This window comes from Pelophylax lessonae, assembly GCF_965119305.1.
Source record: "Pelophylax lessonae genome assembly, chromosome: 6".
Lineage (NCBI taxonomy): Eukaryota > Metazoa > Chordata > Amphibia > Anura > Ranidae > Pelophylax > Pelophylax lessonae.
The window spans coordinates 26590134-26662222 of NC_138773.1; the positions used below are offsets into that span (position 1 = coordinate 26590134).

Below are 72089 nucleotides of genomic sequence, written 5' to 3' on the forward strand. Positions count from 1 at the left end.
GCCGTGCCGGCGGTCATCCATTGGCTGGCAATCACTGATCAGCTTCTGCTGTGTCTAATCTCAGCACAGCCGTGCCGGCGGTCATCCATTGGCCGGCAACCATTTATTGGCTTCTGCTGTGTCAAATCTCAGCACAGCCGTGCCGGCTGTCATCCATTGGCTGGCAATCACTGATCGGCTTCTGCTGTGTCTAATCTCAGCACAGCCGTGCCGGCGGTCATCCATTGGCTGGCAATCATTGATCGGCTTCTGCTGTGTCTAATCTCAGCACAGCCGTGCCGGCGGTCATCCATTGGCTGGCAATCATTGATCGGCTTCTGCTGTGTCTAATCTCAGCACAGCCGTGCCGGCGGTCATCCATTGGCTGGCAATCACTGATCGGCTTCTGCTGTGTCTAATCTCAGCACAGCCGTGCCGGCGGTCATCCATTGGCTGGCAATCACTGATCGGCTTCTGCTGTGTCTAATCTCAGCACAGCCGTGCCGGCAGTCATCCATTGGCCGGCAACCATTTATTGGCTTCTGCTGTGTCAAATCTCAGCACAGCCGTGCCGGCTGTCATCCATTGGCTGGCAATCACTGATCGGCTTCTGCTGTGTCTAATCTCAGCACAGCCGTGTCGGCTGTCATCCATTGGCTGGCAATCACTGATCGGCTTCTGCTGTGTCTAATCTCAGCACAGCCGTGTCGGCTGTCATCCATTGGCTGGCAATCACTGATCGGCTTCTGCTGTGTCTAATCTCAGCACAGCCGTGCCGGCGGTCATCCATTGGCCGGAAACCACTGATTGGCTTCTGCTGTGTCTAATCTAAGCACAGCCGTGCCGGCGGCACGCATCCCCAACCGGAAGTGTCGGATCATTTACTGTACAAGGTGGTGATCCAGGACAGGAGAGCCGCTCTCCATATGGTTGGCAAGTGAATATTATGAAATACTCACTAAACAGTTACATAAAATGTCAGTGAAGGATAAGCTGGCGCAGAGTGGTGGAAAGAAACCCACCAATCAGAATTGAATAAATGGAGAATTATTGGTCTTCCATATCCTGTGCATGATGAACGAAGAAAACAAAGGATGGCTGCACCTCCCATACGATGCGATTAGAATTTATTGAGGAGATATAAAAGCAAGCACAGATGATACAAACGACGCGTTTCAAGCGACTCGCGTGCTTCGTCAAAACCAACGTGCATGAAGACGCGGTCCCCACTATTCCAGCAGAGTAACCTATAGCCAAACTATATCTCCAGCAGTTAGAGTGGAATTTCACTCTCCCCATTCACATCAGTTATTTTTAATCCTCATACTGCTAGATACATAGATAGGAAATTATATCATATTTAACCACTTGCCGGCCGCCCGCCGTATATATATTGCGGCAGGCTGGCTCGGCTGCGTGAATCGCCATATAGGTACATCGGGCGCGCGCACGCCCTCATTAGACAACGAGGATGCCAATCCACAGGGCCAACGGCCGCGATTGCCGCCGGGCACCCACGATCGCGCCCCGGGGAGAGAGAACGATCAGGGCTGTCTTTAACACAGGGCAAAAGGGGCAGCTGCCCTGGGTCCAGTCATTGTTGTGGGGCCCAAAGCAGCTGCCACTTGAGCCCGCACTGCCTGCAAATAGTTAATAAGTGGTTTTCAGAGGGCCCAAGAAAATATTTGCCCAGGGTCCAATCAATATTTGCCGATGGTCTGCTGTTGTAAACACAGCTGACTGTTCGCTCTGGAATGAACACAGAGTGCCTGTGATCCTTCTATTTAGTAACACAGGTCTCTGTGTTAAATTCCACAAGCCCCTCCCCCATACAGATAGAAATCACCCCCTAGGCTCACACTTAACCCTTTGATCACCCCGGTGGTAACCCCTCCCCTGCCAGTGTCATTATTACAGTAAGAGTGCATATTTTTAGCACCGATCACTGTATTGGTGTCACTGGTCCCCCCAAAAGTGTCAGTTAGGGGTTTATTTACTAAAGCTAGAGAGGGCAAAATTGGTCACAATTCTGCAGAGAAACCAATCAGCTTCCAGGTTTTATTGCTAAAGCTTAATTAAACAAGCCGAGATCAGAAGCTGATTGGTTTCTCTGCAGAATTGTGACCAATTTTTCCCTCTCTAGCTTTAGTAAATCAACTCCTTAGTGTCAGATTTGTCCACCGCAATATCGCAGTCCCGCTAAAAATCGCTGATCGCCGCCATTACTAATAAAAACCATAAATATAATAAAAAAAGTCCATTAATCTATCCCATAGTTTGTAGACGCGATAACTTTTGCGCAACCAACCAAAAACCAAAAACATGTAGCAGAATACATATTAGCCTAAATTAACCACTTACTACCCGCCCACCGTCATATGACGGCGCACCGGAACAGTCTCTCGGAGCGGCGATCATGACCGTGCCGTGTTGCTAGGACACGGCGTGACCCTGATCTCGGTAAAGAGTCAATGACATGGCTCTTTATCCATGTGATAGGCTGTGTCCAACCACAGCCGGTCACATGTAAATGAGGAGGTGCCGTTATTCGGCTCTCCTCGTCTCACACTGTCAGAGTGGGAGGCGAGGAGAGCCGATCAGCGGCTCCTCCTCATAGGGGAGACAAAAACATGTAATCAGGGCACCGATTACACAAAATGTAAGTAAAGTGCCAGATACTGCCCAGCATCAATGCCCGCCATCAGTGCCCACAATCAGTGCCCATAGTGCTGCCAGTCAGTGCCTGCTCATCTAGGCACTGATGGGCACTGACTGGCAGCACCATGGGAACTGATTGTGGGCACTGATGGTGCTGCCCATCAGTGTCCATCAGTGCTGCCCATCAGTGCTCATCAGTGCCATCCATCAGCGCCCATCAGTGCCACCCGTCAGTGTACATCAGTGCCACCTGTCAGTGTCTATCAGTGCCGCCCATCAGTGCCACCTCTCAGTGCCACCTATCAGTGCTCATCAGTGCCGCCTATCGGTGCCCATCAGTGCGGCATAATTGTACCTCCTCATCAGTGCCACCTAATCAGTACCCATAAATGCCACCTCATCAGTGCCCATAAGTGCCACCTCATCAGTGCCCATCAGTGCCACCTCATCAGCGCACATCAGTGAAGGAGAAAAATTATTTATTTTCAAAATTTACTCACAGAAAATAAGAAAAACTTTTTTTTTTCAAAATTTTCTGTCTTTTTCTTTTTTTTGTAAGAAATAAAAAACCCAGAGGTGATTAAATACCACCAAAAGAAAGCTCTATTTGTGTGAAAAAAATGATAAAAATTTCATATGAGTACAATGTAGCATGACCGCGCAATTGTCATTCAAAGTGTGAGAGCGCTGAAAGCTGAAAATTGGCCTGGGCAGGAAGGGGGTGAAAGTGCTCTGTAGGCAAGTGGTTAATAAAGAAATTAGATTTTTTACATTTTTTTATTGGATATGTTTTATAGCAGAAAATAAAAAAATATATATTTTTTTTCAAAATTGTTGTTCTTTTTTTGTTTATAGCGCAAAAAATTGTCAAATAAAGTAAGGCATTGCTGGCCTGGTCAGGAAGGGGGGGGGGGAACCTTCTGGGGCTGAAGTGGTTAAGGATCACCAGCAAACCAGGGGTTACGCCTGCATGTACATGTCTCCTTCAGCCATAAAAAATAGAGGGAGCGCCACATAGTATAAATCCTTGGCCCCTTTCACATATACGGTCCGTTCAGTTCATCAGTTCAGTCAGGTCAAAATGTATCCGTTTTTTCATCCATTTTTTATCCATTTTTTCATCCATTTTTCATCCATTTTTTCGTCCACTTTTTCATCCATTTTTTCATCCATTTTTCATCCATTTTTTCATCCATTTTTTCATCCATTTTTCATCCACTTATTTCATCCGTTTTTTCATACATTTTTTTCATTCATTTTTCATCCATTTTCTAGTCCGTTTTTTCATCCATTTTTCATCTATTTTTTCGTCCGTTTTTTTCATCCATTTTTCATCCATTTTTCATCCATTTTTCATCCGTTTTTTCATCCATTTTTCATCCATTTTTCATCCATTTTTTCATCCATTTTTTCATCCATTTTTCATCCATTTATTTCATCCGTTTTTTCATACATTTTTTTCATTCATTTTTCATCCATTTTCTAGTCCGTTTTTTCATCCATTTTTCATACATTTTTTCGTCTGTTTTTTCATCCATTTTTCATCTATTTTTTCGTCCGTTTTTTTCATCCATTTTTCATCCATTTTTCATCCATTTTTTCATCCATTTTTCATCCGTTTTTTCATCCATTTTTCATCCATTTTTCATCCATTTTTTCATCCATTTTTCATCCATTTTTCATCCGTTTTTTCATCCATTTTCATCCATTTTTCATCCATTTTTTCATCAATTTTTTATCAATTTTTTCATCCATTTTTCATCCATTTTTTCGTCCGTTTTTTCATCCATTCTTCATCCATTTTTTAGTCCATTTTTTCATCCATTTCTTATCCATTTTTCGTCCGTTTTTCATCCACAACCCCCCCCCCCTCCCGCCGCCTTCCGTGGCTCGCCTGGGTCTCCCATCCCACCGGGAGACCTGGGCAACCAGCCTGCAAGGCTGCCAAAGAGAAGACCGAATCAAAGCCGCACTTGGCTCTGATTGGGTCTGCATGTTAAACCCGGAAGTTTTGTCATGACATCACTTCCGGGTACTGTCTGGCGCAAGATTCAAAAAAATGCGAGCATTCAAAACAGCCAAACTTGGTGTTTTGAATGCTTTTAAGTGCAGAGGAGGGGTTTGGGGTCTTTTAGACCCCAGATCCCTCCACAAGAGGGGTCTACCTGTCTTTAAAAAAATATATATATATATTTTTTTAAATGTACAAAAATATCGGCCAATATTGGCCGATACCGATATGCATTGGCCAAAATATCGGTATCAGTATCGGCAACGAAAAACCTGTATCGGTCGATCACTAGGTCTAACCCTTCCCGGCTCTAGTTTTGCGTGGATTTATCTGTCAAACCACATTGTTTGTCCCAGCGCACGAGGAAGTGATTCAGTATCCCAAAGCCGGATTTCTTGGCCATCTTTTAGCACCTCCAGTGACACGGCATTCAGTCCCTCCAGGGACACGGCATTCAGTTCCTCCACTAGGTACAATTTATATTAGAATAAACAATTAGTGGCATTCTCAGCCGATTAAACAGCAATCACAATGTAAAACATTAGATCAACAAATAAAAGACGACGGAACTCATTAAATACCAATTATGAGCGTGCGGGAAGATGGAGGAAATCGTTATCCGGTGACACATGGCATTGCATTGTTCACGTGTGGATGGAGCTTCTCATGGGTGCCAGCGCTGGGGATTCAGGGACAGTCACCAGTGCAGGAGCCACATGTCAGGGCAGAGAGAGATGTGTCAGCTGGAGAGGAGGGTGTGACTCCATAGGTGTGTACTCACTGCTATAAATATACATTGCTGGATGTATGAACAGGTACACAATCCCACAACACACAGAGATGGATACAGGACTCCGGCTGATGAGCCATTCCACCATGATCCTGCTGATGGTCACCCTCTGCGCTGCAGGTAAGAGGCATCCCCCTATCAGGCTATAGGAATAGAGAGCCTTGAAAAAGTATTCATGCCCCTTGAAATTTTCCACATTTTGTCAAGTTACAATCAAAAACGTAAATGTTTTTTATTGGGATTTTATGTGATAGACCGACACAAAGTGGCACATACAGTATCTCACAAAAGTGAGTACACCCCTCACATTTTTGTAAATATTTTATTCTATCTTTTCATGTGACAACACTGAAGAAATGACACTTTGCTACAATGTAAAGTAGTGAGTGTACAGCTTGTATAACAGTGTACATTTGCTGTCCCCTCAAAATAACTCAACACACAGCTATTAATGTCTAAACCCGCTGGCAACAAAAATGAGTACACCCCAAAGTGACAATGTCCAAATTGGTCCCAAAGTGTCAATATTTTGCGTGGCCGCCATTATTTTCCAGCATTGCCTTAACCGTCTTGGGTATGGAGTTCACCAGAGCTTCACAGATTGCCACTGGAGTCCTCTTCCACTCCTCCATGATGACATCACGGAGCTGGTGGATGTTAGAGACCTTGCGCTCCTCCACCTTCCGTTTGATGATGCCCCACAGATGCTCAATAGGGTTTAGGTCTGGAGACATGCTTGGTCAGTCCATCACCTTTACCCTCAGCTTCTTTAGCAAGGCAGTGGTCATCTTGGAGGTGTATTTGGGGTCGTTCTGTTGGAATACTGCCCTGCAGCCCAGTCTGTAGGGAGGGGACCATGCTCTGCTTCAGTATGTCACAGTACATGTTGGCATTCATGGTTCCCTCAATGAACTGCAGCTCTCCAGTGATGGCAGCACTCATGCAGCCCCAGACCATGACACTCCCACCACCATGCTTGACTGTAGGCAAGACACACTTGTCTTTGTACTCCTCACCTGGTTGCCGCCACACACGCTTGACACCATCTGAACCAAATAAATTTATCTTGGTCTCATCAGACCACAGGACATGGTTCCAGTAATCCATGTCCTTAGTCTGCTTGTCTTCAGCAAACTGTTTGCAGGCTTTCTTGGGCATCATCTTTAGAAGAGGCTTCCTTCTGGGATGCTGGCAGCACTCATACCTCTATTACCTAAAGCAGTGTTTCTCAACTCCGGTCCTCAGGGCACACTAACAGGCCAGGTTTGCAAGAAAACTGAAATACATACCAGGTGATATAATTTGCTGCTCAGTGATTGCAGTATTCTAGTCTGCATCTCCCCAAGGTAATACTTAAAATCTGGCCTGTTAGTGTGCCCCGAGGACCGAAGTTGAGAAACACTGTCCCAAAGACAACCTTTGGATATGACGCTGAGCACGTGCACTCAACTTCTTTGCTCGACCATGGCGAGGACTGTTCTTAATGGAACTTGTCCTGTTAAACCGCTGTACGGTCTTGGCCACCATGCTGCAGCTCAGTTTCAGGGTCTTGGCAATCTTCTTATAGCCTAAGCCACTTAGGGGTGTACTCACTTTTGTTGCCAGCGGTTTAGACATTAATGGCTGTGTATAAAATAACCCATGAAGGGCACCTCATCCTTATATAGTAAATTCCCTTAACTGCTGCCCATTTAAGTGTAAAAACACATCAAATAAGAAAACATGTAAAGCAGGTGATTAAGTGATAAGGGGCCCAAACATTTCTGAGGGCTGCCTTGTCTAGGAGCAGAGATCCCCTCACTTTGTAGAGATTTGCTCTCGCTTCTTGTTGTGTCTTCAGACAGGACCCCCCCCCCCCCCCCCTAGTGGGATATAGAGACCCCTTCTTCAGGTGTAGCTTCAACACAACGCAAAGTAAAGCACGGTATATGTGGGTTGCCATTAATTTTGAATGCACGTATACAGTAATCAGAAAACACACCTACTGTATGTCATAGTGCCCACAGAGATGAATGCTCTGTGTGTTGTGGTGCAATTGATACCCATTAAATGCCCATTTAAAGCGAACATGATACCTTAGGCCGGTTTCACTCAGCTGCGCCTGCAGTTTTTGTGCGGTTACCCGCTGTTCCCCATAGACTTCCAATCAGGCTGCTCGTTTCTGGCGCATTTTCTAAAAGCTCACCAAAGACTCATCATGCAGGACTTTTGCTGGCTTTGGGAAAATACACCAAAAACCGCCAGACTCAATAGAAAGTCTATGGGAAACCGCGAGTTAACAGTACGGTACACTCGCACTTTTCTTCTTTTTTTTTTTTTGAGCTTGACTTCCTGTTGGTGGGGGTGGGGTGGCTATGTTCGCTCTCTATGGTCCCACTGCAGGCCCAGACTGAACAAAGGGCATTTGCCCGGTGGGCCGGGGCTGCATTTCCTGACAGGGTCTGTGGTGACCCGACCGCATGGTGGGAGCTGTGCAGTGGTCGCGGTCGCTGCTCACCTCCCACTGTGCGCCCATGCCAGTGTCTCCTCTCCCGGGTCTCCCACCCTGCTGATGGTGTCATCCCATTGGCAGGGGGGGTCAGAAGGAGCAGGAGATCTGCAAGGAGAGCGAGATACGCAGGCTCCTTGACTTTGCCTCTGCCCTGCCGGAGGTAAAACTGTGCAGGGGAGGCGGAGAGTGGGGGGGCACTGTGATTGGAGAGAGGGGGGGCATGGCTGCGGGGGGGCACTGTGGTGGAGGCAGGGTCAGGACAAGGGGTGAGCAGGAGGAGTGGCTGCCCTGGGCACTGTGGTATCATGTGAGGTGGGGTGGCGCCACAAGGAGATTGAGGGGGGGGGATTTATGTTGGCAGGGGGAATGTGGTGGGCAGCAGGTGGTAAGTATTGTTCTTGGAGGGGAATTTTTGGAGGGGAGCGCTAAAAGAGGAGGGGGGGTGGGAATTGTTCTGGGGGGGGGGGGGGATTAAAAGTGGGGGGAGAATATGTAAATCAGGAATGGAAATTTTAGGGGTAGAGTATTTGTGCTTTAAGGATTTAATTTAATTTTTTTTATTTTTTTTGGGGGGGGGGGTAATTTGGGGGATGGGGGACAAAGATTTGTGCTGAGAGGGGGGATTTCAGCAGGGGGGCAGATTTTTACTGGGGGATGGGGAATTTTTGCTTAGGGGGTAAGCATGCAAATTAGTGCTATGGTTTTTTTTTTTTAGCGGGGGGGGGGATTTTTACTGACACACAATGCTCATACATCTTGAGGAGGGGGGGGGTACAGTTTGGCACGTTCGTCCTGGGCTCTAGATGAACTTGTCCTGGGTGAGGACTGTGATTACTGGTAGAAGACCTTGTCCTGGATGAGGACTGTGATTACTGGGGGCGCTACTGTGTGGGGCACTGTGGTGTAGGAGGGCAACACTGTAGTGTAGGAGGGCAGCACTGTGGTGTAGGAGGGCAGCACTGTAGTGTAGGAGGGCAGAACCGTGGTGTAGGAGGGCAGCACTGTGGTGTAGGAGGGCAGCACTGTAGTGTAGGAGGGCAGCACCATGGTGTAGAAGGGCAGCACTGTGGTGTAGCAGGGCAGCACTGTGGTGTAGGAGGGCAGCACTGTGGTGTAGCAGGGCAGCACTGTGGTGTAGCAGGGCAGCACTGTGGTCAAGGAGGGGGCTGTAATCTTTGGGATGCCCCTTTGCAGTGTGGTACCCTCTGTGTCGCAGTGCCCCTTTGAGTTTCAGTGCGGGAGATTAGCTCCATGGGTATGTCTTCAACGGCGCCGGCCTGCTCTCCCCCCATCCCCCCCCGCCCCCGCAGTCCCTGAAGGATTTGGCAGCTCGGTCTGGAAGACCTGGACCAGTTTATTTGTCTGGGACTGTCCCACTGTATGTAGGAATCTCTTGCTCACTCCTGAGATGGACTATGGGATGTGTAGTGTGCAGACAGCGGGGTGCTCTTTCCAAGCAAATGGAGGGGGGGGGGGTTCAGGAGCTCATGGGGGGGGGGTACAAGGAGGCAGAATAACAGTAGAAAAATGCTTTTGATAGAGATAATTAACAGGGCCATCAAGTGTCACCATTGATGTCACCTTATATTTGGGTAGATTGTAATGAGATCTGCTCCAGCTTCGCTTCATCCATGGATTCCATTTAATCCCTTTAATTCCTCTTAGTGTACATTGTGTCTTACACACATTACAGTATATCAGTCACAGTGTTATTATTGCCGGGTGATGACAGTGCGGTATACACTCACCCCTCGTACTGTACACATTGTAATGTGACAAAGCAGAGAGATCCGCACTCACTTACGTCACAATTCTTCTCCTTACATCATTCTCTGCAGTTTGTCATCACCTTCTAATTGTTTGTTTATATTTATATTCCTAAATATTTGTATGGTACTTTGTATATGTACAGTATGTATTTCCAAACAAGCATTTGCTGCACACTTCTATACTGTATCAGTGTGTAGAAGATACAAAGATACAAAGTTGCATGCCATGGTTCACCGGGAGCTTGGCAGGGACTATGGCATGCCCAGAACTGTTACATTGTTATCTTCAGCACACTGAATATAGAATGTATAGTAGTGATCGACCAATATCGTTTTTTTTATTGCCGATACCGATATTTTGTTCATCAGATATCGGTATCGGCCACATTTTTTTTTCACAGGTACTCCATGTGGAGGGATCTGGGGGTCTAAAAGACCCCAAGCCCCTCCTCTGCACTCAAAAGCATTCAAAACGCCAAGTTTGGCTGTTTTGAATGCTCACATTTTTTTTAATTTGGCGCCAGTACCTGGAAGTGATGTCATGACATCACTTCCGGGTTTTTTTACTTGGAGACCCGATCAGAGCCCAATGCGGCTTTGATCGGGTCCTCCGCGGCCGTGCAGGTAGGATGCCCGGGTCTCCCGGTGGGACGGGAGACCCGGGCGAGCCGCGGAAGGTGGCGTGAGGGGGGGGGGGGAACGTCCCCTCCTGCTCCTTGTAATGACAGCCGAGCGGCTTCTCAGCCGCATCGGTTTTCATTACAAGACAGCCGACCGTCGGCTATGGACGCCGGTACCGGGGTGATGCCTCTAGCTGCAGGGATCACTCCGGTACAAGCACTTTCCCGAAATATCGGCAATATCGGTAACCTCAGGAGCCGATTCCGATATATCAGGGAAAGTGCATATCGGCCCCGATATATCGGTGTTGCCGATAATCGGTCGATCCCTAATGTATAGAGGTGACTTCTATACAATGGAGGTAAAACGTGGGTCTAGTTGTATTGTCACACTACAGACCTGTAAGGTGTATGTTTCTTCCTATGGCCTGTATATATATATATATATATATATATATATATATATACTGTAGGGTGTATATTGTGTCCTCTAGTGGGCTCATAGCAATACATGGTATTATGCACCCCAGCACCCTGGAAGCCAGGAAGTTTAGGTGAAATCAGCAACTTGACTGCCACCATTGGAACATGGATAAAGGAGTCCTCATGGCTGCCATCACTGGAACATGGATGGAGGGAGTCCTTATGGCTGCCACCATTGGAACATGGATGGAGGAAGTCTTGGAGGCTACAAGCACTGAAACATGGATGGCGGAAGTCCTTATGGCTGTCACCACTGGAACATGGGATGGCGGGAGTCCTTATGGCTGCCACCACTGAAACATGGATGGCGGAAGTCCTTATGGCTGTCACCACTGGAACATGGATGGCGGGAGTCCTTATGGCTGCCACCACTGGAAGTTGGATGGGGGGAGTCCACCTGGCTGTAACCACTGAAACATGGATAGGGGGAGTCCTTCTGGCTGCCACCATTGGAACATACTGTAAATATGCAGAGTCCTTCTGGCTTCCACCACTGGAACATGGAAAATGGGAGTCCTCATGGCTTCCGCCACTGGAAATGGATGGGGGGAGTCCTCATGGCTTCCACCACTGGAACATGGATTGGGGGAGTACTCTTGGCTACCATCACTGGAACATGGACTGTGGGAGTCCTCCTGGCTGCCTCCACTGGAACATAGATGGGGGAGTCCTCCTGGTTTCCACCACTGGGGAGTCCTCATGGCTTCCACCGCTGAAATATGGCTGGGGGGGGGAGTCCTTGTGGATTCCACCACTGGAACATGAATGGGGGGAGTCCTCGTGGAAGCCCCCACTGGAACATGGATGGGGGGGAGTCTTCATGGATGCCCCAACTGATGGATGGGGAGAGTCTTTATTGCATCCACTACTTGAACATGGATGGGGGGGAGTCCTTATGAATGCCCCCACTGGAACATGGATAGGGGGAGTCCTCCTGGCTTCTACCACTGGAACATAGATGGGGGAGTCCTAAAGGCCATCACCACTGAAGCAATAGGGGGAGTTGTCCTGGCTGCCATCACTGGAACGTGGATTGGGGGAGTCCTCCTGGCTGCAACCACTGAAATATGGATGGGGGGGAGTGGCTGCCACCACTGGAACATGGAGGGGGGGGGGTCCTTCTGGCTTCCACCACTGGAACATGGAGGGGGAGTTGTCCTGGCTGCCATCACTGGAACCTCAACGGAATCCCCATGGCTGGTTAAGAGTTTCTGTAAAGACAAGGCAAAAGATTGTATCCTTCCCACCAGTCCATTTTGAGAGCCAGCAAGAGTGGGTGGCTCTGTTCCTACATACAGTGGGACCATGGAATACAAATGTAGCCACCTCCTAACAGGAGATTGGATTACAGCAGGGAAATAAGGAATCTGGAGGTTTGGAGGAGGCTGAGAGCAATAGAAGGGACTTCTCTGATTTATGAATACAAGAATACTTGTACAGAACTTTTCTCTTTACCAGAGTTTAGTGTCACTTTATTGAGAAACCCAACACCTGAGCTGAACCCAACCCAAATCTTGGCTCTAAATGGTAGAAATTGATAAATGGAATAATATTATCACAGCAGTAAAACCTTTCAGACTGTTGTCCAAAATATCACCAAGTTGAAAATGTGTTCAAAGTTTTGGCACCCACTTTAAGATGGCAGATTACCATAGTGCCAAAGAGGAGAAGAAGAGGACGGCTGGTCTTGGTGGAGCCCACGTGTGCCCGGGACTCTCTGCCTTCTCCCGTCTTCAGTTCAGAAATGTATTTTTATTACGATTAGAGGAATTATAATGGCGAGGTGTTTGTTTACTTTTCTGCCGTCTTATCGCGTTTTGTGATTTGTTGGCGGATTTCTATGGTGCTATAAATTATATCAGGTTTTACAGTCACATTCTTTTTTTGGCTGATAGTTTTTTTTATCGTATCCATCAACCTTTTATGGGATGGCGTCCTTATTGCGGTATTTATATAGTTCTGGATAATAGATCTGACTTTGTGAGTAAATAGGATCTGGGTGTATGTTGATTCTAGTTGGTGCTGAATATTGTTAACCCCTTGCTTCTGGCCCTGTGATGCCGGAGGCTGAGGCCCGTGATCATGCGCTCAGTGTGATTGGGGCGCAATTCTGATGTCATTGGGAGCCCCGCCTACCGGTTCTGATCGCTGGTACTTGATGATGTGCTGTCTATGACAGCTTGTCACTCATCTGGGGGGCGCTATTCAAGTACAACTTCACAATGTATATACATTATATTGCCAAAAGTATTGGGACGCCTGCCTTTACACACACATGAACTTTAATGGCATCCCAGTCTTAGTCCGTAGGGTTCAATATTGAGTTGGCCCACCCTTTGCAGCTATAACAGCTTCAACTCTTCTGGGAAGGCTGTCCACAAGGTTTAGGAGTGTGTCTATGGGAATGTTTGACCGTTCTTCTAGAAGCGCATTTGTGAGGTCAGGCACTGATGTTGGAGAGAAGGCCTGTCAGGTATGCTACATTGTAATGAGCTTTCTGAGAGCAAAGAGATGAGCTCATCAGTCTGCTGCTTCTCTTTTCACTGTCCAGTCACAGGCTGGGGGGAGGGACAAGACCTTTAAGTGTTACTGAACTGCAGCAGGGGGGAAAAATCAGGTCTCCTCCCTTGCCAGACAGGGCTGTGCTGTGTAACAGCGCTGTTTAAATTTGAGGACTGGATGGACAGCAATACAAACCCTTTGGCAGGTAGAACAGGGGAGGGGGGGCACTTAAAGGGTAACTCCACGGGGAAAATAAAAAACAAAAAAAAAGAAAATAATACAGCATATACAATTGGGATACAAATCATTTTGTAATTGAATGTTATTAAAAATTCCCTTTCCTTTTCAATCTGCAGCTGTTTTAATTTTCTGAAAATGCAATATGGCCGCCTGGAGCTGTTCTGTACACAGAATGTATACTGACCACACCCCCAGAAACATCATTTCCTTCTTGTGTGATTGGCTCACTGATCTTCCCAAAAGTCTACACTTATACAAGTCAGATTTCTGGCATCCCCTGCCACAAAAATGTCATTTTTATTCTCCCAATAGGAAATCATGTGTAAAGGGATGCAGACTCAGCAACTTTCCCCACAAGAGCCCTGCAGGTGCAGCAGCTGATTGGTAATTCTAAAACCACTCCCATACAGGATTCGCTCTTCACATGGACACCGACAAACACACAGGGATTGCTTCAGAATAACAAAAGGTAGGAATCTGCAACAAAGTTTGTTAAAGCGTAACTCCCCTTTTGTTGAGAAAAAAACATTCCCCTCTGGATGATCTCTGTACATTGCAGGGATTATAACAAACTTTGTTGCAGATTCCTAACTTTTGTTATTCTGAAGAAATCATTGTTGGTTCCTCTGTGCTGAGTGGGTCTAATGGGAGTGGTTTCATAATTATCAATTAGCTGTGCAGCTGCAGAGCACTAATGAGGAAATCTGCTGGGTCTGCATCCCTTTAGACGTGTTCCTATTGGGAGTATCCCACCAAAAATGATATTTGTGTTGCAGGGGATGCCAGAAATCTGACTTGTATCAGTAAATTGGTGAGCCAATCACACAAGCAGGAAATGATGTTTCTGGGGGTGTGGTCAGTATACATTCTGTGTACAGAACACCTCCAGGCGGCCATATTGCATTGCATTTTCAGAAAATTACAGCAGCTGCAGATTGAAAAGGAATTTTTTAATAACATTCAATTACAATATGATTTATGTCGCAAATGTATACGCTATATTGTTTTGTCTTTATTTGCTATGTTTTTCCCCATGAAGGTGGAGTTACCCTTTAAAATCCTTGCAATGCACAGAGATCACCCAGAGGGGAAACTTTTTTTTTTTTTTTTTTTTTTAAACAACAGTGGAGTTACTCTTTAAAAAATGGATCTTGCACTCATTGAATCTTGCACTTTATGTTACTGATCCAGTTTTACAGAATATGAGGGCTGCCACTGCAACCCTTTTCCTCCTGAAAATGCTACTTGCCTGGCTGTGACGATGATCCAGTAGCAATAGAGACAGCCAGGAACTTGGTATTCTGGAAAAATGGTCAAGCATTGGGCATTCTGGGGATTCACTCAGGAAAGGTTTTCTTTAAGAGAGCGCAATGACAACACATGTACTAACAATGACCGGCCGCCTGGCACGGGGACTCTGCAGACTGGGGGGAAATACATAATGGGCTTCTTGTGTTACGGGGAATCCGTCTGTGTGCAGAAAGGAAGAAATATCGATGTCTTCTATGATAAGATATTCTGGAGAACTTCCAGGACCGGCCCTAAGATAACAACTCCTTCCTGGGAAAGACCAGAGGAAAGACATTCATCATCAGTGGATGTGAACCCTCACCTTATAAAACAACCTGTTCTGGTGAAAATAGAAATGAAAAGCAAAACATCTGTGTGTATATATATATATATATATATATACACACAGTATCTCCCAAAAGTGAGTACACCCCTCACATTTCCAGCACATTTACACTGTTATACAAGCTGTACACTCACTACTTTACATTGTAGCAAAGTGTCATTTCTTCAGTGTTGTCACATGAAAAGATAGAATAAAATATTTACAAAAATGTGAGGGGTGTACTAACTTTTGTGAGATAATGTATGTAGGCATAGGACACACCCCCTGCCACACCCCCTTTAAGGAGAATTATACAAATAAAAATATTGGTTAAACCCACAACTTTTTTTTTTTTACCACTACTATTCCCTTTATATTGGCTTTTGAAATTTACAGATGCAGCAAATTAGAAATTGGATGAAAAGTTCAGCACTGAGAAACACTTTTAAAAGATAAAAAGATAACCAGGGCTTTTTTTTCGGTGGGAACGTGGGGGAACGCAGTTCCAGCACCTCCAGCACAGAATGTATGTGATGTGTGCAATGCTGGAGGGTCTATTGATGCTGGCTGCTGGGGAATTTATTGTTCCTGGTGGGGTTCTATCTTTGCATGGTGGTCTATTGTTGTGGATGTGGTCTATTGTTTCTGGTAGGGGATCTATTGTTGCTGGGAGTCAGTTGTGTCTGAAAGCGATGTAGAAACATAGAAACATAGAATGTGTCGGCAGATAAGAACCATTTGGCCCATCTAGTCTGCCCAATATATCTGAATCCTATGAATAGTCCCTGGCCCTATCTTATATGAAGGATAGCCTTAAGCCTATCCCATGCATGCTTAAACTCCTTCACTGTATTTGCAGCTACCACTTCTGCAGGAAGGTTATTCCATGCATCCACTACTCTCTCAGTAAAGTAATACTTCCTCATATTACTTTTAAACCTTTGCCCCTCTAATTTAAAACTGTGTCCTCTTGTGGTAGTTTTTCTTCTTTTAAATATGCTCTCCTCCTTTACCGAGTTGATTCCCTTTATGTATTTAAAAGTTTCTATCATATCCCCTCTGTCTCTTCTTTCTTCCAAGCTATACATGTTAAGGTCCTTTAACCTTTCCTGGTAAGTTTTTTCCTGCAATCCATGTACTAGTTTAGTAGCTCTTCTCTGAACTCTCTCTAGAGTATCTATATCCTTCTGGAGATATGGCCTCCAGTACTGTGCACAATACTCCAAGTGAGGTCTCACCAGTGTTCTGTACAGCGGCATAAGCACTTCTCTCTTTCTACTGCTTATACCTCTCCCTATACATCCAAGCATTCTGCTGGCATTTCGTGCTGCTCTATTACATTGTCTTCCCACCTTTAAGTCTTCTGAAATAATTACTCCTAAATCCCTTTCCTCAGATACTGAGGTCAGGACTGTGTCAAATATTCTATATTCTGCCCTTCGGTTTTTACGTCCCAGGTGCATTATCTTGCACTTATCGACATTAAATTTCAGTTGCCAGAGTTCTGACCATTCTTCTAGTTTTCCTAAATCCTTTTCCATTTGGCGTTTCCCTCCAGGAACATCAACCCTGTTACATATCTTTGTGTCATCAGCAAAAAGACAAACCTTACCATCGAGGCCTTTTGCAATATCACTTATGAAGATATTAAACAAAATTGGTCCCAGTACAGATCCCTGAGGTACCCCACTGGTAACATGACCTTGTTCTGAATGTTCTCCATTGACTACAACCCTCTGTTGTCTGTCACTCAGCCACTGCCTAATCCACTCAACAATATGGGAGTCCATGTTCAATGACTGCAGTTTATTGATAAGTCTTCTATATGTACTTTTGAGGGAGGGGTCTATTGTTGCTGGCTGCTGGGGGATCTATTTTTGCTGGAGAGCATCTATTTTTATGTGGCAGTCTATTGTTGCTGGGGAGGTCTATTGTTGCTGGTGGGGGATCTATCGTTGCTGGTGGGGGATCTAGTGTTGCTGGTTGGGTTTATATTTCTGGGGGGGTCAGTTGTTTCTGGCTACTGGCGAGTCTATTGATGCTGGGCTGGCTGCTGGTAAATCTGTTGTTGCTGTCAGGGTCCATTGTTGGGGTCCACTGTTGCTGGGGTTCTGTTGTTGCTGGGGAGAGTCTATTGCTGCTGGATTCCGGGATCTATTTTAATGCTTTTCTTGGTATTATTCCATACACATGACTTAGTACCACAAAATGATAGTTCTGTATCCTCTAATGATAGTTCTGTATTCTCTAAAAGGGGTGGTATTGGGAGGTGGGTAGGGGTGGATCCAAGGAATGGTGCTCGGAGGTTGGTAAGGGGGCGGAGACAACAAATGACCCAGAAGGGTTCCTGCACCTATTCTCTGAAAAGAAAAGCCCCGTATACAACTATATAACATCAGACCAAAATGAGAGACAAATGAGGAGGAAAGAGAGACAGAGGAACTTTGCTCCAAATCAGGGGCAGTCCCTCCAAATCCGGGACAGTCCCTCCAAATCAGGGACAGTCCCTCCCACTCAGGGACAGTCCCTCGAAATCAGGGACAGTCCCTCCAAATCTGGGATAGTCCCTCCATATCCGGGACAATCCCTCCAAATCTGGGACAGTCCCTCCAAATCAGGGACAGTCCCTCCAAATCAGGGGCAGTCTCTCCAAATCTGGGACAGTCCCTCCAAATCTGGGACAGTCCCTCCAAATCAGGAACAGTCCCTCCAAATCTGGGACAGTGCCTCCAAATCAGGGACAGTTGGAAGCTAAGAGTTTCTAGCCCTGACCTTGAATGGGAATACTGAAATCTGGTTAGAAGGGGAATTTTCAGTTTTTTTCTTACTCATGTAATTGTCACATACAAAGACAGGCCCTCCCTATAACACGCGGCCCCAGTTTGTACAGAACTCCCTTATACCAAAGACTGAACAATGCGTATTCCATCCCGAAATCTGCAATTAAGTCTGAATAATGATAGGCGGGGTCCCGGCTTCGTTGTCTGTGACAGGTAGACATGATAGCGGTACCGCCCACCTGCAATTAGCCTGCAGCCAACAGGAATCTGTCCAATTCCCAGCCCCGCCAGGTTATGTATGTAGGTTTTGGGCCAATGCTGTGTCATTCTATTGAATGTGTGATGAGGCATGCCAAAATCACACCGCCCAAATTTCTCAGCTGAGAAAGAGGGGCATCCCTTAGTACCATTCTATATATATATATATATATATATATATATATATATATATATATATATATATATATATACACTACATCACCAAAAGTATTGGGACGCCTGCCTTTACACACACATGAATTTTAATGGCATCCCAGTCTTAGTCTGTAGGGTTCAATATTGCCCTGAAGGTTCTAGTTATGCCTCTGGCTGGAAGTCTGGCGTGGCAGAGGGTGTGTCCCTTGCCTACATACACTATATTGTCAAAAGTATTGGGACGCCTGCCTTTACACGCACATGAACTTTAATGGCATCCCAGTCTTAGTCCGTAGGGTTCAATATTGAGTTGGCCCACCCTCTGCAGCTATCACAACTTCCCCTCTTCTGGGAAGGCTGTCCACAAGGTTTAGGAGTGTGTCTATGGGAATTTTTGACCATTAGTTCAGAAGCACATTTGTGAGGTCAAGCACTGATGTTGGATGAGAAGGCCTGGCTCGCAGTCTCCACTCTAATTCATCCCAAAGGTGTTCTATTGGGTTTAAGTCAGGACTCCGCGCAGGCCAGTAATGTTCCTCCACCCCAAACTCACTCATTCATGTCTTTATGGAGATGATGGATGATGATGATCAAAAACCTCTAAATAAAAATGTAGCACCCTCCTAGGTAGGTGCTAGGAAAAAGCATCTTATGCTCCTTCTGCTTATCAGGGGAGCTGATCTGTTAGGTTGCCTGTTGCATGTTCCCAGGTGTGATTCACTGGGTCTGAGGGAGTGTCCCCACTGCATCCAATGAGGGAGCTTGTTGGACAGTGGAGGAAACCCAGCCAGTGACACATTGGCTTTTGTGAGTTCCAATGGGAGGGCATTCTTGCAGTGCATCCTGGGATTGCTCATAAAAGCTGGGGGGACATGTGACAGGGCGTCTTTGGCGGGAAGCAGAGTCCCAGGAGGAGGCTGACGGCTGTCTCTCCTCCTGTTGTATGAGGAAAGTGGTCATTGGCAGTTGGCCTAGTGAGCCAGGTGTGGAGCTGAGCTGCATAGGATCCAGTGAAGCAGACGATGGAGCTGCTGGCAGAGTCTTTTGGGAAAAACAGTGTCCTTGAGTACTGAGGGACCTGCCAAAGGGTCTGCCCAGGAAGGGGGACCACTCCAATGAGGTCAGAGGATCAAGGGGTCAGCTCACACAGAGTGTTACAGTAAAGGGGGTGCCGTGTAGAGAACCCTGAAGAATAGGGACAAAGGGGGTACCAAGTAGGGCCCTGAAGAGTGATCCGCAATACAGTACAGCTCATCTAAAACTTCTTCACTGCATTGTCAAGGTGAAGCAGCGGCCTTGCCGCATTCAGTTATATTCAGTAGTCCCAGGAATTGTGCATAGTTATTCAGTTGGAGTATCCCACTCATCCCTTCTCCCATCCCAGTTCTCAAATAAAACCCCAAAAACCAAAACCCCTGGACTGTTTTCTGACTGAGCCAAGCACTTTAAAAATGCTATATTGTTGCTAAGTCGTTGCCAAGGGTAACCCAGGGGAATCCCAAACCAGCAGCTCCCATGGGAGTAGTACTACAAAAAAAAAAGGTCGATTTTTTTTTTTTTCAAGAAAATTTCACCTAAGAAGCTTGATGAGTGGAAAGAAGAGTTTCAGCTTTGGTGAGGTTTGAAAATTCAAAAATGTCCCTTCCTGCATTATAAAGAGTGACAACAGCCAATGTAGCAGCAGCAGACCCTGGCAGCGAGCCGCCCTCCAGACTTCAAGGTTTTGGCTGGGTGGTCTATAATTCCCAGCCTAGGCAGAGTCATGGATCTGAAAATTCCTCTGTGAAAGATGACAGTGCAGGCGCTGAGTCACCGAGTGCCTGGGGAAGAGTCACAGAAAGTTCCCACGCCTCATTATTGAGAATTGTTTAATGAGGAGCGCTCTGTGTCTAGTGTGAGGACTTCTCCGGGCTCAGTTTTGATGGAAAAGTGTATCAAAGTCATCCTTAAAATGTATCCACTTAAGCCCCGGAAGATTTTACCCCCTTCCTGACCAGAGCCTATTTTGCGATTCGGCACTGCGTGACTTTAACGGACAATTGTGCGGTCGTGTGACGCTGTACCTAAATGGATTTGACGTCTTTTTTTCCCACAAACAGAGCTTTCTTTAGGTGGTGGTATTTGATCACCTGTGCGATTTTTACTTTTTGCGCTATAAACAAAAAAAGAGCGACAATTTTGAAAAAATAACAATATTTTTCACATTTTTTTTATATGAAATTTCCCCCCCAAAAAAATGTAAAAATCAAACTTTTTTAACATTTTAGGCCAATTTGTTTTGTGCTATATATGCTTGGTAAAAAAAAAATCGCAAAAAGCGTATTTTGATTGGTTTGCGCAAAAGTTATTGCGTTTACTAACTACGGGAAAGATTTCTGTCATTTTTGTTGTTTTTTTTTTTAATGAGTAATGGCGGCGATCTGCGATTTTTTTTGCGGGACTGGGACATTGCAGCGGACAGATCGGACCCTTGACTGACACTTTTGACACTTTTGGGGGTACCAGTGACATTACTGCAGTAATCAGTGCTATATATATGCACTGTTACTGTAATAATGACACTGGCAGGGAAGGGGTTAACTTTATTTGAGAAGGAGGGGTTAAGTGTGTCCCTAGGGGCGTGCTTCTAACTGTGATTGGATGTGGCTGTGTGTGTAAGAACAGAGATCAACGGTCCTACATAGCAGGACGGTATGATCTGTGCTGTTACACAGGGGAGAATGACAGGCGGCTTTGTTTACATTTGCCGCCTGCCTTGCTCCTGGTGTAACCGACGATCGCGAGTGACCGGAGGACATCGCCGATCATTCGCACGGGGGGGTGCGTGAGCGAGTGGGGGCGGGAGCGCGCCTCCGGTGGCACGCGCTCGCTCCCTAGAGCCTCACAGGCTAGCAACGTAGACTTACATCGCTTTGCCTGTGAGGGGCTGACTGCCGGCGTAAATCGTCGTTAGGCAGTCGGGAAGTGGTTAATGAGGAGCGCTCTATGTCTAGTGTAAGCTCAGTTTTGATGGAAAAGTGTATCAAAGTCATCCTTAAAATTGAAACGTTTAACAACCCACATGTCACCTCAACAATATCGAGGGACGGTGAGAATACGGATTTTAGTGTGGCCAAAATACATCAAAATACACAAAAAAATACATAAAAGATCACTTTTAATATTGCATTAAAATTGTAGTTCCCTCATATTTATACAAATTGGTCAATAGCTACACGGATAAATGTACATTTGATTGATCGACACGTTTCGCCCAATTAGAACTTCCTCAGGATCCACATTGATCTTTATAACAATGCAGCTGATGAATGATACAATGAAAACTATTAAAATAAAAATGTGTGTGTGTGTGTGTGTATATATATATACACTATATTTTCAAAAGTATTGGGACGCCTGCCTTTACACATACATGAAATTTAATGGCATCCCAGTCTTAGTCCGTAGGGTTCAATACTGAGTTGGCCCACCCTTTGCAGCTATAACAGCTTCAACTTTTCTGGGAAGACTGTCCACAAGGTTTAGTAGTGCGTCTATGGGAATGTTTGACCATTCTTCCAGAAGCACATTTGTGAGGTCAGGCATGGATGTGGACGAGAAGGCCTTGCTCGCAGTCTCTGCTCTAATCTAATTCATCCCAAAAGGTGTTCTATCAGGTTGAGGTCAGGACTCTGTGCAGGCCGGTCAAGTTCCTCCACCCAAACTCGCTCCTCCATGTCTTTATGGACCTTGCTTTGTGCAGTGGTACGCAGTCATGTTGGAGCAGGAAGGGGCCATCCCCAAACTGTTCCCACAAAATTGGGAGCATGAAATTGTCCAAAATGTCTTGTTATGCGGACACCTTACGAGTTCCCTTCACTGGAACCAAAGGGGCCAAGACCAACCCCTGAAAAACAACCCCACACCATAATCCCCCCTCCACCAAATGATTTAGACCAGTCAGCATTGCAAGGTCCAAAAAGACATGGATGAGCGAGTTTGGGGTTGAGTAACGTGACTGGCTTGAACAAGAACCCCTTTGGGATGAATTAGAGTGAAGACTGCGAGCCAGGTCTTCTCTCCAACATCAGTGCCTGACCTCACAAATGCGCTCCTGGAAGAATGGTCAAACATTCCCATAGACACACTCCTAAATCTTGTGGACAGGCTTCCCAGAGGAGTTCAAGCTGTTATAGCTGTAAAGGGTGGGCCAACTCAATATTGAACCCTACGGACTAAGACTGGGATGCCATTAAAGTTCATGTGTGTGTAAGGGCCAGCGTCCCAATACTTTTGGTAATAAAGTGTGTGTGCAGTTGCATAAGATTGCCTGGGGGATGAGGAAATTTTCTGTGTAGATCTTCTGCAAGCATGGACTGATGACTATAAGACCTTGTTAGGGGTAAATGGATAGGATATCTGTATCTCCCCAGCCATGCAGCTGGAGAATCTATAAATCATTCTCTTTCCACTGCTGATTACTTAGCAATATCAGCCACAGTGCAGAAAGTAAAAGTGACCCCCCCCCCCCCCTCAGCTTCAGCCCGCTGTACAGAGCTGGGATCCCGTGACATCATGTCCAACCTGCTACTAAATGAAGAGAATTCACAATGTTGATTGCTGCCCAAACTGGGCTTCAACATTTTTAAAGGGACATGACCCTACAGGCAACAGTAGAGTGAATGGTGGCAAGGTATTGGCCCCCCAGGCAGGTGGGATCACTTCCAGGGAAGAGGCGAGTGGGAGAGAGGTGTAGCTGAGTCACGTCCCTGACAGGGGGAGATGAGTCTGGAATGTTCTATAGAAATGAAGTAGAGAATGAATTTCCATGTAGACATCACTTACCCGCTTCTATCATCTCTCCGCAGCATTCCAGGCAGTGACAGCTACCGCAGGTAAGTCATCGGGGTCACCATCAATAATTGAGGTATTTGGTAGATTACATACCAGGAACATTCCGTTCCAGAGAAATACACACCTGAGAGAGAATGAAATTATGTTTTATCGGAATATTGAATTAAAAAAACAAACAAAAAACAAAACAAAGGTAGAACTGCCTTAAGCAGCTCAGTTTTGGGCACCAGTTCTCAAAAAGGATATCAGGGAACTGGAGAAAGTTCAGAGAAGGGCAACCAAACTGATAAGAGGCATGGAGGAGCCCAGCTATGTGGAAAGATTAGAGGAACTGAATTTATAAAGTTTCAAAGGGGGGGATATGATCACCATGTATAAATACATAAGGGGTTGATATGATCACCTTGTATAAATACATAAGGGGGGATATGATCTCCATGTATAAATACATAAGGGGGGGATATGATCACCATGTATAAATATATAAAGGGGGATATTATCTCCATGTATAAATATATAAAGGGGGGATATGATCACCATGTATAAATACATAAGGGGGGATATGATCACCTTGTATAAATACATAAGGGGGGATATGATCACCTTGTATAAATACATAAGGGGGGATATGATCACCATGTATAAATACATAAGGGGGGGATATGATCAACATGTATAAATACATAAGGGGGGATATGATCAACATGTATAAATACATAAGGGGGGGGTATGATCACCATGTATAAATACATAAGGGGGGGATATGATCAACATGTATAAATACATAAGGGGGATATGATCACCATGTATAAATACATAAGGGGGGATATGATCAACATGTATAAATACATAAGGGGGATATGATCAACATGTATAAATACATAAGGGGGGGATATGATCACCATGTATAAATACATAAGGGGGATATGATCACCATGTATAAATACATAAGGGGGGATATGATCACCATGTATAAATACATAAGGGGGGATATGATCACCATGTATAAATACATAAGGGGGGATATGATCACCATGTATAAATACATAAGGGGGGATATGATCACCATGTATAAATACATAAGGGGGGGATATGATCAACATGTATAAATACATAAGGGGGGATATGATCAACATGTATAAATACATAATGGGGGATATGATCTCCATGTATAAATACATAATGGGGGATAAGATCACCATGTATAAATACATAAGGGGGGGATATGATCAACATGTATAAATACATAAGGGGGATATGATCACCATGTATAAATACATAAGGGGGGGGGATATGATCACCATGTTTAAATATATAAAGGGGGATATTATCTCCATGTATAAATATATAAAGGGGGGATATGATCACCATGTATAAATACATATGGGAGGGATATGATCTCCATGTATAAATACATAAGGGGGGGATATGATCACCATGTATAAATACATAAGGGGGGATGTGATCTCCATGTATAAATACATAAGGGGGGATATGATCTCCATGTATAAATACATAAGGGGGGGGTATGATCACCATGTATAAATACATAAGGGGGGTATGATCACCATGTATAAATACATAAGGGGGGATATGATCACCATGTATAAATACATAAGGGGGGATATGATCTCCATGTATAAATACATAAGGGGGGATATGATCTCCATGTATAAATACATAAGGGGGGATATGATCACCATGTATAAATACATAAGGGGGGTATGATCACCATGTATAAATACATAAGGGGGGATATGATCACCATGTATAAATACATAAGGGGGGATATGATCTCCATGTATAAATACATAAGGGGGGATATGATCACCATGTATATATACATAAGGGGGATATGATCACCATGTATAATACATAAGGGGGGATATGATCACCATGTATAATACATAAGGGGGTACGATCTCCATGTATAAATACATAAGGGGGGATATGATCTCCATGTATAAATACATAAGGGGGGATATGATCACCATGTATATATACATAAGGGGGATATGATCACCATGTATAATACATAAGGGGGATATGATCTCCATGTATAATACATAAGAGGGGATATGATCACCATGTATAATACATAAGGGGGAAATGATCAGCATGTATAAATACATAAGGAGTCCATATAGTGAACTTGGTGTTAAGTTGTTCACTTTAAAGTCATCACAGAGGAGAAGGGGGCACTCTTTACGCCTAGAGGAAAACAGATTTAGTCTCCAAATACGGAAAGGTTTCTTCACTGTAAGAGCTGTGAAAATGTGGAATAGACTCCCTCCAGAGGTGGTTCTGGCCAGCTCAGTAGATTGCTTTAAAAAAAGACCTGGATTCTTTCCTAGGTGTACATAATATAAATGGGTACTAATATTTATAGGTAAAGTTGATCCAGGGAATATCCAATTGCCTCTCGGGGGATCAGGAAGGAATATTTGTCCCTTGCTGTAGTAAATTAGATCATGCTTTATTGGGGGGTTTTCGCCTTCCTCTGAATCAACCGTGGGTAAAGGATTGTGGGACCTCCCCCCTTTTATTGGTTGAACTGGATAGACTTGTGTCTTTTTTCAAGCAGACTAACTATGTAACTATGTAGAAAAGAGGTACAAATCTTCCTACATTGATAACATTTATAATATTTGTCATTGTTTGTGGTAAAACTAAAAGCAGTCTGTTCTGTTAGATAGATAGATAGATAGATAGATAGATAGATAGATAGATAGATAGATAGATAGATAGATAGATAGATAGATAGATAGATAGATAGATAGATAGATAGATAGATAGATAGATAGATAGATAGATAGATAGATAGATAGATAGATAGATAGATAATCTTGTGTAGTTGATGAAGTTCCTCTTTATCTGGCAGCCTGTGGGAAGTCGAGATTGCAGTCCAGGATCTTCGGTGGAAGTTCGGTTGCTCCGGGGGAATTTCCGTGGCATGCCACTCTGACCTACAAGGGAAAGCCATTCTGTGGGGGGAGCCTGGTCTCTGATCGGTGGGTGGTCACCGCCTCTCACTGCTTTGATCGGTAAGTGGAATGTAGCCATGTTTCTAGTTGGGGCCATGGGGAATGGATATTGTCCTCTTATAGCGGATGAATAAAATAGGAAATGTGATCCAGTTGGTGAGGAATTCCCGATGTTTCCATAATGCTGTGAGGACATGGGCAATCATACATCCGTACTGAGCTATCATGTCTCCAAGGTGAGCCCTTGGCCAAGTTGGAGAAGTGTCCCCCAGCCTAATATCATTGGTGTGGACCAGTTTCCTGATAATGACAATGGGAGAACCATGCCTTCGCAACATGTGTCAGCACACCTGCTTATAGTCCCCACCATGGGGGCATTTGACAGGGTGACAACATAGGAGCGTATTCAGGAGATAGTTGTCAACCCCACAAGAGGAAGATCCTTAACAGGGACCTTTATTTCTGGATCTCCAGGGATTATTGTAATGAGAGCTACAGCTTTTTAATGATTGGAAACTGGGGTATCAGTGTTGGGTATTGTGACCTTCCATCGTTCGGTCTTGTTGTCTAACCTTTGTGGTTTTATACAGAAACAATATTGTCTTCATCAGAATTTTACTCACTGATCCATATTAGGGATGATCGAAAGGTTCGGGGTCGACCATCGGTTCAACCCGAACATTGACTGTTCGAAATTCGGCCGAATTCCGAACTTTTTGCCGAAAAAGTTCAGAATTCGGCAACCAGAACCGACCAAAATGCAATGGGACAGGAACTGGACTTTAAAAGCCCGTGATTGGACCAGAACCATCAGTAAAAGCCAATTGAGGGGGCAGGAGGATGCTAGGAATGTGATTGGAGTGACTAGGGGGTCCAGAGGCCAATCAGTAGTGAATATGCCCCTCAGTATATAACATAGCCCCCTAGCACAGTTCGGGTCCCATTGATTTCAATGGAGTTCTGGAATCCGGACCCGAACTTTCGGGAAGTTCAGGTGTTCTGGTCGAACCGAACTTTTCAAAAGTTTGATCATTCCTAATCCATATCTGAACCCTTATATTTCTTCATTGGTTTTCTCTCTACATTATCTTGAAAGATTCTGGTAAAGGTTTATAATGTAGACTTCAAGGAAATCAAACCTCAAAATAATTAATATCAGTTCTCTTATTTAAGTACAGCCACTGAGGACAAAAGGGACCCCAAGTTATGGCAAGTTTACCTGGGCATCACCAAAATGGGGTACACTCCAGTGGAAAGCAGCGCGGTCATTATGGTACCATCCCGGATTGTGATCCATGAGGACTTTACGAAATACACCAAAGGCTTTGACGTTGCTCTGGTTGAGCTGCCGGCTCCGGTAAATTTCACCCGTTTCATCTCTCCTATTTGCCTCCCGGAGAGCACCCACCGCTTCAACCTGCGCAGAACCTGCTATGTCACCGGTCTCATGACCGTGCCAGACGATGGTGAGTAGAAAAAGAGAGGCTCGGCAAATGGGAGACATAGCCACCTTATGTCAGCACCTTTCAAATACTGACTCTGCCGGGTTGGGGGACTTCGTTTTTCCAGCATCCTTCACAACCTCCAATTTACTTTTCTTCCTTTTACCCTATTTAGTGCCCCTGGAAAGCAAGAGGTCCTTACAGAAAGCTAGCCAAATTTTGATTGGTTGGCAAACCTGCAATTGCATCTACAACACACACAGGAGGTTTGATTTAAGCAACCCAGCGAACCCAAGCATGTTGTGCATTACAGAAAGCGACGGAAAGAGGGGGCCATGTCAGGTGAGTGCGTGGACATGCAGGGCTGCTGTTAGAAATCATGGGGCCCCGTACAGCCTAGCTGATAGGAACAGCGAATCAAGCCTAACAAATCAGTCATTCATGCAAACAGAAAATGTGTGAGATCGAGCCCTTAATTATGTTTTTTTAATTATTTTTTACAATTTATGTTCATTTTTTTAACAGCCCCGGGGGGGGGGGGATTGGCTTTGGTAAAATATCAGGGGTCTAAACAGACACCCAATGTCTCAGGAACAGCGAATCTAGCCTAACAGGCAGACCCAACCGGATGAACAAATCATTCATGCAACCAGAATATGAGAACGAGCCCCTAACCGTTTGCCGACCGCCGCACGGCGATTTACGTCGGCGGTCAGCCCCTCACAGGCAAAGCGACGTAGGTCTACGTCGCTAGCCTGTGAGGCTCTAGGGAGCGAGCGCGCGCCGCTGGAGGCGTGCTCCCGCGCGGTCACGGCCCCCCCCCCCCCCGTGCGTGTGCCCGGCGGACCCGATGTCCGCCGGGCACTCGCGATCTTCCATTGCACCGGAAGAAAGGCAGGCGGCCAATGGAAACAAAGCCGCCCGTCATTCTCCCCTGTGTAAGAATGGAGATCAAACGGTTCTGCTATGTAGGACTGTTGATCTCTGTTCTTACACATGTAGCCACAGCCAATCACAGTTAGAAACACGCCCCTAGGGACACACTTAACCCCTCCCTCTCCAATAAAGTTAACTCCTTCACTGCCAGTGTCATTTTTGCAGTAACAGTGCATAGCACTGATTACTGCAGTAATGTCACTGGTACTCCCAAAAGTGTCAAAAATGTCAGTCAAGGGTCCGATCTGTCCGCCGCAATGTCGCAGTCCCGCAAAAAAAAAATCGCAGATCGCCGCCATTACTCGTTAAAAAAAAAAACAACAAAAATGACAAAAATCTTTCCCTTAGTTAGTAAACGCAATAACTTTTGCGCAAACCGATCAAAATACGCTTTTTGCGATTTTTTTTACCAAACATAGGTAGCATAAAACAAATTGGCCTAGAATGTTAAAAATTTAGATTTTTACATTTTTTGGGGGGAATTTCATATAAAAAATATGTGAAAAATATTGTTATTTTTTCAAAATTTACGCTCTTTTTTTGTTTATAGTGCAAAAAGTAAAAATCGCACAGGTGATCAAATACCACCAAAAGAAAGCTCTGTTTGTGGGAAAAAAAGGATGCCAATTTCGTTTAGGTACAGCATCGCACGACCGCGCAATTGTCCGTTAAAGTCACGCAGTGCCGAATCGCAAAATAGGGCCTGGTCAGGAAGGGGGTAAAATCTTCCGGGGCTTAAGTGGTTAATTATTTTTTACAATTTATGTTCATTTTTTAAACAGCCTTGGGGGGGGGATTGGCTTTGGTAAAATATCAGGGGTCTAAACAGACACCCAATGTCTCAGGAACAATGAATCAAGCCTAACAGGCAGGCCCCAACCGGATGAACAAATCAAGTTATGCAACCAGAATACCTGTGAGAACGAGCCCTTAATTATGGGGGGGGGGATTGGTTTTGGTGAAATATCAGGGGCAGGGCCGTCTTTAACACAGGGCAAAAGGGGCAGCTGCCCTGGGCCCAGTCATTGTTGTGGGGCCCAAAGCAGCTGCCCCTTGATCTAGGGCCGTTGCTAGACTATTTTACGCCATAGGCAAGACCAGCTTCTTGTGCCCCCCCCCAACAGTGGTTGAAAGCCAGGGCCTGGTAGTTCCGCCACTGCCCAAGAGACCTGGCATCTTCCTCTGTCCCTTCTTCCTCCCCCACTGCCATCCCTCCTCTCAGCTCACAAGGATCATTTATGATGGAGAGAGAGTGCCAACTCGTGGCTGCGCCCCTAGGTGGCAATGCGCCCTAGGCGGCTGCCTAGTTTGCCTAGTGGAAGCACCGGCCCTGCCTTGATCCCCCACTGCCTACAAATAGTTGATAAGTGGATTTGGGAGGGCCCAAAAAAATATTTGCCAAGGGTCCAATCAATATTAAATACGGCCCTCATCAATGTCTCACTTTGGAGACAGAGAAAGATATAGAGGACACAGATTACTTATGGGGCCTGGGCCTTATACAGGAGGGCAGGTGCTATCCCCTATCAGCAGCCCTGTGGGGATTGGAATACCACCTGTGATTGGGCATGGTGATGAGATACAATGGATCTGTATTGTGTTTCATTTTCAGGGAGACTCTGGTGGGGCCGTGGTTTGTGAGGAAGACGGGGTCTGGTTCAATGCTGGAGTCGTCAGCTTTTCTCAGGGTTGTCACTTGCTGAACAGTCCCACCATTCTGTCTTCTACCTCCTACTACCAAGACTGGATTAAACAAAAGACAAACAATCAAGCCTCCTTCTCTCCCCAGACCTTGGCAGTGGTGGATGATGTGGACAATGACACTTGCAGTGACCTTCTCAGTAATCACACAGCAGGTAACATCTAGAATGGACGCACTTAACGTCCCCTTGGCTTCTCGATTCTTGGCAACAACATTTAGGCAATCATCAAAGACTCAGCTGTAGTCACTTATCTATTTCAACTCAAGCTGTAGATAGAACTCTCTCAGCTGACAGAAGACGGTGTGCAAGACAAAACATGACAGGGTATCTCATAATTCTTCTTTTTTGAGGTTGTGGATTCTCACAGGTCAGTGATCCTTCTTCTAGCAGTCCTGGAACTTGGCCATGGCAAGTGGACCTCTGGAGAGATGGTAGGAGGACATGCAGCGGGGCCCTGATCTCAGACAGTTGGGTGATAACAGCGGCAGAATGTTTTATTGGGTAAGATATTGTGCTGCAGGGCTGTAAGCATTGTAGTCAATTGGAACCCAATCTATAGCAGTAAAGACACCAACAGACTAAAGCCCCGTACACACGAGTAGAAATTCGGCCGGGAAATTTCGTCCGATGACCGATCTGCCAATTTTCGGCTTGTTATGGCGCTTTTCCACTGATTGGAACCGAACGGTTCAGCTCGCTTTTGTGCTTTTCCACTGCTGGTATCGCATGTCACAGTATAGGAATGGTTCGGCTCCCTTTTGTGCTTTTCCACTGCTGGTATCGCATGTCACAGTATAGGAATGGTTCGGCTCCCTTTTGTGCTTTTCCACTGCTGGTACCGCATGGTACGGTGTAGGAACGGTTCGGTACGGTACGGCGGCGCTTTTCCACTGCATGGAATCAAATGGTACGGCTCTCAAAAACAGTACCACCTCGATTGTGGTTCCAAGAGGTACCATACCCGGTACCATATCCCACAATCCTTTGCATGCAGTCACTACTAGCCACTGATTGGTCAGAGAATCGTTGTTATCCCACCCACTTAAATTTAGTACTACTTTAGTGGAAAAGCAAACCATACCTTACCGTACCGAACCGTTCCAACATCGTGCGGTACCAGCACTGGAAAAGCAAACCGGGCCAAGCAGGGCCGAGTAGAGCCGAGCCGGTACTTGCAGTGGAAAAGTGCCATTAGTATGGTGCTTCCGACAACCGACTTCCGACTTTTCGGCCGAAAAAATCCTGGTGTGCAGGCTATATAATTTTTGTCGACCGTCAAAACACGCCCCATTTTCGTCTCATTAGTACAGATTTCGATGGGGAAAAATCTTATGAGCAAGACTAGGCATGCTCAGAGATGAAAGAACACATAGAAAGCAATCCAACACATGACATCACTTCTGAAGTAGAATTCTGTCGTGGGGGAAAATTTGTGTGCAGTCTAGAGCACATTCCAACCAACAAACACCACTCTGGACAAAAGACGGACGACCGGTCGGCGGAAATTTGTTGCGTGTGTACGAGGCTTAAGGGCCATACACACTATAAGATTTATAAGAAGCTTATACCCTAGAGCACATATATCACACACAAGGCCCACAGGCCGTATCCGGCCCACCAGGCCTTGTCATGTGCCCTTGCACCCAGTTTTTCAGCGGGAATGTGGCAGAACTCCATTCCACCACCTCCGCCTCTCATCCTGTTGTCTCTTGTAAACACAGATGCCTTATGTGTTCACAAGGGACAGCTTTGCTCTCAGCAGCTCCCGGAAATAACAGATTCCTGCACACACCCATGGCAGGGTACGGCAGAGACAGATCTCCAGAATCTGAGAGAGACTGATCTCCCTGAAAATGAAGGCAGAGCCGCCTACAAAGGAAGGTACTAGAGCACTGACCAGTAAGAGAGAGATGTGAGAAAGCTTTGGGGGGGGGGGGGTCACACCTCTGAACCCTATACTCTGCACACAGCACAACTCTGAACTTTGCACTCTTTGCACAATGCACTCCTGAACCCTGCATTCTGTACATTCTGTACATAGCCCTCTCCTGAACTCATCACTCTGTATGTACCATCCTCCCTAACTCTGCACTCTGTGCACAATGCACTTCTGGCCCCTGCATTCTGTATGTAGCACACCTCTAAACCCTATACTCTGTACACAGCACAACTCTGAACTTTGCACTCTATGCACAACGCACTCCTGAACCCTGCACTGTGTACATAGCGCACCCCTGAACTTTATACGTAGCCCTTTCTTGAACTCATTACTCTGTACACTGTATACTCCTAAACTCTGCACTCTGTAAGCTGCATTCTTCTGAACTCTGCACTCTGTATGTGCCATCTTCCTGAACCTTGCACTATGTATGTAGCACACCCCTAAACCCAGCACTCTGTACGTAGAGTAATACTGAACTCTGCACTCTGTATGTACCATCCTCCTGAACCTTGCACTATATATGTAGCACACCCGTAAACCCAGCACTCTGTACATAGAGTAATACTGAACTCTGCACTCTGTATGTACCATCCTCCTGGACCTTGCACTCTATATGTAGCACACCCCTAAACCCAGCACTCTGTACGTAGAGTAATACTGAACTCTGCACTCTGTATGTACCATCCTCCTGAACCTTGCACTATGTATGTAGCACACCCCTAAACCCAGCACTCTGTACGTAGAGTAATACTGAACTCTGCACTCTGTATGTACCATCCTCCTGAACCTTGCACTATGTATGTAGCACACCCCTAAACCCAGCACTCTGTACGTAGAGTAATACTGAACTCTGCACTCTGTATGTACCACCCTCCTGAACCTTGCACTATATATGTAGCACACCCCCTAAACCCAGCACTCTGTACGTAGAGTAATACTGAACTTTGTACTCTGTATGTACCATCCTCCTGAACCTTGCACTCTATATGTAGCACACCCCTAAACCCAGGACTCTGTATGTAGCGTAATCCTGAATTCTGCACTCTGTTTGTACCATCCTCCTGAACCTTGCACTCTATATGTAGCACACCCCTAAACCCAGGACTCCGTATGTAGCGTAATCCTGAACTCTGCACTCTGTTTGTACCATACTCCTGAACTTTGCACTCTATATGTAGCACACCCCTAAACCCAGCACTCTGTATGCAGCTCAGGGCTCAAGTCCTGCAAGAACGCATTGGAACGAAGTTCCAGTACTTTTTCCATAGCAGGATTGCTGTTCCCATTAGCAGCCGCACCCCGGTGCCCCCTCAACAGAATCCTGGTGCCACCTTCTGCTTTGGGATGGCGGGTCGGTAAGCCCAAATTACGGGTTCCCAACCCGCCATCCCTGAGCATCAGTGTGAAGGAACTGAGCCGGCACTAGAGTAAGCGGAGCCGATGCTTCCTGTATAGTTCCAGCTCCTGTCACAGGCGGAGTGATACCAAATGTTCTCCACCTCTGCCTGTGACAGGAGCGATAAAGGAAGCATTGGCTCTGCTCTCTACTGCAGACGCATGTTTTCTCTAGCGTTGCTCCTGTCACACTGATAGTCAGGAACCAGCTAGCAGTACCCACCAGCAGTACCTGCCAGCACTACCCACAAACAGTACCAGCCAGCAATACAAGCCAGCAGTACCCACCAACAGTACACACCAGAAGTAACAGCCAACAGTACCCACCAGCAGTACCAGCCAACAGTACCCACCAGCAGTAGCAGCAAGCAGTACCAGCCAATAGTACACGCGAGCAGTACCCACCAACAGTATCCGCCAGCAACTCCCACTAGCAGTACCAGCCAGCAGTACCCACCAGCAGTACCAGCCAGTAGTTCCCATCAACAGTACCCACCAGCAGGAACAGCCAGCAGCACTCACCAGAAGTACCCACCAAAAGTACCTGCCAGCAGTACCCGCCAGCAATTCCGACCAGCAGTACCCACTAGCTGTACCTGCCAGCAGTACCCACCAACAGTACCCACCAGCAGTACAAGCCAGCAGTACCCTTCAGCATTGTCAGCCAACAGTACCCACCAGCAGTACGAGCCAGCAGTACCCACCAACAGTACCAGCCAACAGTACCCACCAGCAGTAGCAGCCAGTGGTACCCGCCAGCAGTACCCACCAGCAATTCCCGCCAGCAGTACCCACCAGCAATTCCCGCCAGCAGTACCAGCCAGCATACCCACCAACAGTAGCCGCCAGCAGTATAAGCCAACAGTACCCACCAGCAAGTCCCGCCAACTGTACCAGCCAGCAGTACCCGCCAACAGTACACACCAACAGTACCCGACAGCAGTACCGACCAGCAGTACCCACCAACAGTAGCCACCAGCAGTACCAGCCAGCAGTACCCACCAACAGTAGCACCAGCAGTACCAGCCAGCAGTACCCACCAGCAGTGCCAGCCAGCAGCACCCACCAGCAGTACCAGCCAGCAGTACCCACCAACAGTAGCCACCAGCAGTACCCACCAACAGTAGCCGCCAGCAGCACCAGGCAGCAGTACCCACCAGCAGCACCAGCCAGCAGTACCCACCAGCAGCACCAGCCAACAGTACCCAGCAGCAGTACCAGCCAGCAATACCTGTCAACAGTATCCACCAGCAGTACCAGACAGCAGTTCCCCCACCAGCAGTAATCGCCAGCAGTACCGGGTAGCAGTACCCACCAGCAGTATCAGCCAGCAGTACCAGTCAACAGTACCCACCAGCAGCACCAGTCAGCAGTACCCACTAGCAGTACCAGCTAGCAGTTCCGCCCGCCAGCAGTACCCACCAACAGTACCCACCAGCAGCAGTACTCACCAGCAGCACCAGCCAGCAGTTCCCCCACCAGCAGTACTCGCCAGCAGTACCAGCCAGCAGTCCCCCCCCCCCCCCCGCCAGCAGTACTAGCCAACAGTAGCCACCAGCAGTACCCACTAACAGTACCCGCCAACAATACCCACCAACAGTACCCACTAACAGTAGCCACCAGCAGCACTAGCCAGCAGTACCCACCAGCAGCATCTGCCAACAGTACCCACCAGCAGTACCAGCCAGCAGCACCAGCCAGCAATACCTGCCAGCAGTACCCACCAGCAGTACCAGCCAGCAGTTCCCCAACCAGCAGTACCCACCAGCAGTATCCGCCAGCAGTACCAGTCAACAGCACCCCCCAGCAGAACCAGCCAGCAGTACCCACCAGCAGAACCAGCCAGCAGTACCCACTAGCAGTACCAGTCAGCAGAACCTACCAGCAGTACCAGTCAGCAGTTCACCCGGCCAGCAGTACCATCCAGCAGTACCAGCCAGCATTACCCACCAGCACTTCCAGCCAGAAATACCTGCCAGCAGTACCCACCCGAGGTACCAGCCAGCAGTACCCACCAGCAGTATCCACCAGAAGTACCTGCCAGCAGTACCAGTCAACAGTACCCGCTATCAGCACCAGCAGTACATGCCAGCAGTACCAGTCACTAGTAACACCAGAAGTAATTGCCAGCAGTACCCACCAGCTGTACCCACCAGCAGTGCCCACCAGCTGTACCAGCCAGCAGTTCCCCCACCAGCAGTGCCCACCAGCAGTACCAGCCAGCAGTTCCCCCACCAGCAGTATCCACCAGCAGTATCAGCCAGCAGTACCAGCCAGAAGTACCCACCAGCAGTTCCAGCCAGCAGTTCCAGCCAGCAGTACCAGCCAGCAGTACCAGCCCTGGAGGACAGCCAGCAGCAGCCACCAGTCATTTCTGCCTAGGGGACAGCAGCAGTCAGCGATATCTGCAGTAATCCTGAGGAGGAAGTGAAAAATGAGGTCAGTTGAGGTGCAGGTAAACTGCAGTGTATCCGTGTGAAAGCAGCCTTAGGCCCCTTTTACACAATCGGTCCGATCAAGTTTGCCTGTCTGTTTTTTTAGGTGGACCCATTCTAACCCTCTATTCACCTCTATAGAGTGGCAGATGTAAACGGACTTGCGTCTGTTTACAACTGCCTATCTCCAATCCGATCCACTTAAAAAAACAGAAGGGGATCTGTCCCCTTCTGTCTGGGTGGATCAGATCGGAGGGCCCATAGAGTAGAGTAGATGTGCCCGTGTCTGCTCTGCATATGCTGAGTGGACACGGACCTATCATCTGCCCGCTCTGCTCATTTTGGCCGCAACTGGTTAACGTGGCCCTCATTCCTCAAAAGGTATATATATATATATATGTGTGTATATGTGTATATATATATATATATATATATATATACACACACACACACATTTTTATTTTTGAGGTGGGGGGGATCTTGGGTGAGTTCCCACACTTTTTTTCCCAGGACTTGACCCATTACATAGCGTAATCCTGAACTCTGCACTCTGTACGTAGCACACCCCTAAACCCAGCACTTTTACATAGCGTCCTCCCGAACTCAGCACGTAACACACTTCTGAACCCTGCACATAGCATAAGCTTGAACTCTGCACTCTGTATGTAATGCACTTCTGAACCCTGCACTCTGAACATAGCATCATCCTGAACCCTGCACTCTATACATAGCGTAATCCTAAACTCTGTACGTAATGCACTCCTGAACCCTGCACTCTGTACATAGCGTAATCCTGAACCCTGCACTCTCTACATTGCGTAATCCTGAACGCTGTACGTAACGCACTCCTGAACCCTGCGCTCTGTGTGTACCATCCTCCTGAACCTTGCACTCTGTACATAGCACACCCCTAAACCCAGCACTCTTTACATAGCGTCCTCCTGAACTCTGCACGTAACGCACTCCTGAACCCTGCACTCTGTACGTAGTGTAATCCTGAAACCTGCATGTAACGCACTCCTGAACCCTGCACATAGTGTAATCCAGAACCTTGCACTCTGTATGTAACGCAGTCCTGAACCCTGCACTGTGTACATAGAGAAATCCTGAACTCTGCGCTCTGTACGTAATGCACTTCTGAACCCTGCACTCTGTACTTAGAGTAATCCTGAACTCTGCACATAGCGTAATCCTGAACTCTGCACTCTGTATATAACGCACTCCTGAACCCTGCACTCTGTACATAGCGTAATCCTGAACTCTGCACTCTGTACTGTATGCAACACACCCCTGAACTCCGCACTCTGTACGTAGTGCACCCCAGACACAACCAGCCCTTTGAGGGCAACCATACTGCTGATGCCGCCGGCAATGCAATTGAGTTTGACACTACTGCCCGGGAGTTCTTACAACTCGTAAAAACAAGGCCAAGATGCAATATTGGATGAAACACAATTAATCACTTAGTATAAATTCAGGTTTGGTAGGAAGCTGAATAACCCGGAGTAAACTCTACTATCCTGGGGAAAACATTCCGATTCCTGGCAGGTTTTTTTTGTCTATTGGTACTGAACCCAAGGTCTCAGTTCTGCAGCATACTTTCCAGTAAGCAAACAATCAGCAACAGCAGGATTTTGTAAGGATATGAAATACAATTCAATCACACATGCAAATACAGTGTAGCCCCACCATTAATTTAAACCAGTCTACTTTTGCTCCACCAGTTATAAGGCTGTGCCTGGTAGAATAAAAGTCACTTCCCTTGTGTGGGAATGGACACAACTCATTAACAGGGAGTTGACTTTAAAGGCGGTGAACATATTTATAGAGTGAATTAATCTGGAATGCTTTAGTGACTTGCTTCACTGCTCACCTGAGGCTACTTAATCACTATATGTATTTCTTTTACAGCCCTGACTCCTCTGAGCTGCCAGAGGACTGGTCGGTCACAGTGGCTAGCGGGACACCTCTGATGAGAGACATTGGGGTGCAGAAGATCAGTGTTCATGGGTCCTACATCAGCCCTGACAAAGGTTACAACCTGGCTCTGGTTATGCTGTCTCAGCATGTGCCCCTGGGACCATACAGCCAGCCTATCTGCTTGCCCGATTCTTCCAATCCTATGCCATATGGCTCTTCATGCTGGCACATAGTTGGGAACATTTCACTTCCTGGTAAGTGGTAAATTCTGCTAAATTATTCATAAGGTATGCTAGTCAAAATAGAAGTAAGCTTGGGCTGCCAAATCCTGCCTTTATATTGTGAAGGTCCAGTGGCTCTTGCGTTGGACCTTGGATGATGGGACAATGGTGGGAATAGGTGAATTTTTATTTTAATGGCATTTTTGTTGCATTCGGTTTAGCTGAGTTAATTGATGTTGATTTTTTTTATTATGCTCATACTTTTTATCTCCACGATCCTCTAATACCCATGCATAATGCTAGGAGCAAATGTCAACCTGTATTTAATTTCTGATCCTCAGAAGAAGAGATAAATGCACCAAATGGAGACAAATTGGAGCTGTTAGGCCCCAACCAGTGTAACTGTGTCTACAGCCGACCGAACTCCAACAACCGCACTGGGTCTATAATGGAGGGTATGATATGTGCAACCAGAGAGGGTGAGAACAGCGGCCAATGCATGGTAAGCATCCCCTACATCTCTACTACCCTTAATCCTCTTCTGTACAGTATATGGCTACCCCGGTAGCAGGCATTTCGCAATTCACAATCAAGAATTATATATTTTTTTTTATGTGCTTTTTATATGTGCATATCCCTGCCTTCTTGCTTCATAAATCGTCAGACAATGTTGGCTGAATACCAGCAGTTAGATAGTAATTGACTCACGCCAATTAGATAACACTATCCAGAAGCCAAGTGTCCATCTTTTCAATCCACTATTGTGTTTCCAGGAGGACTTGGGTGGACCCCTTGTGTGTAAAGAAAATGGGACTTGGTTCCTGATGGGTGTGTATAACTATGGAGGAGGATGCAAGGAAGGAACAGATTCCACACTGCCAAGAGTGTTTACTCAACTAACCACGTATGAGGACTGGATAGACAAAGAGACACGAGAAATTTTTCTCCGACCCATGGTCAATACACCACCACCCAGGCCAGACACCGACAGATGTTCTTTTGACAGTCCAAGAGGTACATACACACAGTAGATTACTGTTGGTGAGAGATTTAAGGGGGTGTAGATGTGTCTGGTACCCAAAGGTGGAGGCTCTACTACATACATATTGTATATAACTGGTGGTATAAGACACAAGTGGTGAAACTGTGTCCGGTTCCTGAGGGTGGAAGCTGTACTACATACATATTGTATATCACTGGTGGTATGAGACACAAGTGGTGGAACTTTGTCTGGTTCCTGAAGGTGAAGGCTCTACTACATACATATTGTATATCACTGGTGGTATGAGACACAAGTGGTGGAACTTTGTCCGGTTCCCGAGGGTGGAAGCTCTACTACATACATATTGTATATCACTGGTGGTATAAGACACAAGTGGTGGAACTTTGTCTGGTTCCTGAAGGTGAAGGCTCTACTACATACATATTGTAAATCACTGGTGGTATGAGACACAAGTGGTGGAACTTTGTCCGGTTCCCGAGGGTGGAGGCTCTACTATATACATATTGTAAATCACTGGTGGTATGAGACACAAGTGGTGAAACTGTGTCCGGTTTCCGAGGGTGGAAGCTGTACTACATACATATTGTATATCACTGGTGGTATAAGACACAAGTGGTGGAACTTTGTCCAGTTCCCGAGGGTGGAAGCTCTACTACATACATATTGTAAATCACTGGTGGTATGAGACACAAGTGGTGAAACTGTGTCCGGTTTCCGAGGGTGGAAGCTGTACTACATACACATTGTATATCACTGGTGGTATAAGACACAAGTGGTGGAACTTTGTCTGGTTCCCGAGGGTGGAAGCTCTACTACATACATATTGTAAATCACTGGTGGTATGAGACACAAGTGGTGGAACTTTGTCTGGTTCCTGAAGGTGGAGACTCTACTACATACATATTGTATATCACTGGTGGTATGAGACACAAGTGGTGGAACGGTTCCTGAAGGTGGAGGCTCTACTACATACATATTGTATATCACTGGTGGTATGAGACACAAGTGGTGAAACTGTGTCCGGTTCTCGAGGGTGGAAGCTGTACTACATACATATTGTAAATCACTGGTGGTATGAGACACAAGTGGTGGAACTTTGCCTGGTTCCTGAGGGTGGAAGCTGTACTACATACATATTGTAAATCACTGGTGGTATGAGACACAAGTGGTGGAACGGTTCCTGAAGGTGGAGGCTCTACTACATACATATTGTATATCACTGGTGGTATGAGACACAAGTGGTGGAACTTTGTCTGGTTCCCGAGGGTGGAAGCTTTACAACGTAGGGGCTCATTCCCACAGGTACTCCGACTGTGTGAAGGACGGGGTTTGGGCTGGAGCCATCTGTCAATCTTTGGGGATGTAGCACCTGCAGGCCCTACTTGGACAGGTGTGCAGGTGAGTGGCCCCCAAATGCCCACTGTCAGTGTTCGGGCCGTACACCTACATCCCACGCCTGTCAGATTAGGACATGCAGCTATGCCACATAAATGAACCACTGATTCACCATGTACAGACCCCACACACACAGATTTATTTATCAACTCAGTTTCATCTTTTAGATTTAGCAGGAATTCCATGAGTTATGTTGCTAATAATGATTTTATTGTATTTTTTTTTATCAAAATATAGTTTTATTATTTTCTTGGGGGGGGGGGGGTCAGGTAGTCTGTATGGGTCCCAGTGACTTCTATCAGCAGCCCTGGTAATGATTATTAATACCTGATTACTGTGCTCGGCAGGTTGTGGAAATCCAGTTGTATCTCCCAGTCCTGAGCCCATTGGGGAGGCCACAGATAAGATGTGGCCATGGCAGGCCAATATTCAAGAGTTTGACTTCCACATCTGCTCTGGAGTCCTTATTGCAGAGACGTGGATCCTCACAGCGGCTCACTGCATTCCCAGGTAAGAGGTTTCTTACACAGTAACTTTCTTTTATTTTTACGCTCATGACTAAGTATAAAATTTTTGAAAATGTTGAATTTTTAGCATTTCTACTGTTTGACGAATGGGCACATTTTTGCTCGTTATTTCATACTCTGACCATTAGTGCATTGTCATTAGTGATACTTCGATATGAGTCCCTCAGTCTTCCTTTAGACCTTTTCACACTTGAATAATGTGGTAGACTTTAGCTATATACTATATAATTCACGGTGCCTATCTTATCTTATGTACTAGCTTTTACCTTACAGTACGTACTGAAGGGGATACTTTAAAGAAAGGATTATGTGTTTTTGGGTGGGCAATACTACTTTAAACAGTTGTCGACCGCCCTATAGCAGTTTTACTACTACAGGGAGGCAGCTGTGCGCCAGATCACATGCAGTGTCTCACAAAAGTAAGTACACCCCTCACATTTTTGTATATATTTTATTCTATCTTTTCATGTGACAACACTGAAGAAATGACACTTTGCTACAATGTAAAGTAGTGAGTGTACAGCTTGTATAACAGTATTAATTTGCTGTCCCCTCAAAATAACTGGGGATCGCCGGGTACCTGGTACACGATGTCCGTGGGCACCCACTGATCGTCAGGCAGAGAGACAGAACTGCAACCTGCCTATGTAAACAAGGCAGATCACCGTTCTGACAGGAGGGAACGGATGGAGTTTGTGTCCCTGCAAAGCAGGAAATAAATTTCATCTCTTCCCCTAGTAAAAGCACCTTATACATTTCACATAAACACTGGCTAGGCACACAGTTAACTTTTTGATCGCCCCTGATATTAACCCCTTCCCAGCCAGTGTCATTAGTACAGTGACAGCATATTTTCAGCACTGATCACTGTATTGGTGTCATTGGTCCCAAAATGTGTCAAAAGTGTCAGTTAGGTGTTTATTTACTAAAGCTAGAGAGTGTAAAGTTAGTCACAATTCTGCATAGAAACCAATCAGATTCCAGGTTTTATTGCCAAAGCTTAATAGAACAAGCTGAGGTTAGAAGCTGTTTGGTTTCTGGGCAGAATTGTGACTAATTTTGCACTCCCTAGCTTTTATAAATAAACCCCTTAGTGTCAGAATGTCCGTCGCATTATCGCAGTCCCAATCGCTGATCGCCGCCATTACTAGTAAAAAAAAATAGCCTATAGTTTGTAGACTTTATATCTTTTGCGCAAACCAATCAATATACACTTAATGGGATTTTTTTTTTTTTTTTACCAAAAACATGTAGCATTGGCCTAAATTGATGAAGAAATTAGATTTGTTCACTTTTTTTATTGGATATGTTTCATAGTAGGAAGTAAAAAAAAATATATATATTTTTTTTTTTAATTGTCGGCCTTTTTTTGTTTATAGCTCAAAAAATAAAAACTGCAGAGGTGATCAAATACCATCAAAAGAAAGCTCTATGTGGGGGGGGGGCACATTCATTTTATTTGGGTACAGTGTTGCATGACCGTGCAATTGCCAGTTAAATTAATGCAGTGCCGTATCTCAAAAAATGGCCTTGTCATTAAGGGAGGTAAATTTCCTGGAGGTCACGTGGTTAAGATAATAAGAGTGGTTGCTTCTATGGAAACGAGCCAATCCAGCACCTGAGAACTGGTTATGGGGTGCAATGTATGAACTTTTCCTTTATTTTATTAATCCCAGTAACTACAATATGATGTTCTCTCCATTCTCCCCAGCCACACATCTCTTAATGAATACACCATCATACTAGGCCGCAAGCAGCAGAACGAGCCAAGCCCTCAAGAGGTGCAGCGTCAGATCAAGAAGGTGGTGCTTCACCCAGGCTACAAGCCAGAGACAGGGGAGAATGATGCAGCTTTGGTGGAGATGAACTACGGTGTCACATTCAGCGACTACATCCTGCCCATCTGCCTGGCGCCTGACCAGTCTGCGCCCCCCACCGACAAATGCTGGGTCATCGGTTGGGGAAGAGGGTACCCTTCAGGCAAGTCGCTGCTCTGCACATTGAGCCATCCAATAGTCTTTCTTAGATGTCATCAAATTATTCATACTTTGTTATGTGTCATACAAAAGTAAGAGTAAGAACTCTGTAATGTTTATTCAATGTATGAAATGAGTCATTTACATGGCTGAAACGGAGTGCAATAAATGAGAACATGCTACATATTCATAGGCAGCCATAAAGTTGTAAGTCAGTATGTACTCAGAAGTCTCCAGGAGACAAGAAAACATCTACCGTATACAGTTGTATGGTTTACTCACCACTCCCTTCCCTTCTGTCCAGTCTCTTGTCTGGACCCATGGTTCTTTTTTGGCTTGGATGCCACCAAGTTTAACCTCCAACAATCTCAAGCAGTTGTAGACCAAAGCAAGACCCCCATCCCCACCCACCTAAGATAAACTGGGAAATTACTACATCCTACAGGAAAAGGAGGACATTCTCCAACTTGAACAATTCTCCAACTATCATGGATAAGGTTCTCCAATGCTTTGGAGATATTGTCTTTCCTGTACATGCAGCTGAAACTCCAATATTAGTCCTTGGAAAAAATGTTCATTTGAGCTGAGGAAGAAGAGGGTACTCTTCAGGCAAGTCACTGCTCTGCACACTGAGCCATCCAATAGTCTTTCTTAGATGTCATCAAATTATTCATAGTATGTTTACGACAAAACTAAGAATAAGAAACCTGTAATGTTTATACAACGTATGAAATGAGTCATTTACATGGCTGAAACGAATTGCAATAAATGAGAACATGCTACATATTCATAGGTAGCCATAAAAGTTGTAAGTAAAGGGCTGTACACACTTGACGAAAATCGGACGAAATATCATCCGATTTTAGTTGACAGTGCATAAATGTTCACAAAATTTCTCGTCCGATTTTTCTTTTTTTTTGGCACATTTGTTCCTAGACTTCCGGGTTGTCAGCAACTTCAGATCATGCGCGGTCTTTCGTATCCGCTTTTTCACGGACGTACTGCATACACATTAAACGAAAATCAGTCGCCTGGGGACGGACGAAAAAAATTTTGGTGTTTGTCCCTCCATTTTTTTTCATTGAAAATGTCGGCATCGGCTGCTGAAAGTTGTGTACACACTAGGCGAAAATCGTACGATTTTACCTTGGACGGGAATTTTCAGCAGATTTTCTACTAGTGTGTACTCCACTTTAGTGTGTACTCAGAAGTCTCCAGGAGACAAGAAAACATCTACCGTATACAGTTGTATGGTTTACTCACCACTCCCTTATGTCCAGTCTCTTGTCTGGACCCATGGTTCTTTTTTGGCTTGGATGCCATCAAGTTTAACCTCCAACAACCTCAAGCAGTTGTAGACCAAAGCAAGACATTCAACCCCACCTACCTAAGATAAACTGGGGAATTACTACATCCTACAGGAAAAGGAGGACATTCCTCCCTGCAATGCAGTGCACTAGGGCCCTGCCTACACAATCACCCACGAGAATAAAAATGCAAATTATCGATAAGGCAATATTTATTGGTACAGCAGTGCAAGGCTAAAAACAGGTTCAAAGTTTGGCGGCTGGGTCTGGTGAACACACACACGGACAGGAGTCAGACTCGACTGCCCTGTGTGTGCTTGTTCCTGTGGAGGCGGACAGGCATTCCTGCAGTTGTGGGCTCCCCCTCCATGGCTCAAGTGGCCTGACAGCAGCACAGGGACGAAAGGCGATTGCCACCTGCTAAGTTCGGCGGCGGGATGCAAACGGGAATCAGGACTAATGTTTGGCTGGGGCTGGGTCGCTTGGAAATGAGTTATTTACATGGCTGAAACGGAGTGCAATAAATAAGAACATGCTACATATTCATAGGCAGCCATAAAGTTGTAAGTCAGTGTGTACTCAGAAGTCTCCAGGAGACAAAAAAACATCTACCGTATACAGTTGTATGGTTTACTCACCAACAGGGCAGCCATCACAAATTTTGGGGCCCCTTACACTGCTTTAGGCCTGGGCCCCTCTTGGCCTGACCACCAACATTCCGCAGGGCCCGCCCTTTGGCCGTCCCACCGAATCCGTCCTCTAGCTATCCCACCGAGTCCTTCAGTGCACCCACTTCTATTTTAACACTCTTAAATCTTAATGAATGAAAATGAATCCAATCAATCAAAGAGACATCCCCATCCAGTAAAGAGACGGCCTCATATATACAGCAAAGAGACATCCTAATCCAACAAAGAGACGGCCTCATATATTCAGCAAAGAGATATCCCAATCCAGCAAAGAGACATCCCTTCAGCTGCATCGGCTTACTCTGCAGCCGCCATGCTTTAGCAATTGCTAGTTACTACATCAGCAACAACTCGGCCTTGTTGGTTGGGGCCTGGGTGACTGGGCCCCTCGGAATGCCTGGGCCCCCTACATGTGTATGGACTGTCCCCCCCTGATGGCTGCCCTGCTCACCAATCCCTTCCGTTATGTCCAGTCTCTTGTCTGGACCCATGGTTCTTTTTTGGTTAGGGTGAACACCGAGTTTCACATAACAAAATGTGGAAAAAGTGAAACACTGTGCGTGAATACTGTATAGGGTTCTGCGTATTGATGGTTTCTACTTACTCTATTTCAGCCTTTTTCAACCCATTTACCCCAAAGGAACCCCAGGGATCATTTTCAGTTCTCAGGGAACCTTCCTAAAACCAATTCATCAGAGGTCAATGGGAATGCCTCTTACATTGGATGGCCCATGAGCTACTTCCATAAGTAGGAAGTATGAAACCCTTACAGTGGTGGTCAGAATGCTACTCTTACAGACAGCTAAAAAAGTTAATTGGTGCCATACTGCTGGCTTTACCAATTGCCGTTGGTCCTGAAATTTTGCAGGCACCATCCAGTGGGAGGTCACTTGGCCATGGCTCAAGGAACCCCCATGCAGCCTCTGGAGGAACCCTACTGTCCTTTTGAACCATGACTGAGATTGGCTGCTTTATTTGTTTTTTTCTATTGGTTGAACCAGATGTATTTCTTTCTTTTCTCAACCTCACTAGACTCGGTTCACACTACATCGCTCCGACTTCGGGGGCGACCTGTGAAGTCGCGTGCACCGCGACTTCGGCACGACTTGCACGGACTTCATAAAATGAATGTCTATGCAAGTCACTCCAGGTCGCCCCGAAGTAGTACAGGACCCTTTTTCTAAGTCTTTAGAACCGGTCCTGTACTACTCAATGGACCGCGACGGTGCGTGACTTGCCAGGTGGACCAAGTCGCCTGACAAGTCATAATAGTGTGAACCGGCTCTAATCATGTTAATATGAACTAGTTAATCTTTTAAATTGGATCTATTTAAAAATTATCGTTGAATTACCTTTAAGTCACCCTTTTTTCCAAGATATTTTGTTTTTTAGATTGTATATTGTTATTCAGAAATTTTCATCAAGGACCCTAAAATCTCCTATGTACTCTACACTGGCCAAGCATGTCCCCTATATTATGGCCTTACAAGTGATTCATCCTTGATCTAGTAGTTTAGTATTCTGTTTTAATCTTTGTCCCTTCCTTTTCCAGATAACGCCTTCTCTCCTCCACTGAGGCATCTTCAGGTCCATCTCTGGGATGGAAAGAACTGTGGATCTGTGGAAAACATAACACAGACTGGTGGACGAGGGCAGATTTGTGTAGCTGCTAACAATACTGCGTTTTCATGCCTGGTATGTACCTGAGGACTTGGTGGCGGGATAAAGAAAAAGAACTGGTGCATGATTGGTGCATGACGGGACGAGGCAACTCTTCTTCTTAAAACTTCTCTTCCTCTTATCATTTCATATTCATTTTTTTGCACTTTTTCTTCAGCTGGATGACAGTGCCCCTCTTGTATGCCAACCGAACTCCAAAGGTCCTTGGTTTGTGTTTGGTATTGGCAGCCAAACTTCTCGAACTAAAAGGAATCCCTGTCCAAGTAACTTCACTTCCGTGGTGCCCATGTTATCATGGATCAGAGGAGTGGTTCCCCAAAAGGACTTGAGTCTCTTGGAGAGGAACACAACAATTCCGACACCTGGCTACAATGAGACTTTGACCTCTCCTACCCCAACGATACCAACACCAAATTCTCTGAGCACAACCTTGGGTCCACAAAGGTTTAACACAACTAACAGAGAAAGTGATGTGTCTACTAAAGATGTCCACAATTTCACTTCTACCAGCACCCAAAGTTCCTGTCTAGAGTTCAACAATGGAAGTGGGATCGATTGTACCAGGCACACAACGGTGCCACCACAGATCCAGAACTCAACCTTCTCTTCTTTAATGACGACTCAAACTGGCTCAACAGGGAGCACAGCAGCCTCTGGAGTGGATGCTTTGTGGAGGAGCTGGATAGTCCATGCTCTGCTGGCTGCTTTAGTTCTTTGTCATTACTGCCGATTGGCTTCTGGAGACTAGACATTCAGACAGCTTATCTTCTGAGGAGCCAATAACTTAAGCCTCGTACACACGCAACGAATTTCCACCGACCGGTCGTCCGTCTTTTGTCCAGAGTGGTGTCTGTTGGTTGGAATGTGCTCTAGACTGCACACGAATTTTCCCGCACGACAGAATTCTACTTCAGAAGTGATGTCATGTGTTGGATTGCTTTCTTTGTGTTCTTTTATCTCTGAGCATGCCCAGTCTTGCTCATAAGATTTTTCTCCATCGAAATCTGTACTAATGAGACGAAAATCGGACGTGTTTTGATGGTCGACAAAAATTTTATAGCCTGCACACCAGGATTTTTTCGGCCGAAAAGTCGGAGTCGGTTGTCGAGAGCACCATACTAACAAGCCGAAAATCGGCAGATCGGCCGTCGGACGAAAATTCCCGGCCGAATTTCCACTCGTGTGTACGGGGCTTAAATCTAGAGGTGTTACAGCAATTATGAGTTCAATTAATGGGTTTCCATCCACAACCTGCAAACTGTTGTGAAATGTATTTCTATGGGCCAATGCCATCAGTCAAACAGATTATTGTGCACTGATGGATAACCTACATATGTGAAGCACAGAAAGAGGCCCTGTCACTCTCTCTGAGCCAACACTCATTCAAAGAAACAAAGTTTTTAGGGCAATGTTGGCTTTTGCCCTATTAGCACTACCTTGAAGTCCAAAAATGTTCAATATTTCAACTTGCCAATACTTAAATGCAGTAGCTGGATTCATTTTCATTTTTCCCTTTAATTTCACCTGGTAATCCTGCCAGTAACACACTTCCTGTCATAGGGTGTGAATACTGACTGTACTGTATCAGTAAAGGAGGAGTATGGTCAACCTAGGTTGCCTGTCTGATCCTGCCTACAAACACCTCCCTCTCTTCTCATCTCCATAAAATAGTCAGGAGGTGTTCTATAGTCCACAGAGGTGAACTGGGCAGGGCTGATAATAAGGTGTGGGGTGTCAGTGCAGCACAGGCAGACCTAAGGCTGCTATTTGGGTTCTTTTCTGGATGCAGGGAACTGCTAATCCAGCACTGAGGATGTATCTGCACTGGCTGGACGGTCACCCCATGCTTATATCACTACTGCAGACCCCTCTTATGGATCCTGAGAGGACCCCACTACTGGACAGCCAATAGGAAGTATCCATGTCCTGCAAGCAATAGATGTACATCTCAAGGATCAGAACATTCGGGGTTATGTGAGATGATTACAGCCACACACACCTACACAGGTTGAACTGGATGGACTATTGTCTTTATTCAACCTCACCTACTATGTAACTATGTAATAATGTGGACACACAAAGGAGGACTTCGCCTCTGTACACAGAATAAGAGAGAAGACTCGCGATTGTAGTGTCATGTGACTGTGGGGTTGGTTTACTAAAACTGGGAGTGCGCAAAATCTGGTGCAGTTGTGCATGGTAGCCAATGAGCTACTAACTTCGGTTTGTTCATTCAAACTTTGTAACTTAATAAATACATTTATAAAGCCTAAAACACTCCATGTTTTGCACAGGGTATGGTGTTGGTATTTGTTGGTAATTATTTGCTGAAATATAAAATCTTTTTTCAGTATCGCACACTAAGATGATGGCTGCTTGGGTGGAGGAGAATTATAAACACTGTGAAATAATGAACAATGCAAATTTAAAGTAGATATTACTCCCATCAATAAAATCTTTAGCATTTTATTACAACGATCTTATTTAGGCACTTCCTGTTATAGGGTGACAACTGCCTCCCAACTGCGCTCCTGTGTTGTCACCCTGTCATGTGCACCCCAGCTGGTGATACATGCAGCTTGCCATTGGGCAGACATGGTCTACCATTGTCGGTATCAGGAAACCAGTCCAGACCTATGAAGTGCGTGTGGACAGGTAGTGGCTGAAAGAGGCCGGAGGAGATCCCCAGCACTGAGATGGAGAAAAGGATAAAAAAAAAAATGTTTACAAAATGCAGAGCGAACCAAATGTCATCCAGATGGGATTTACATCTACTTTAAGACAAAGATACGTAGTAGCAGTTTTGTATTATGTGTTTTAATGAAAATTGTCAAATTATTGGAATTTATCTCTGTAAATCTGTAAATGAAAATAAAAAGTTTTCTCAGCATATTCAGTGCATAGGAATCATGAATTATTTCTGATGTATAAAAAGGCAGAAGAATGTGACTGCAGTCCCGGCTGTCTGGGAGAGAGAGCTGAGCCTGGCATTGTGTGATCAGGTAAGGAAATAGTGAACACCAATTCTAGGAGAGAGAAGGGAGGGGGGTGGGGGGATTATTATTATTCTTACAGTCAATGACCACCAATGTTGGAGTGTACCACTGACCACCAATGCCGGAAGATGTAATTGTTCCACCAAACCACCGACCACCAATGCTAAGGGGTCTACTGTTCCAGCAAGCCACTGACTACCTGTGTTGGGGGGGAGGGGCTTATTGTTCTAGCCAGCCACTGACCATCAATGCTGGGGATGCAGGATGAAGGGTTTTTTCTAGCCAGTTACTGACCACCAATGCCTAGGGGGGCTTATTTTTCCAGCCAACCACTGACCATCAATGTTGGGAGGGTTTATTGTTACAGCCAGGCACTGACCACCAATGCTGGGGGGGTCTATTGTTCCGGCAAACCACTGACTACCTGTGTTGGGGAGGGGGGGGTGCTTAATGTTCCAGCCAGCCACTGACCATCAATTCTGGGAGGGTTTATTGTTACAGCCAGGCACTGACCACCAATGCTGGGGGTTCAGGGGTAAGGGGCTATTCCAGCCAGCCACAGACCACCAATACCTGGGGGGGTTATTATTCCAGCTCACCATTGATCACCAATGCTGGGAAGGTTTATAGTTCCATCCAGTCACTGGTGTCAGTAGGGCAGTGGACAGTGTCAGTAGTTTTTTTGTTTTTAATTTTTTATATTTAAAAAAAAAAAAAAATTTTTAGGAGCCTCGTGGGGTTTTGGTGAGATACCTGGTGTCTAAACATACCTCTGATGCACTCTCACTGCAGGTGGGAGACGGGAAGCAGGGGGAATCGGCACCACACAGGGTGATTAGGGTGTGCCCAGGCACATCCGGCCCACCCTGTGTGCTTGCCTATGTTTCAGCCAGAAACTGACCACTGACAGCCAATGCTGGGTGGAGGGACGTTGTTCCAGTCAGCCACTGACCATCAACTCTGGGGAGGTTATTGACTCTGCCTAACACGGACCAACCACCAACAGGGCCGGTGCTAGACTATTTTATGCCCTAGGCAAGACCAGCTACTTGCACCCCCCCCCCCCCCCAAAAAAAAAGGGAAGGGGTTAAAAACTCCTCCATGTGACCCGGATCTGATGGTTCCTCCATGTTATGCTGTCATACCCAGTGACCCCCATATTCCTCCATTTCACACCCGGGGACCCTAATGTCCCTCCATGTCACACCCAGGGACTTTGATGTTTTTCCATGTCACACCCTGGGACCCCAATATTACTCCATATCATGCTGTCATACCCACTGACCCCGATGTACCTCTATGTCAGATACTGATGTTTTTCCATTTCACATTTGGGGACCCTGATGTTCCTCCGTGTCACACCTTGGGACCCTGATGTTCCTCCGTGTCACACCTGGGGACCCCAATCCCCCATGGCACACCCAGGAACCCCAATTTCTCATGGCACACCTGGTGACCCCGAACCCCTGTTAAATGCGGTGGCTCCTGGTGGAGGGAAAAGCAGCAGTCAGAGAGCTCCGTACGTCCTTCATCACCAACCTCCTCAGACCATTCTGGTGCCTCGTCGCTTCTGCCCCAGTAAAGGTGCCGCCCTCCAGTGCCAACTCTGGTTCAGGTTCAGCTCTCCTCCGCTTCCTGCTTAATACCGACCCAGGGAAATAAACGGCTGCCCACCAGCTCAGTGCAGAGAGTCACTTCCTGCCCGGGGTTAAGGCAACTCAGCTCCACCTATAGAGGATCATTGTGCAGGCAGCACTCTGGGGGCTCCCTTCTTGCCTTTTGGGGCCCCTCCAACAATGCTGGAAAGCCAGGGCCTGGTAGTTCCACCACTGCCCAAGACACTTGGCATCTTCCGCTGTCCCTTCTTCCCCCCCCCCCCCACCTCCGCCCCTCGCCTCAGCTCACAATAATCATTCATGATGGTGAATTCATGATGGAGAGAGAGTGCCGACTCCTGGCTGTACCCCTAGGTGGCAATGCGCCCTAGGCGGCTGCCTAGTTTGCCTAGTGGAAGCACCGGCCCTGACCACCAATGCTGGGCAGGGGGAGGGGTTGAGTTATTGATCAAGCTAATTAAGGACCGCCAGTGCTGGGAGGGTTATTGTTCAGCCAGCCACTGACCAACAATATTGAGGAGTTATTGTTCCAGCCAGCCACTGATCACCAATGCTGGGGTATTATTAATCCAGCCAGCATCTAACCACCAATGCTAGGATAGATGGGGTTTGTTCCTGCCAGTCACGGACCACCAGTGCATGGCAGGGGATATTGTTCCAGCCAACCACTAAACACTAATGATGGGAGGGTTTTTGTTCCAGCTAGCCACTGACCACCAATGCTGGGGATGGAAGGAGGGGTGACCACCAATGCTGGGGATGGAAGGAGGGGTGACCACCAATGCTGGGGATGGAAGGAGGGGTGACCACCAATGCTGGGGATGGAAGGAGGGGTGACCACCAATGCTGGGCATGGAAGGAGGGATGACCACCAATGCTGGGGATAGGAGGAGGAGGGCTGTTCCAGCCAGCCACCAACCACCAGTGCCTTGGGGGTGGTATTGTTCCAGTCAGCCACTGACGACCAACTCTGGGGGGTTATTGTTACAGCCAGCAACTGAACATCAACTATTGGTTTCTTATATACATTAAGAGCCGGTTCACACTGGGGCGACTTGTCAGGCGACCTGGTCGCGGTCGGTCGCCTGCCATAGATTAGCACAGGACCTGTTCTAATTTAGAACTTAGAAAAAGGGCCCTGTACTACTTTGGGGCGACCTGGAGCGACTTGCATTGACTTCAATGATATGAAGTCCGTGCATGCCGCTCCGAGGTCGCGGTGCGCGCTGTGCACCGCGACTTCACAGGTCGCCCCGGCAAGTCGGGTCGCCTGTATGTGAACCGGCTCTGACAGCATTGTCGAAGCTGACATGGAGATCACATGGCTTTGTTTATAAACAAACCTTGTCATGCAGAATCTTTGTATTTTGGGATATGTGTATCAGTCGGGAGATTTTACTTCACTTCCTGTCCTAGGAGGAGGAAATTTCTCATAAATGAGGGGCATTCTCCATGTAGTTATCACAAGGAGAGGCGTTCCCCCAATTTAATATTTCTCTCACTAAGCCCCGGATCACACTGAACCCAGAGATTCCTCTGCATTTCCTGCACCACATAGCAATCGCACTGTGTTCTGCGATCTGCTGGGGGTGTCAATGGAAAAGTAAGGACACCCTGAAAGCAGCTCACAAATGCAGTGTGTTTGCTTTAGTCCCGGTTCACACTGGTGCGATGCGGAAAAACCTTGTGACTCAGTGCCAGTTCCTGAATCGCACACCTGTTCACACTCACATCTGCAAACCACTGGGGGTGTCAATGTAAAATAAAGGACACCCCCAAAGCAGCTCGCACATGCAGTGCGTTTGCTTTAGTCCCGGTTCACACTGGTGCGATGCGGGTAACCCTGCGACTCAGTGCCAGTTCCCGCATCGCACCTGAAATCGCACACTGGTTCACAATCACATCTGCAAACCACTGGGGGGTGTCAATGTAAAGTTAATGACACCCCCAGATCAGTTTGCAGATCGCAGTGCGAACTGTCAAATGGTGCAGGAATCATATTGAACACCCATGCGGGGACCATTTTGGTGCGAATGCGATGGCAAATGGCTGAATTTGCATCACACAGACATCGCATGTGATCTGCACAGCAATGCAGTGCGATTATAGTCATACAGTTCGACTGAATTTGCGTCACATAGACATCGAATGTGATCTGCGCAGCAGTGCGGTGTGAATCGCATGCAAGGTCTGTGATCGCACAAGTCACATGGTTATAAACATACATGCGATCTGGATCTAGTGTGAATAAAATGATGCGGTGCAATTTGAGCCATCCAAGAAAAAAAAAAAAAAAAAAAACAGTTAGGATAAGCAGAACTTTAATTATTTAACCTAGATTCACACTGAGCCGCATGTGAATCGTACCGCATTCCTGTGCCAATGACATGCGATTTATGTGCGGTGCGATTCACAGGCTAAGGCTAAATAATAAAACTCTGGTGTGGTTTCCTCTAAACTTCCCCAACATATGACAACAGAAACCAATCTGTATAGAAAAATATCCTTTATTTCTATAAATAATATAAATATACAAAACACAGCGAAGAAATATAAAACACAAATCACATCGTATAAATAATGCAGCAATGACATCAACAGTGATTGGCTACAGAGACTTCCTGTATATAAAGAGATCCGGTCACCTGCAGAAGAACCCTGAGACAAGTAACGGCCATTCCCCGAGTCTGTCAGTGTGCAGATTGTAGATGGTCACACACATGTGTAGATGAGGTTTAGTGTGTCAGCTCTGCCCGAACATTGCCAGGTTAGGTGACCCTCTCCCTGTACAGCTATTGGTCAGATTCAATGCACCCTGCTTTTCCACTCACTGTCGGTTATTCAACAGTGTAAGCAAAATGTAAGAAGAAAAAATAGAAATTGATTTGTGTATTGGTCCAATCTTTGCTCTGAACCCCCCCCCCCCCCCCCCCGTCACTCTGCCTCACCTGTGACAGATCCATGTGATTGGTTGAAATAAAGTGCTTAAAGTGAACCTGTGGAGTAAAGCTGGCCATACACTGTATAATCTGATTGTCCAATCTCCATACAAGATTTACCAAACATATCAAATAGGAGGACAAACTTTGCCCATTCAATCTGTGTCCAATCAGGAACACCCGTATACTATATAGTTCAGGGCCCTCCAGCTGTTGTGGAACTACGCATCCCATGAGGCATTGTAAAACTCCGACATTCACAGACATGACCAGGCATGATGGGAATTGTAGTTCCTGAACAACTGGAGGGCCATTGTTTGAAGACTCCTGATATAGTTGATGGTAGACCTAAGCTGGCCATACACTATGCAACCTGATTTTTATTATTGAATTAGTTTGAGCCCCCTTAACTGGGCAATGGTCTGTGCACCATTAGAGACATCAGTACCCAGAGTGATGTTAATGATGAGCCCATAGGCGTGTGCACAGGGTGTGCTGGGTGTGCCTGGGCACACCCATCAATCGTGGTACCGATCACTGTATTCATTCATAACTGAAGCATAGCAAAGTGTGTTTGTTATGCTTCAGTTTGTGAATGAACAGGAAGTCACTCAGTACAGAGCACTTCCCATTAATTCACTGCCCAGTGCAGCTGAGGCTGCAGAGAGAGAAAAAGAGACAGAGGAATCTCCGTCTGCACTCCCTTTCTCTGCCTCAAAAGTGAGACATGATCAGGGGGTCTGTTCAGACCCCTGATATTTTGACAAAGCCCCCCTCCCCCCTCATGGGGCTCCATATGAAATAAAAAATAGAAAAAAAAATTGTAATAAATAATATAAAAATACAATATTAAAAATAAAAAAATTACTGACATCACTATTGACACCAACCTCTGCCCTACTGACATGCCCACTGTCATACTGACTGACACCATCCACTGTCCTATGGACACCAACCTCTGCCCTACTGACACCGTTCACTGCTCTACTGACGCCAACTTCTGCCCTGACACCATCCACCACTCTACTGACTGACACCATCCACCACTCTACTGACACCGTCCACCACTCTACTGACACCGACCACCACTCTACTGACACCATCCACCACTCTACTGACACCGTCCACCACTCTACTGACACCGTCCACCACTCTACTGACAAGTCCACCACTCTACTGACACCGTCCACCACTCTACTGACACCGTCCACCACTCTACTGACACCGTCCACCACTCTACTGACACCGTCCACCACTCTACTGACACCGTCCACCACTCTACTGACACCGTCCACCACTCTACTGACACCGTCCACTCTTACTGACGCCGTATACATACCCATGCACACACAAGCATGTATGCTTGAGGTTTGTGGTGCACACCATAATGCACTAGGCTGTGCACACCTATGAATGAACCACTTCTACTGAAACTTCAGAATCAGAGTATGAGATGATGTCATCAATGAGGTCATTGAGAGCCACTGATGATGTCATAGTGACCTTATAGGAAGCCAAAGTCACACTACCCAGTAACTCAGACACATGTGGGCAGATTGTTCATTGTGGCAAACAGCGGGATCAGTTTATAAAAACTCCCTGAGGATATTTTGACATTTTGATTTGAGTTCAGACGGTTGTCCTTATAAGGAAATTCTCCTGAAGATGACATCATTTCATCCAGCTGCTCTTTGCATGTTTTCTTAGAATGTGTTTTTTTAATAAAAACTGCATTTCAACACCATGACTTCCTGCGTCAGACCTTTAACGCCATAACACAGCTTTGCTATAAGGTGTGTTGCAGTAACACATGGGGTGAATTTACTAAAACTGAAGAGTGCAAAATCTGGTGCAGCTGTGCATGGGAGCCAATCAGCTTCTTGCTGACCGTATGATGTCCGTGGGTTGCAGTGGTAATACCAGGATGATGCCTTCACCTGCAGGCATCATCCCAGTATGAAAATTTGCAGCTGGCGATTCTCTTCCAGCTACCGCCTTTCTCAGGTCTCTGCCATCCAATCGCGGAGCCCAGGACCGATGCGACCAGCGCCAACAGCTTCACACAGAACAGAGAGAGAGGAACTGACCTTGTCCCTCTACCTATGACCCTGGAAACAGAAAGCGATGAGTATGTCGCCACTTCTGGTTCTGCCTCTCTATTTACTGGCCAGGAAAGCAGCCAATTAGACTGATCTGTGTCTGACCCGCTGCACTGGAGGCCAGAGGGGAGATTTGGGGTCTAATAGACCCCAGAGCTCTCCATAAAGAGAACCTGTCACGGCCCATGCTGTCACAAGGTATGTTGTCCATCCCTTGTGATAGCAATTAAGTTAATAAAAAATAAAAAAATTAAAGAGTGCAAAACTATTTTTTAAATAAAAAAATAATAATTAATAAATATAACATATATACACACACACACACACACTATATATATATATATATACATACACACACACACACACACATACATTATATATATATATATATATATACATACACACATACACACACACATATATATATACATACACATACACATACACACACATACATATATATATATATATATATATATACACACACACACACACACACACACACACACAATATATATATATATATGTAAAAAATCTATTTTTATATTTATTTTATAATTATATTTATATAATATAATTAATAATAATTTTTTTTAAGTGTCCCCGCCCCTCTGTGCCTACGCGCAAATGCGAACACATACGCAAATGGCGATCGCACCACACACGTGAGGTATTGTCACGATCGACAGAGTAAGAGCAATAATTCTATTACCTGACCTCCTGTGCCACTCTAAACTGGTAACCTGCAAAGGCGTTTAAAGCGTCGTCTATGGAGAATTTTAAGTATCATAGTTTGCCGTCGATCCACAGGCGGAAGCAGTTTTAAAGTGTGACATGGTAGGTATCTATTAACTCGGCGTAACATCACCTTTTATATTTTACAACAAAAATGGGTATGATATTGTGTTTGTGTGCAATATAGTTCAATAAAGTGTATTTTTTTTTTATCAAAAACTGTGCTTGAAAAACCGTTGCGCAAATAATATGCGACATAAAAAATTGCAACACCCACCATTTCATTCTAGAGGGCCTCTGCTAAAAAAAAAAAAAAAAAGTATATATATATATATATATACACACATACACACACACACACACATACATACATACATACATATATGGGGGTTGTAAGTAATTTTGTACCCCAAAAAAAAAAGTGTAAACTTAACCAATATGAAAATCTAAGAAACTCCCAAAGTGCCATTGCTAGCCTTGTTTTTGGAAATACCAGTGTCCTGGCTGTCTCTAGCTTCCATATTTGAGTTACTGACCCAACACAAGCATGTACCAAGTGAGGTCAGAGCAAAATCATAACCCCTTATGATGTGCACTTGGGTCATCTGCTTAGATAACTTAAGACGCTGGATCAGCAGACAGGCCAGGCGACTATTATTTTCAGAAAAGAGAAAGAAATAAGTACAGGTATTGGTGAACTCCATACTTCCACAATGCAGGGAGGTTCTTCTGTTTCTCTTCTAGGTTTCTCCCTGCAGGACCAGCCCGCCACCTTGTGGCCGAGATGAGGAAGGGCCACCACCAGGAAGCCAGCCTGGAATTTGGAACACTTTAGTTGACAATGTCGCAAGAGCAGGTGATGAGGTAGATTTACAAGTCGTGTTTGTTGACATGAAACTTAAGAACGGAAAATATAACTCAACAAGCAAACAAAACCATCTCGGTGAACATGACACGGTAACTTCCCTGGAAAATTAAAACCAGGGTAAAGATGACATTTCTGTATTATTGCTGCCTAAAAAAACATTTAGGAGTACAAGTGATGGTGGTACTGGGTGCCTTAGGGGGGGTCAGTCCACTCAGACCTGACATATTAGGGATGGGTGCTTACTGGTGGACCTCACCGAGGAGGGTGGTGAGATAGTCGTGCGTTCCCAGCTCCTGTATTGGTTGTTTCTGTGTTCTGCAGACATTGTGAAATCTCTACACTTGAGTTCCCAACCCCGCCAAATCTCTGCCACCATTATTCATCTTGCCGGGGGGTGTCATGGGAGGACTGAGGCTCCAGGGCCAGGGAGATTAGATTGCAAGATAAACATGGGAATTCAGCTTCAAACTTTTTGTTCTTTGGCATACATATGCTAAAATGTTTGCATTGCATAATTCAGTGCATTTTATTATTAACGCATAGGTAGGTTGTGTGTTCTTGGCTCAGTGCACGATCCAGATAACAGTAATACATGCCACAGTACATCTTCTGCGGATACATTGGGTCTTTGGTAACTTCTTAAGAATCGCCGGTATAGATAACGTAATATTTCAGGATATGATTCAGGTGTGAGTCAGGGAATATATTGCCTGTGGAGCAAAAAAGTGCGTAAATCCGTTGCAAATCTCCACCAGTAAACTTGGTGTAAATTGTGCCAAAGGCCCACGCCACCTTTTCTTTAGTTGGCCGTGTCAGCACACGTATCTTCTGATTTAGCTATGACTTGCCATCGCTTATCTTTGCCTTGCAGAGGTGTCATACCAACATCATTTTCCAGAAAGAGGACCTAGCTGTTTGGACTTCATTTGGACATGTCCCAGAAGCCTTTGTCACTCCCCCAGAGGTGTTGCACCAAGTGTCAAAAAAGTACCTACGTAGATCTTCCATTTGGCTTTTGCTTGGGCATGCCATTGAAAATCCTAGTCACTTTCTTAAAGGTGTTTTAACAAGATCTTGCTAGAAGAAGTACCTAGCCTTCACATGACCTAGGCTTGGCCATCAGGAGTTTTGACACTCAACCAGATATGTTGCACCAAGTGCCAAATAAGGTACCTATGTAGATCTTCCATTTGGCCTTTGCTTGGGTAAGCCGTCAGAAGCCCTAGTCACTTTCTCAGAGGTGTTTCAACAAGATCTTGCTAGAAGAAGTACCTAGCCTTCACATGACCTAGGCTTGGCCATCAGGAGTTTTGACGCTCAACCAGATGTGTTGCACCAAGTGCCAAATAAGCTACCTATGTAGATCTTCCATTTGGCCTTTGCTTGGGTATGCTGTCAGAAGCCCTAGTCACTTTCTCAGAGGTGTTTCACCAAGATCTTGCTAGAAGTACCACCTAGCCTTCGCATGACCTAGGCTTGGCCATCAGGAGTTTTGACGCTCAACCAGATGTGTTGCACCAAGTGCCAAATAAGGTACTTATGTAGATCTTCCATTTGGCCTTTGCTTGGGTAAGCCGTCAGGAGCCCTAGTCACTTTCTCAGAGGTGTTTCACCAAGATCTTGCTAGAAGAAGTACGTAGCCTTCACATGACCTAGGCTTGGCCATGTCATCAGGAGTTTTGACGCTCAACCAGATGTGTTGCACCAAGTGCCAAATAAGGTACCTATGTAGATCTTCCATTTGGCCTTTGCTTGGGTAAGCCGTCAGAAGCCCTAGTCACTTTCTCAGAGGCGTTTCACCAAGATCTTGCTATGAGACATACCTAGCCTTCACTTGACATACTCTTCTGATGGCATACCCAAGTAAAGGCCAAATGGAAGATAGAAGATGTACCTAGCCTGCACTTGGCCAGGTCATCAGTAGTCTTTGACACTCTCCCAAGTTCTTTGCCAAAATAAAAGTAGTTTGTTCTTCTGGTTGGCCTTCATTTAACCATGGAATCAGATGCTTGTATCACTCTCTCAGACGTTTATTTTACATCAAAATCTTTGAAAGAAGCTCCTTCTTCTGCCCTTGTCTTGATGCTGCCATCTTAGAAGCCTGGCACCAATCTTTTTTTGACAAAGATAGCCTCATTTGCCTTTGCTTTCAGTTGGCCAGGCCATTAAAATCCATTGCCAGCTTATGAGGCGTCTTCCACCAAGATCTCCTCCCTCTTTAGCATGGCCTTGAATGGTCTCCAGCCTCCCTTTTCTCCACCTCTATGTCTTCTTGGTCAATGTTTTTTTTCCCTTTCACACCATTTAATACCTACAGCAGTCCCTTTTCTCCTGCCCAGGGCTGTCTTTGAGCCTCCATGTTACTTTCAGAATCTTCATGTCTTCGGGAAGCCTGGTCAACCAGTCCCTGTACTCCCTGCACAGCACATAGCCCCTTACCTTCTTCTTGAAGGCATTGTCCTCTGTCTGGGCCCAGCTCAGTGACTCAGACTGGGTTGGCGGAGGCTGGTATCCCAGGATGATCAAGGCATCCTTTAGGTTTCTAAGTAAGGCTTCTGAGGCTCTGCGAGCCACCTCCAGGGCCCGAAGGAGATCAGCAGCTGTCGGGTTCAGGGAGTTCTGATCATCCAGGACCAGTTGGAAGAACTCGGAAATAGCAGAAAAGGCCTCTCTGGCCTGCAGGAGGCGTTCTCCGGGGCAAAGACATCTCCATATCCGGTAGCCCAGTGCTGCAGTGGGCAGCCCTTTTTCCAACCAGTAGGGGAAGCTGAACCCAGTTGTGCTGAATGGCAACCCTTGGTACTGCAGCTGTAAGAGGAAACACAAGAACAACAAGGGGTCAGAGGACTCAACAGAAGAGCTTCCCTTTTTTTACAAACATGCAAATAAAACTTTGTGGACAGGACTCCCCCTAAAGCCCCGTACACATGCACAGATTGTTGGCCAACTGATCAGCCGTCTTTTGTCCAGTGTTTGTTGGTTGAAATGTGCTCTAGACTTGCAGTGGACTTTTGTTGGTCAACAAAAACCAACTTCAGAAGTGATGTCATGTGATGGTTGACTTTCAGTGTGTTTTTTCTTCTCTGAGCATGCCCAGTCTTGCTCATCTGATTTTTGTCTGCCGAAATCTGTACTGACTGAGGAACAATCGGCCGTTCTTTGTTGGCCAACAAAAATTTTATAGCATGCACACCAGATTTTTTTCAGCCGAAAATTCGCAGTTGGTTGTCGAAAGCATCATACTAACAAGCCTACAATCGGCAGATCGGACGTTGGCCAACGATTTACGGCCAACAATCTGTGCGTGTGTACGGGGCTTAATCCTCAATCGTATGCTTCAGTAATGAGCTCACTTCTTTTATCAGATGTCTGCACAGTGCTTGAATTCAAACTACAGCCATCCCTAGAGGTTTCCTGTTGGAGTTTCACCTTTAACGATACTGGGAAAGAGCGTTGGATGCATGAAGGGAAGTGGGGCAGTAAAGTATCTCTTATTACAACATTGGAGTTGATTTCCCAAAACTGGAGAGTGCAAAATCTGGTGCATCTCTGCAAAGGAACCAATCAGCTTCCAGTTTTTATTGTCAAAGCTTAATTGAACAAGCTGATTTGGCTACCATGTACAGCCGCACCAGATTTTGCAAAAAAAACGGCGCGGGGTCCCCCCCAAAGTCCATACCAGACCCGATAGGGCCTGGTTTGAAACCCCCACGCGTTTTTTTTCCCATTTTGGCATGGAGTTTCCCCTCAAGACCCTCAGAGCCCAAGTCCCACCACAAGTTGGATCATCCTGATCCGACTTGGATGCCACTTCCATTCAAATCAATGGGCTGAAAGCCGTATCAAAGAATACTCACAGGCAACCATTGTTTTTGAATAGAGGCAGAAAAATGCTGCTAAAAGCGAACACGGCCAAACGCGCATTGACCCCAATGGAAAAAGCTACTTACAGTTGCTTTTTCCTGGGGTTAGCAGTGGCTCTGCAGCTCATTTTTTCTAACGCCCCGTGTGCATGGGGCCTTAAGGAGGAGCCTTCTAGCTTTAAGCAAAAGTACAATCATGATCTATCTCAGTATCTACATAATAGCAGCAGGTAAGGATTATGCATACCAACAAATCTAGCCTGGCACATGCAGTACAATATGCTCTACAAATCTAGTTTCTGTTTTAAGATATTACTATTTTACATTGTTTAAAAAAAAAAAAAAATTGTACAAAAATTGTAAAGACGTTACATTTTATGGCACACATATTGAAATTTCACTTATTTAAAATTTAATTTGATAGTAAATGTAGTGATATACTGCGCCAACCTCAATTAATTCCCATAAACCCAGATAAGCAGCCAACACAAGATCCTGAATATATTTGATCAATAAAGCAATAAAAATAGGTGTAGCGCTAAACACATAACAGAAGGTCAGTGTCCATATCCAAAAGAGAAAGGTAAAACCAAAAAGAGTGTCCAATGTCTGAAATAGTAAAAAGGACTTCTGCAGGTAGTGGAGGAACCGTCACCAGTACCTGATCATAAAGCCTCTTACCAGATCACATTGACTCTCATTACAAAGGTCAATATATAAGGCAGGAACTCCTATATGCAGCAGGTATGATCATAAGGTTCTCCCAACAGTCACCCCGTAGTTCCTCTCTAGGTGCCAGATGATGTCCTCCAACCATACAGAAAGAGACACTTGTACTTTTTTCCAGAGATCCTTTAAGGCGGTAAATGTAGGGATGGCCTTTTCCTCCACAATGCCCTCTTCCTGATTTAAAGCATGTGTGGGTCAGCACAGTAGGAAGAGGGCATTGTGGAGGAAAAAGCCATCCCTACATTTACCACCTTAAAGGATCTCTGGAAAAATTTGTCTACTTAAAAGTCTACTTCTGTATGGTTTGAGGACATCATCTGGCGCCTAGAGAGGAGCTACGGGGTGACTGTTGGGAGAACCTTACGATCATACCTGGTGCATATAGGAGTTCCTGCCTTATATTGTCCTTTGTAATGAGGGTCAATGTGATCTGGTAAGAGGCAATGTGATCGGATACTGGTGAGGGTTCCTCCACTACCTGCAGAAGACCTTTTACTATTTCAAATATTTGGACACTCTTTTTTGGTTTTACCTTTCTCTTTTGGATATGGACACTGACCTTCTGTTATGTGTTTAGCGCTACACCTATTTTTATTAATTTAATTTGATACATTGCACAATCCAGCTGCTATGTGCGTGGCAATCGCTTTAAACATACGGTGGAGTTTAGGTCACTTACATATGTGTTCAGTATCAGAGTGGCATTGTCGCGGTGAAGCGTGGCCAAGCTGTGGATCTGGGTGACGATCTCTTCTGATGAGAGAGGCGCGGCGACACATCCTGGGTACAAGAAGCCGACACTGAGGGCCAGCACTGCTGCTGAGATAGGAAGAATTCCTTATGAATACAGGCACCACTACAACCCCGCACACCAAAACAGCGCTCTCCCCTTTCATATGACATTTTAATTGTATCCAAGTCCACTAAGAGACTGGTTTAAAATAATAAAATATATATAGAATATGGAGTATGTAGGCAGAAGAGAAGAAGACTACATAGAGCAGTGATGGTGAACCTTGGCGATCCAGATGTTTTGGAACATTTCCCATGATCCTCATGCACTCTGCAGTGTAGTTGAGCATCATGGGAAATGTTGTTCCAAAACATCTGGGGTGCCAAGGTTCATTATCACTGCATTATACAATCCTCCACACTCCTCTTCTGTACTTACTGCCCACCATCATACCCTCCACACTCCTCTCCTGTACTTACTGCCCACTGTCATACCCTCCACACTCCTCTTCTGTACATACTGCCCACCATCATACCCTCCACACTCCTCTTCTGTACTTACTGCCCACCATCATACCCTCCACACTCCTCTTCTGTACTTACTGCCCACCATCATACCCTCCACACTCCTCTTCTGTACTTACTGCCCACCATCATACCCTCCAGACTCCTCTCCTGTAAATACAGCCCACCGTCATACCCTCCACACTCCTCTCTTGCACATACTGCCCACTGTCATACCCTCCACACTCCTCTCCTGCACATACTGCCCACTGTCATACCATCCACACTCCTCTCCTGTACATACTTCCCACTGTCCTACCCTCCACACTCCTCTCCTGTACATACTGCCCACTGTCATACCCTGCACACTCCTCTCCTGCACATACTGCCCACTGTCATACCCTCCACACGCCTCTCCTGTACATACTGCCCACTGTCATACCCTCCACACTTCTCTTTTGTACATACTGCCCACTGTCATATCCTCCACACGCCTCTCCTGTACATACTGCCCACTGTCATACCCTCCACACTTCTCTTTTGTACATACTGCCCACTGTCATATCCTCCACACGCCTCTCCTGTACATACTGCCCACTGTCATACCCTCCACACTTCTCTTTTGTACATACTGCCCACTGTCATATCCTCCACACGCCTCTCCTGTACATACTGCCCACTGTCATACCCTCCACACTTCTCTTCTGTACATACTGCCCACTGTCATATCCTCCACACTCCTCTCCTGTACATACTGCCCACTGTTATACTCTCCACACTTCTCTTCTGTAAATACCGATCACTGTCCTACCCTCCACACTCCTCTCCTGTACATACTTCCCACTGTCATACCCTCCACACTTCTCTTCTGTACATACCGCCCACTGTCATACCCTCCACACTCCTCTCCTGTACATACTGCCCACTGTCATACCCTCCACACTTCTCTTCTGTACATACCGCCCACTGTCATACCCTCCACACTCCTCTCCTGTACATACTGCCCACTGTCATACCCTCCACACTCCTCTTCTGTACATACTGCATGCCATCATAGCCTGTGCACTCCTCTGTTGTAAATACTGCCCACTGTCATACCCTTCATACTCCCCTACTGCACATTCTGCCTGCGGTTATACCCAGAGATGTATAGTAACGAAGTAGAACTACTTAAGTACTGTACTTAAGTACCGAAATGCGGTATCTGTACTTTCCTAGAGTAGAATTTTTTTCTCCTACTTCTACTTTTACTTCACTACATTTTTTCGATGATTTCGATACTTCTACTCAAGTATTTTTTTTTTGTGCTGCATAGTTACTCGTTACTTTTAAAAAAATTACCACTGCCAGAACAGTAGATGGCAGGTTGCATAAAGCTCAAAAAAATGTGTATAATGTAATTTGTAAATCAGCGCATACGAAAAATAAAGGCTGTGTATAATAAAAGCTGCTATACCAAATCTTTCCAATAAAAAGAAAATATGAAACAAACAAATAAATGGTGCTACGGCGCTTAAAGTGCATCAAGAAACTACTAACAAACACAGGTTAATCATTTGAAATAATAAAAAACAATATGATGTTCAAACTTTTGACTTCTTTCTTTAATAACTACATAACACAGTACTTGTACTTCTACTTTCAGTACTTGAGTAGAATTTTTTTTTCAAAACTACTGGTACTTTTTACTTTTAGTACTTAAGTAGCAAATTTTTTGAAAAAACTACTTGCAATACTTAAGTAAAAAAAATGTTGAATACTTTAGTACTTCTACTTAAGTAACTTTTTCTGCGAGCACTTCCACTTCTACTCAAGTCACTTTTTGATCGAGCACTTGTACTTTTACTCAAGTAGTAATTTCAAGTACTTTATACAAGTCTGGTTATACCCCCTGCACTCCTCTCCTGCACTTACTGCCCTTTGTCATAGCCTCCACTCTCTTTTCCTGAACATATTACCTGTTATCATACCCTTCACACTCCTCTCCTGCCCTGCACATACAGCCCACTGTTCTACCCCTGCACTTCTGACGTTTTGATAACATCCAGTGTGCATGAGACTGGCCACGTACATTATAATCTGATTGCATGATCCCTTTATATAGCCAACTATGCAGTGTTCAGATGTGTGATTGGATATAAATGAAATAGCTACATTGTATCAATCTGCCTCTATGTTACTTTGTATCACTTTGGCTTTCTGTACTTTGCAGTATTCAGGATCTGTTACTTTGTATCAGTCTGTCTTTGATACTCTGTATCATTCTGGATCTCTGTTACTTTGTATTATAAAATCTGTCTCCAATACCTGGTACCATTCTGAATCTGGCCAGCACTGCTGCTGAGATAAGAACAGTTGTCTATGAACACAGTCACTACTACACCCTGAACACCAACAGAATACACAAGCACCATTGTCCCCTTTCATATGGTATTTCAATAAAAAATAACATTTTTTGTATAAGTTTTTTATTATTATTGCAGTCTTTTTCCACTGGTGTGATTCTCCCTCTCTGCCCTGGTGACTACTGCCAGCAAGACAGAAAGTGAAGGCAGAGCCAACATTTTAGAGTTGTCACCAGAATAAGAGGTGATGGTAAACTTAAATGGGGACACCTGCTCTGCTGACATCTCTAGGGCCACCATACATCATTCTGGATCTCTGTTACTTTGTTTCATTCGGTCTCTGATACTTGGTATCATTCTGAATCTATGATAGTTTGCATCATTCTGGATCTATACTTTGTTTCATTCCGTCTCTTATCATTCTGGATCTCTGTTACTTTGTTTCATTATGTCTCTGGTACCTGGTGTTATTCTGGATCTATGATACTTTCCATCATTCTGGCTCCCCATCAGAGTACCACAGGGTTCCTCCCAGCATTGGCACTCATCTACTACTTTACATCAGTCTGCCTCTCTTACTTTGTATCATTCTGCCTTTACTACTTTGCATCAGTCTGCCTCTCTTACTTTGTATCATTCTGCCTCTCTTACTTTGCATCCTTCTGCCTCTATTACTTTGCATCCTTCTGCCTCTATTACTTTGCATCCTTCTGCCTCTATTACTTTGCATCCTTCTGCCTCTATTACTTTGCATCAGTCTGCCTCTATTACTTTGCATCAGTCTGCCTCTATTACTTTGCATCATTCTGCCGCTATTACTTTGCATCACTCTGCCTCTTACTTTGTATCATTCTGCTTCTATTGCTTTGTATCACTCTGCCTCTATTACTTTGCATCACTTTTGGTGCTGATACTTTGTATCAGTCTGCCTTTGTTACTTTGTATCATTCTGGCTCTCAGTCAGAGTGATTGTTTAGAATGTAACAGAGAGCCAGTTTGATACAAAGTAACAAAGCAGCTCAGACAAAATGATGCAAAGTAACAGACAGAATTATAAAAAGTATCACAGACAGAATGATACAAAGTATCAGAGAGCCAAAAAGAGGAATAAATAACAGCCAGCCAGAGGGAAACTAGGTTACAGAGACAGAATGATATAAAGTAACAGAGTCAGAGTGATTGTTTAGAATGTAACAGAGCGCCAGTATGATACAAAGTATCAGAGACAGAATGATGCAAAGACAGAATAACAAAGTATCGGAGACAGAATAATACAAAGACAGAATAACAAAGTATCAGAGACAGAATGATGCAAAGTAACCAAGCGAGTGATTAAGAATGTAACACTCAATTACTTTGTATCATACTGGCTCTCTGTCACATTCTTAATCACTCTCTCTGTTACTTTAGTAACATTCTGTCTCCGATACTTTGTTATTCTGTCTTTGCATCATTCTGTCTGTTATTTTGAATTCTTTTGGCTGCCTGTGATTTGGTCTCCTCCTGGCTGCCTGTTATTTGGTCTCCTCCTGGCTCCCCATCTACTGATGCTCAGTATCAGAGTACCATGGCATTCCTCCCAGTGTTGGCACTCACCTGTTGCTGCCAGCATCTTGCACCCGGCTCCCTGTGATGCACCTGTGTGCCAGGTGACATGATTTTATAGCCGTCCTCCCCCCCATGTCTCTTCTGGGTTCAGTGGGACGTCAGCCACCCCCCGCCACGCTGCTTACAGAGGAATCTCCATTCTCAGCAGCTGCTTCCTTCTAAGAAACGGAGGAGAAGGAGGAGAGGGGCAGGGAGGGGGGCGGGCGTGGAGAGGTGAGTCGAGGAGAAGGTATTTGGAGAAGGGGAGGGAGATGCGGCCGGCGGAGAGGGCTGACAGGTGACTCGCTCTTCCTCCTCGTTTACCCCCCAGAGCCGTCACCTCGCTCGCTGCAATTATCAGCTTTGAAAGGAGCTGACGGAAGTTGGTGGCGGGACAATGAGGCACAGAAGGGGTAGGGTTACCGGCTGATAATGCACCCCCCTTAGAGGTATTATGTGAATCACCCGCCTCTCTCTCCCAGGGATTTGGCACGGGCCAGGCCTGCGGCAGCACACACGTACACACGCGGGGGGCATGTCGGTGAGATCATGTGTGTGGCCGGCTCAGTGGGCATCACACCCGGGTGGAGAGGAAGGGTTAGAGAGACAACAGCAGCCCATCCTGAGCTCAGGGGCATGAAAGATGCAATGTGATTGGTCGCTATGGACACATTTTATTTTTTCTGATTTGGGGGCTGCAAGTGAAGTAATGTGATTGGTGAAGGCAGAGAAAGAGCAAAAGTTGCCCACGGCAACCAATTCTGTTGCTTTATTCTTCAATGTAAAAAAAGTAATGTGATCACCAAGAACAAAGTTCAACTGATGCTGAGAGCCACAAATTCCTCTCCCCCTTTCCTAATCTACAACGGGGGTCCCACACTTTTCTGTACGGGGACCCCGGGCCCCGCACTTTTCTGTACGGGGACCCCGGGCCCGCACTTTTCTGTACGAGGACCCCGGGCCCGCACTTTTCTGTACGGGGACCCGCACTTTTCTGTACGAGGACCCCGCACTTTTCTGTACGGGGACCCCGGGCCCCGCACTTTTCTGTACGAAGACCCCCCTCACTTTTCTGTATGAGGGCCACATCATATTTTACAACTATTCACAGGCCAAAAATAATGGCCAGAGTGCCCCCTTACATCAAGGTCCCCATCAGAGTCCTCCCTATGCCAGGGTCCGCACCAGAGTCCTCCCTACGTCAGGGTGCCCATCAGAGTCCTCCCTACGCCAGGGTCTGCACCAGAGTCCTCCCTACGTCAAGGTGCCCACCAGAGTCCTCCCTACATCAGGGTGACCACAAGAGTCCTACCTACCTCAGGGTGCTCATCAGAGTCCTCCCTACATCAGGGTGCCCATCAGAGTCCTCCCTACGTCAGGGTGCTCATCAGAGTCCTCCCTACGTCAGGGTGCTCAGCAGAGTCCTCCCTACATCAGGGTGCTCAGCAGAGTCCTCCCTACATCAGGGTGCTCAGCAGAGTCCTCCCTACATCAGGGTGCTCAGCAGAGTCCTCCCTACATCAGGGTGCTCACTGCTCAGCAGAGTCCTCCCTACATCAGGGTGCCCATCAGAGTCCTCCCTACATCGGGGTGCCCATCAGAGTCCTCCCTACATCAGGGTGCCCATCAGAGTCCTCCCTACATCAGGGTGCCCATCAGAGTCCTCCCTACGTCAGGGTGCTCATCAGAGTCCTCCCTATGTCAGGGTCCCCATCAGAGTCCTCCCTACATCAGGGTGCTCATCAGCGTCCTCCCTACATCAGGGTGCCCATCAGAGTCCTCCCTACATCAGGGTGCCCATCAGAGTCCTCCCTATGTCAGGGTACTCATCAGAGTCCTCCCTATGTCAGGGTGCACATCAGAGTCCTCCCTTCATCAAGGTCCTCCTTACTTCAGGGTCCTCCTTACATCAGGATCCCCTTTGGATCAGAGTTCCAATCAGCATCCCCCTTACATCAGGGTCCCCATCAGAGTTTTCCTTACATTAGAGTCCCACCTTACAAAAATCATCAGGTGGGTCCCAATCAGAGTCCTCCTTAGAGTGCCCCATACACGAGAGTCCCCATCACAGCCCTGCTTACATCAGGTTCCCCTATCAGAGTCCTTCTTACATCAGAGCCCCATCAGGGTCCCCATCAGCATCCCCCTTACATCAGGGTCCCCATCAGAGCTGTTCTTACATTAGAGTCCCATTTACAAGAGTCAACTTTACATTAGGGTCCCCATTAGAGTCCCCCTTACCTCAGAGACCCCACCTTACATCGGGCCCCCAACAGAGTACCCCTTACATTAGGGCCCCTTTCAGAGTCCTCTTTACAGCAGGGTTCTTATCAGCAATCATCCCCCATATATCAGGACCCCCCTTACACAAAATTCCCTGTTACATAAAGGGGGGGGGGGGGTGGAGAAGATAAAATAGATAGCTGACCTTAATCTACAATCTGTGCACATTAAGGATACCCCACTGACCTGGGCTGGGACCATATAAAACGTTGCAGTGGGCTGGATGTGGCCCGTGGGCCGTAGTTTGGAGCCCCCCGGATTTAGAATGATCCAACGTGATTGATGTCTACGCACAAAGCGTGGCAACCGATTCTGCATCATCAGCCATTCTTTGGTAATGAAAAAGGCAATGCAATTAGTTGCCACTCCCAAGGGGTACCTGTTGCTTATAGCAACTCATTCTGCTCCATCTATTACCCTCCCGGGAAGGTGGAGGAAGCGATGGGATTGGTGGTGGTGAACCAAGTGCAGGCGTTGTCCATGACATCCAATTCTATTTTACCTTTACATTTTTTAGGTATGTGAAAAAAGAAGTGCCATTGGCTGCTACTGACAAAGGGGTAGCTGTTGCCCATAGTGACCAGCTTTCTCTTATCTCTCATTGGTTAGCACCAAAGTAGTCGGATTGGCTTCCAAGGACAAGGTTTAGCTGCTGCTCCATCTTTCATTACCTAGGAAATCATGAAGAACGCAGGCGATGGTGCCAGGTGATTTCAAAGCGTCTCTCCAGGAAAAGGAAACATGCGGATGTAGTGGCTGCCATCTCTCAGTTTATCTTACAATGGGGAAGTTCTGTTGTGCAACATAAAAAGACCAAAAAAATCCCACACCGTCCAGATCGATTCTTCCAGGGATTTTCTTACTCAAAGCATAATTTATGCAAATAATTGTACAGCTAAGAATAACACTGGGGTTGGGCCAGAACATTTAAAGCAGGCATGTCCAACCTGCAGCCCGGGGGCCGCATGCGGCCCGGAAACCACAGGCAATGTGGCCCACTGCCCCCTGACAATTTTTTTTTTGCTGGGTAGGAAGGAAGTTGAGTCAGGGGCATGGTCACAGCAGGTTCTAACTAACTGTAGGCAGAGGCTGCCTTGGAGGGGAGGGCAGGGGAGGAGGGGGGGGCGAGCATGGCCAGATTACAAACAGAGCGGGGATCTCCTGCTTACCCGACGGCTGCTGTCATATGAAGCCCCGCCTCCTGGACCGGCTCCTATGATAGACAGCACATTGGTGACGTCCATCATTGGAGCTGGTCCAGGTGGTAGGACTTCATATGACAGCGGTCGCCGGGTAAGCGAGAGTTTCCCGCTCTGTGTAATTCTGCAGCTCTCCTCTCTCTTCATTGCAGACTGCATTGGATGGGCATGCACTGATGAGGCGGCATTGGATGGGCTTGCACTGGTGAGGCTGCATTGGATGGGCACTGATCAGGCTGCATTGGTTGGGCACGCACTGGTGAAGCTGCATTGAATGGGCACGCACTAGGTTGCAAGTGCCGTGCAATCTCCCTGCTGCTGCTTAGACTTAGGATGTCTGCAGTCAGTGACAGAGCCGCTGCTTCCTGTATAGTTATGGCTCTGTCACAGGGGGAGTGATATGAAATGCACTCCGCCTGTGACAGGAGCCATACAGGAAGCAGCAGCTCTGCTCTCTACTGCAGTCGCTGCTTCCTCCAGCAGTACCCGCATGACCAGCAGTACCCGCCAACAGTAACCGAACCAGCAGTACCCGCCAGCAGTCTGCAAAATAAGTTGAAAAGGTATGTGCATTAGCGTGTTTAAATTGTTGCAATATGTTTTTAATAACTAGTTGTGTTTTGTCATAGTATGTCATGTCCTTGTTCATACATGTATGAATAAGGACATGACATTTTCTGGCTGCCTATGTCACATGTGCTAGGGGTGCAACTAGCCCCCTGCACATAACTGTAAATATCCCAGCATGTGCAGGGTTTCTGACTTCTAGCACCATGAGCATTTCAAATCACTGAAGTGGTCATGATGGTTAGAGTGTTCCTTTAATATACTGATTCCATTTAATTTCATCATCC

The 72089-nt window shown here is 45.9% G+C and overlaps 2 protein-coding genes across 2 annotated transcripts; one reads left to right on the forward strand and one right to left on the reverse strand.

Annotated features, from left to right (window-relative positions):
* Positions 1-5441: 5441 nt before the first annotated feature.
* PRSS53 (serine protease 53) lies at positions 5442-48244 on the forward strand. Its single transcript, XM_082260808.1, has 15 exons — positions 5442-5558; positions 23200-23226; positions 26067-26229; positions 27343-27635; positions 27787-27953; positions 30160-30403; positions 30601-30751; positions 37934-38196; positions 38505-38665; positions 38937-39177; positions 40909-41071; positions 42800-43068; positions 46613-46755; positions 46898-47533; positions 47944-48244. Exons 1-14 carry the CDS (start codon positions 5456-5458, stop codon positions 47486-47488), a joined length of 2979 nt encoding a protein of 992 aa, XP_082116934.1. The 5' UTR covers positions 5442-5455; the 3' UTR covers positions 47489-47533; positions 47944-48244.
* Positions 48245-60077: 11833 nt separating this feature from the next.
* On the reverse strand, positions 60078-67822 carry LOC309558035 (cardiotrophin-2-like). The gene is made up of 4 exons (XM_082260958.1): positions 67763-67822; positions 63265-63404; positions 60293-60801; positions 60078-60247 (listed from the first exon to the last, which is right to left on the reverse strand). Exons 1-3 carry the CDS (start codon positions 67776-67778, stop codon positions 60298-60300), a joined length of 660 nt encoding a protein of 219 aa, XP_082117084.1. The 5' UTR covers positions 67779-67822; the 3' UTR covers positions 60078-60247; positions 60293-60297.
* Positions 67823-72089: the final 4267 nt, after the last annotated feature.

Bases quoted from the DNA above. Each gene is read 5' to 3' on its own strand.
- PRSS53 (XM_082260808.1), top strand. From the start codon at position 5,456: ATGAACAGGTACACAATCCCACAACACACAGAGATGGATACAGGACTC. The intron at 30,404-30,600 runs GTAACATCTAGA...TTCTTTTTTGAG, and splicing joins TCTCAGTAATCACACAGCAG to GTTGTGGATTCTCACAGGTC. The intron at 38,197-38,504 runs GTAAGTGGTAAA...TCTGATCCTCAG, and splicing joins TGGGAACATTTCACTTCCTG to AAGAAGAGATAAATGCACCA.
- LOC309558035 (XM_082260958.1), bottom strand. The intron at 60,802-63,264 runs GTAAGTGACCTA...TTCCTCTTACAG, and splicing joins CTCTGATACTGAACACATAT to CTGCAGTACCAAGGGTTGCC.